The 55203-nt window shown below is 41.6% G+C and overlaps 2 protein-coding genes across 5 annotated transcripts; one reads left to right on the forward strand and one right to left on the reverse strand.

Moving 5' to 3' along the window:
- Window positions 1-600: 600 nt before the first annotated feature.
- On the reverse strand, window positions 601-7257 carry LOC139447462 (signal peptidase complex subunit 2-like). Of its 4 annotated transcripts, none has more exons than XM_071228842.1 (6): window positions 7213-7252; window positions 5703-5729; window positions 3598-3684; window positions 2859-3019; window positions 2240-2374; window positions 601-1917 (listed from the first exon to the last, which is right to left on the reverse strand). In XM_071228842.1, exons 1-6 carry the CDS (start codon window positions 7237-7239, stop codon window positions 1731-1733), a joined length of 624 nt encoding a protein of 207 aa, XP_071084943.1. In that variant the 5' UTR covers window positions 7240-7252; the 3' UTR covers window positions 601-1730. The 4 variants fall into 4 exon arrangements, with proteins under 4 accessions (XP_071084943.1, XP_071084944.1, XP_071084946.1 ...); XM_071228843.1 differs by having other exon boundaries at window positions 3598-3681; window positions 7213-7247; XM_071228845.1 differs by lacking the exon at window positions 5703-5729 and having other exon boundaries at window positions 3598-3681; window positions 7213-7257.
- A 196-nt stretch (window positions 7258-7453) lies between these two features.
- On the forward strand, window positions 7454-33948 carry LOC139447461 (intraflagellar transport protein 81 homolog). Its single transcript, XM_071228841.1, has 14 exons — window positions 7454-7529; window positions 9135-9298; window positions 10129-10232; window positions 19360-19540; window positions 20460-20615; window positions 21568-21678; window positions 22840-22924; window positions 24400-24563; window positions 25046-25141; window positions 26614-26760; window positions 28401-28550; window positions 29412-29630; window positions 30923-31167; window positions 33684-33948. Exons 2-14 carry the CDS (start codon window positions 9155-9157, stop codon window positions 33946-33948), a joined length of 2067 nt encoding a protein of 688 aa, XP_071084942.1. The 5' UTR covers window positions 7454-7529; window positions 9135-9154.
- The last annotated feature ends 21255 nt before the right edge of the window (window positions 33949-55203 follow it).

The following is a 55203-nucleotide window of genomic DNA, read 5'->3' on the forward strand; positions in this document are numbered from 1 at the left end:
AACCACCAGGCTACCCGACCGCCCAGCAGCATTACAGTTGGATACAACCAAGTATAGCTTGCTGATAACAAAGATTCACTCACTTTCACAACTGTTTTCATAAATTAATGACAAAATGAATGAAGAATTACTTTTTTATTTCATGATGTATGACAATGACAAAACATACAATCTCAGTTTCAGCCTGATTGGGATGAAAACACAGATTGAGGTACAGCTGATTAAGGCAATAACATGTTCCAGATTGGAGCTGATGGAAAACACATATGGGAACACAAAAACAACCAACATAAACAACAACATAACCAATGGCTCCGAAATAAGACACATCTCTCATTACGACGATCAGCTGGAACAATTCACATCCCATACAACAAAAGATTTCATACAAACGTTAACTCCACGTTCTATCCATGGACTATGTCTATCTTCACACATAAGTTTAGTTACCCTGGAGCTGTTATTTCTTCTTTAGCTAGATGTTAAGACCATCATAGAAGCAATGATCCAAACACAAAGGTTCTTAAAAATAAGCTTACTTTCAATCGAAACCATTGCTTTCAAATGTTTTACCATTGCTTCCATTTTGGTCCAATTTGAGTCTATTCCAGGCATTATGCCCTTGCCTTTTATACTGTAAATCTGGAAATTAATGCGTCTCCAAATTAATACGACTGCTAGCCCAAAATGCAACTCAGTATCAATGCGACTCCCCCGACCCCATCCCCAGTGCAATGATGCATATCCTTACCTTAATCCAACCTTACTTTAATCCAATCAAACAGCAAATAGCACCACATATTAGAATTGAGTAGAGAACTTCCGTAAAAAACAATAAACAGTGTTTTCCTAAAAACAACACACAGTTTTTATGTTTACATTAGGGAAGTTCAAAGTCAATAAAATAACTGAACCAACAGTTCACTGATTGGTATGCGGAGGTGTCAACAAGCTTCACACGAGTGGGTAGAACTCTTAACCCCAGCAGTGATAACTCACCAGATACCCATTGTGTAATTCCTATTCTTTGAATGACAATGTTATATACTTGTTACAACTGCTGCTCAATAAACTGTGTTCGTGTTTATATTCATGTTGGTATTTCCACTATCCAAAGTGTGCGGTGAAGCCGTCTTATTGTTGATAGTCATTTTGGAGACATGAATACGAAGTTAATTAATGACTTGCACTTTTCGCATTTACTTCATGCTCGCGTTAATTTCAAGATTTACAGTATATCAAATCTGTCCTCCTTCGTCCCCACCCTAACCCATACCCTAAGATGGAAATTACCACTTGCCCTTAAGCCCGAAATAAAAAAGTTGTAATTTTACAAGCCCATTCACTGTTTTTTTTACATATGCTGTAAATCATATATCATCCTCTTGACTCTCATTGTTAAATTTCAGAGATAGACATTAATTTGGGCACAACATTTGAGGCATTAAAGATTGAAAATAGAATGTCTTCTTATTTCAAATGGATTACCTTTTGCAGGGGTAGCAGACGAAAATCCCACTAGCCCTGGAGGCGATTTTGTTTTTTGATTAATATCCATCCCTGAAACTCGATCCCTTTGATCCTAAACCTATATCCCCTACAAAAATTGTCTCCCCCACCCACCCACCTTCCAGTCCAGCCCTTTCAATCTCCAAAAATTCGAAGCATTCTCACCCTCCACCTGCAACAAAGCACACACATACATTTTCCCACACACAACCCTCCCTGCATTAGTTTTTCTTCTTCTCCGTGTCAAGGCTCTGTTTCACTTGCTTAATCAACGGCTCAAAGAGGTCTGCACATAGTGTTCCGGTCTCGTCAAAGAACTTGGCTACAGAGTGGCTGATGTCTCGCGAGCGTGTCTCGCCTGTTTTCCCATCGATGAAGGATGCTGACAGATGATAAACATCATCGTACCTGCAAGAAACGAAAGATCAATGATACATGATTAAAAAATAAACGATTTGTGGGTGTTGTTTATCATACAACAACACACTGCAGGGAGAATAAACCATGAGGATCTTACTAAGACCAAACATTTACATGACAGTCAGAATTTTCCTTGTGCATAACAAAGATTTTTTTACAAAGAAAAGCAGTGTAAAAAAGTGAAAAAAATTGCCTAAGTGTGAGTGCTGATTATGGAATCTTATGGCCACCAGGTTCCTGGGAATCTTACAGCCACTAAGTTCCTGGGAATTCTTATGATCGTGGGGTTTCTGACTTGACCTGCACTTACTTTTTCAGATAGGATGAGAGTTTCCAGATGTTGTCCGGGTCCATCCCAGCACGGTCCTTCTCCCGCACCACCAGGAAGTAGCCCTTCTCCACGTAGGTTGTGTACAGAGTGAGCACGCCCATTAGCACAAAATAGCTTGCTGGTCAAGGGGCATAACTCTTCCTGAAATAGTTTTCTCAAACGTCCGTGGGACTTTTGGGAAATTGATTGGTTTGTTGTTGAACGCTGCACTCAGCAATATTCCAGCTATAGGACAGAGGTCTGTAAATAATCGAGTCTGGACCAGACAATCCAGTGATTGACATCATCAGCATCAATCCACGCAATTGGGATGCGATGACATGCATCAACCAAATCAGCTAGCCTGACCACCCGATCTCGTTAGTCACCTCTTACGACAAGCATAGTCCTCTTTTACGGCAAGCATGGGTGGCTGAAGACCTTTTCTACCCCGCATGTTTACATGTTCATAATGTTCCATATGTCTGTCATGATTACCATGTTTACTTGTACAAACTACACATATTTTAATCGTGCCATTGTCACTGTAATACAAGGACTTTCAAACACATGATGGTAGAGAATGTTGAAATATGCAACAAAGTCTTGTAAAGGATACGACAGTACACACATGATAAGAATCGGTCGAGATTCAGGAAATGGTCGCAAGTAGTCCCACACGAGGGCAAACATGGCGAAGCCCACAGCGATGGTACAGATGGCAAGTCGGCCGTCCATGAGGGAGTGAGATTCCGTGTAGCCAAAGTTCTCCAGCAGCACCTGTAAAACATCGCCATTGACAGGTTCAGTCTTCTGTGTGTTCCAGCGTTCACAAATGAGTACAAGATTCATAGATAGAGTCATTTCTTATTTGTTTGTTGTTTAATGCCACACTCAGCAATATTACAGCCATATGACAACGGTCTGTAAATTATCAAATCTGGACTATATGGACCAGACAATCTTTAGTGATTGACATTATGATTAACGATCCACGCTGTTAGGGAAAGAGTGAGTGAGTTGGGTTTAACGCCGCTTTTAACAGTATTCCAGTTATATCATGGCATTTCAGCTTAATGTGGGAGGAAAGCCCGAAGTGTTACAGGTCTCAGACGTTTACCACTTCGGTGAAACTCATGAGCACGGGTATGGTGCTGACAAACCTAGAAACATAATCAGGGCTAACCGGTATTCGAACCCACAATCATAGGTTTCTGGCGTGCCCAAGGGACGCAACTCTGCACAGCGACCTGCGGCGCCTTAGACGACTGGGCCACCTGTGCCCCCCGTCAGGGTGAGATAGCACACACTAACCAAGTCACTCAGTCTGCCCATCAAATCCATTTGAAAACACATACCTTTTTAGCAGCATCATCTAATGAGTTCTTCAATGCCGAGGGATCCCATCTGTCAATCTTGACAGGTTTGTCTTCAATAGACCACTGCTGAAAACAAAATGATTCATGACTTCAGCACTTCCATATACGAAGGATACTGTACATGTCTCCTGTACCAAGCAAGTGGAGGTGAGAAAAAGACAAAAATATTCTGATTCATGATTATCAAGGAAATTACAGTTTAAACTGACATTAAGAAAATTCATATAAGTTTTAACATGTTCAACAACATTATCTAGTTTGCTTTTAACTGACTGAGTTTGGTTTTACTCCGCTTTTAGCAATATTCCAGCAATATACCAGAAATGGGCTTCACACATTATACCCATGTCGGGAATCGAACCCAGGTCCTCGGCGTGACGAGCGAACTCTTAAACAACTAGGCTACCCGACCACCGTTAGTGTGCTTTTAGGTACATGAGGATCTTGAACATATTGAATGACTGTCTGGCATTACCATGATTCACCATGTGAATCATTTATTTTGCAGGCATTCTGTAATTTTCTTACTTCATCTTAGAAACCAATCCATCTTTGCATGCATTTTATATAATTATCTCAAACATGGTTCAATCATTTTAATCATATTAATATCTGTAACACCTTTAACATGATAAATAGGTAATCGATTATCATGTTTATATCCAAAACAAATATAGTGCTAAGGCGTTTCATCTTCACCGACACCAATTGTACATGCAGATTCTATTTTCTACATTATAACATACTAAAGTACATATTACTATGATTACTCAGCATTGTCAGTTGCTATGGATACAGGGGAGATAACAACATAGGAGCAAAATCATTTCCTTGTCTCCGATGTTTTGTCAATCAATTTCGAAGGGAAGCATCATTTGTGAATGAATTTCTGTACAGATTTTAGGTTAAACACATGTTAAACAATACATATAATAATGAAACTATTAACTACTATTAACTTTATGATTAGCAAAACATTCCATGGTATTCTCCTTGTCAATCAGTATATATCCCGGACCTGATCCTGCTCATAGCATGTTAAATATCACTATCTAGCATCCAACTTGTTTAAAATTCCTTTTGGCAAATATCATTCATTCTTTTTATATCATTTACGTATACATGTATCATTGCCAGGGTTGATTATGGCTACATTTACAGGACATTCATTGATTGTCAATCAATGTCCTGAAGATGTTTTCAAAACCTGGTAATGATATTGATGAATGTCCTCTCAAGAATTGATAAAATTAAGCAGTCTGTCACCATGGTCACACTGTGACAAAAACTTGGGCGTCTACAAGCCCCAACTTGGTGCTAACAAGGCTAAAGCGTTAGTTTTTCATTTTACAGTTCATGGTTTTATGTGACTCGGGGGGAACTCCGATAATTAATTTCAAGGGTTCAAAGAAATTGAAGAATACTGTAAGATTTGAAAAGTATGTTAATTACAGGATCTTCATACTTCTTTTCAAGAACTTGGTACTAATGGACGCAATAGCAAGAGAGAACATCTAACTTTTACAAATATTTGCTTGCATCAAACCACACAAGTGGCTATGCTGAAGCCTTTACAAGTTGTATAATGAATCTTCAGTTATTCCGGACCCCGTTTATCTGGAAACCCCATCTTCAGGATAGTTACAGTTGGGAAAATAGCTAAAGGAACATTACCCCCATTAATACTTACCAATGATTTGTTAACCATGGTAATTTGAACATTCATTAATCCGGACACTATTACTTAGAATGGAACAGATCAGATTAATGAGGTTTTATTGTATCCAGTGTGAATCTCATGTATCTTTAGCTTAAGTCTTGTAAGATTTCTTCTGGTCTTGTAAGCTCAGCTTATATTATAAGACTCAATTCTACACGTTCTAGTGACACAAATACACACTGACAGTTTAAGCTGGTAGATGCAAATGTTTTTGGCACAGACCATCTTTTTCAATGGGAACCGGACAGAGGCCAGATTGACCCCTTCAGTTTATACTTTTGGCCAGTTCAACATTGTCTTGAAAATTACTGAAATAAATTAAATTCCCATCTGCCCATTGAACATGATAATAAACTATTACTACCTCATCTTTCTGCTGATTGGGTGAAGTCTGTGAAAATAAAATGCAGTATTTCCAGTTGATTTATTATCGTTTCATTATAAGTAATATGACCATTATCATTGATTCTTACCTGTAAGCATGGTAAGCAAACATCAGCATCATTCTAGTCATTATCATGTTTATTTCTACTTAAAATTACTTAAAATTACATCCTCAGAAGCCACGATTAGCCACTTAGCATATATGCCTAAAGTGCAAAACTTTCAACAAACAAGACAGCTCATCATGCCATCCCCCCCCAAGACTACACATTTTTTTGGTCATGTGCCTGTTACATTCACATATAAACATTCAGGTAGACCGCAGTAATTGGTTCCCCAAAGCAGAACGAATATTTATCATATTTAAGGAAGTCCGCAAATAAAAAGTGTTCCATGCATGCGCACTTTGTGACTTACTGTCGAAGGGAGGGGATTTTATAGGCACCATTTTTGTTGCCTAACGCTGTGAATGCATGTCACTCCAATTTCTCGGGAATGTTAAAAATGTGGACTAGATTACTTCCACAGTTAGAGACCACTCTATAGTAATCTAATAGACCCTAATTTGGAAAGTCAAGTGACCATACATGAAGTAATTGTTCTCACGCAACGAAACAACATGAATGTATGTGAACACAACATGCACAAGTTCAGTAAAATTCTCGGCCCCAGAGCAAAGTTTTACAATGTTCAGACCAAACCTTTCATCATGTTCATGCTCATTTCAATTTTAATGTTCCTTTACCTCTAAACATGTTAAAATGCATCCTAATGGATTTGGACACGCATACACTCATATAGCATGTAAATATATATAAGGAAACTGTCAAAAGGCTGCCACATGTTTACGGAAACCATTATATGCAGGGACCCAAATACTGCAACTACCCCTGAACTTTTTACCTCAATGCTAAATGAAAAGGCTGAAAGACCATTTACAAATAGGCCTATAATCCAGCAGTCAATGCTACTATGTGTGTGAACATGACACATGATTGATCCACATTTGTTTTACAAATCATTGTCAAAACATGGGTCTGTGTACCTTATTCGAAGTATAGCTGATAATGCACATATGGCGAATCACTGTATAGCCTACATACTATTTATATAGGGAAGGCAAGGAAATGGAGAGTATGTTACCCAGGTATATTTTCTGAGCTGACATTTCTGTGTACTAACCAAAATCTGAATACACATATGAGGTCACACATATGTAGGGAAATGATTACACTTAGATCAAAACTATGGTGGTTGTGTCTGCAATACAATTCAAGACCAGAAGGGCAGACCATATGGCCCATATGGTATATCGTTATCAAAATCTGCCGGTTTCAGAGAATGAGCCGGTAACCTGACTTTACATGTTTTAATGAAGGAATGTTTGGTGCAAATATAACATAAACAGGGAATTGACTTGGTAATCTATATAACTAGGCAGGGGCATGAAAAAGACAAACGTAAATAAAGAAAATAAAGGTGAAAGAAACCTTCGAATCCTTCTTTTCGGATGCCATCTTGTAACCGGAAGTACACGTCTGATAACTCTCGAATAAAGGCTATCATGTCATAACCATGCCTTCGCGTTAAAGTCATTAGAGACATAACATATACTATTGACTGTGAATATAAAATGTAATATCAAACCTTTATAAATAGTAACGTGTTTGATATTTATTGTAGAAATGATGCAATTACCAAACATTTTGGTTCTGGATTTACCGGATGTACTTTCCATGTGAAAACGAGGCTGCATTCTTGTCTGCTCGAAATAGGAAAACACTGGACAAGAACGGAATCTTTTCAGGTGCTTTGACTTGTTTTGTTTCTGGATAACATATGTGTATGTACATGGAGTGTTCCTAGTTAGTGAATGTGTCATCAAATGATTTTGTCAGTGAATTGATTACATAGTGTCAAGAAGACTTTGTAACATGGAATTACACATGAATTTCTTTCAGTTTACATTGGTTACCAACTTGAGTCAAAAGTTCTGATGCGTACTGAGCAGGAAAACGGCAAGACTGCAGCCTACATGGCAAGACTATGTCATAGCATTTCAATTCTCAAGAAAGTTAGAACCCATGAGCGTTTGATTTTAATTAATAATTCGTTGTCCCGTATCACTGCACTGACACTCAAATAATTTGTTACACTTGGGTAGATATAGATTATGGGACAAATCATGTTGCTGTCAAAAACGGATCAAAGTTAGCAAACATGGCCCATTCATTATTGACGAAAATACCATATGATAGAACATCCTGATTATCTGTTGGTGGTTATACCATTCATACATTTCACTGATCAAAATATTTACTGTCCTGCTGTCCACAGACCAGTTGTCTCCACTTTTTTCTACATGTTTTTCTGAAATATTCAAAAAATAAAGTTTACTGTACTACTAACTTTGATTTTGGTGAAATCATAATCAAATTATATTCTGTTTTCTGAGAAGAGAGGGAATCAGTAAACAGTAAGAAAGAACTTTCCTGTCGAAACCACATGTGCACCCTTTCAGTAACAATTACTTTTTTTATGACACACACGGTCACCACTCATTCTTTTTGCTTATGTTGTTATGTGTCCCTAAAGAAAATTAAGCAAGCCTCATAAGCTTTATTTCTTTGTCGCAGGTCACACATTGTGACAGTCATGTGACATCACGGACAACTATGGGAAAGCCCTGTGGTTCCTTATACTCAAACTACTCTGTCAGAGTCAATTGTTATCCCTAAATGTATTGCCACACATACTTTGTACATTGTTGTAGCCGCCACTCTGCAGTTTGTAACCTGTAATTGTACATATAATTATTTAGATATGCTTACCGACAAACATTGAAAAGTACTTTCTGTAAAAACAACAACCAGCCTCCTGTCAAATTGGTTCTGTCAGTCAGAGGTGGCTATTGTGACTTGATACATCTGATTGACCAATCAGAATAGAGTAGACAGGACCCGTGAAGATTCTTGGGTAGAATAGGTCTTCAGCAACCCATGCTTGCTGTAAAAGGCAACCATGTTTGTCGTACAAGTCGACTAATGGGATCGGGTCGTCAGGCATGCTGACTTGGTTGATGCATGCCGTTGATCCCAATTGCGTGGATTGATGCTCATGATATCAATCACTGGATTGTATGGTCCAGACTCTATTATTTATTGACCACCGTCATATAGCTGGAATATTGCTGAGTGCGGCGTTAAACAACAAACAAAGAGTAGACAGATTAATCGTTAATGAAATTTGCCAGTATCTTATTGATCTTAATGAAGAAACCATGAATTAATTCACTACTCACATGAATCACAAATTTTTATTGTTGTTTTTTTCAAATATACTTTTGGTCATTTCATCTTGGAATTTCCTTGTATTATGATGACCTGTTTCAAAAGTCTTCATTTCTTCCCAGTGGGAGACTAGACAGCAGCCATGAGTGAGCAATTGAAGTGCATTGTGCAGGAGTTGGCCAAGGAGCCATTCAACAAGAACTTCAACTTGATATCCTTTGATTCCCTGGAGCCATTGCAACTCCTACAGGTCCTCAATGATATCCTCGCCCTCATTGACCCTAAGGTGAGTGCTAGTGATATCATATCATATTTTACTGAGTTATGTCATATCAGAGATGTACCGAGTTATGTGATATCATCTCTTTTATAAATTATGGAAATCTGTGCAGGTGCTTATTCAAACTTGAAATGAATTTGAGTGAGTGAGTGAGTTGGGTTTAACACCGCTTTTAACATTATTCCAGTTATATCGCGGCAAAATGAATTTGAAAATGCGTGGCTCAATAAATGACAATATGGAATATTATTGAAATGGTAACATCTCCAAAGGCAGTCTGGACTCGCACAACATCCAAAAAAATCCTAATAATAAATTTTATGGACTATTATGATTGTATTTGACACAACATAATTTTATGAGTCTGAAACTTTTTCAGGACGACAAAAAAACGACATTACTCTCTAAATTGTGTTCATGACTCTCAAAGAACAATGAGTCGTGATGACCAACCTTCATAGGCTAGGTTTGTTTTGTTTGTTTATTTGTTGTTTGATGCCACACTCAGCAATATTCCAGCTATATGATGGCGGTCTGTAAATAATCGAGTCTTGACCAGACAGTCCAGTGATTGACATCATAAGCATCGATCTACTCAATTGGGATACGATGACATGCATCAACCAAGTCAGCGAGCCTGACCACCCGATCCCGTTAGTCGCCTTTTACGGCAAGCATAGTAGCTTTTTACGGCAAGCATGGGTTGCTGAAGACCTATTCCACCCTGGATCTTCACAGATAGGCTACGTGAAACCCTGGTCACTGTTACTTATTTTACACTCAGAATGAAAGTTCAACTGTCCTGGTCTCTACCCTCAGAATGTAACATTTTTCAGCACAAGATTGACATCCGAGAGGAGAGTCCCGATCAGACCGCCATTAGGGTGTTCCAGCTCCTCAGGGTCCTCAAGTACAAGCCCCCTACAGAAATCGGCAACTTGTGAGTCTACTTTTGTCACTTGCTTTCTATAATTATATATCAGAATCTCACTCAAACAATTTCAGCTTCACTTTCAGTAGAAATTCGTCATAAATAAGGATGATTATCAGCTGAATTTTCCAGATTTTGGCAGATTTGTCACAATATTTTAAACCAAGTTTATGTTGTATTTGTTCAATATACCTACAAGAAATTTACACTAGATATTGACGTCACATCAGACATTGTCACATAAACAACCACTTTATAATCATTTGTTTCATGTTGTGATGGGAATATTGCTAAAGGGGTAAAACTGCGTTCAATTGTTAACCCATACAGACCTCAGTGCTCAGGGGTAGTTATAACTGTACACTGTGATAACCAATGCATCTTCCCGAGACGAGGGAGTTAACCTACCGCAAAAGTCCAGTTCCCACCTTTGATGAACTTGGATGTGATTTATGGCCTCGATCATAGTACCACCAGTGACGATATTTGTTGTAATAAAACAAGTCTTACTTCGCGAAGTGCATCAAATCACAAGCACCTTGATTAAAAACATGAAAAGATTTGGAAAGTATATGTTGAAGCTAAATTGACATCCACATGCTTTGCAAATCTTGCAGTCAACCAAAATCTTCATGGCAGTTTACGAACGGAATGTCAATTTCGTTACGCGATTTTGATTGGACTATGCATAGACTCTTAATCCAGCAGGGTATAACTCCATAAATTCAGCCTAGTTCCACAAGGGTGGAAACAGGATTTTTATGGTCAATTAACTCCCTTGCCTCAGGAAGATGTAGCCAATGTTATTGGGAAGCTGACTTGTCCCACTGACAACAGGACAAGGGGATCAAACAGGGTTCACTGCTTGGTACTACACTTTTGCATTGAATGCAATTTTAAAATACTTCCTAATTGAAGAAAATAAGAACTTTAAATAAATCCTTATTTTGAACAAAATGATCAACTTTTCTCTGGTTTGCCGGGGCGGTTGGGTAGCCAAGTGGTCTGATCCGAAGCCTCATGTCCAAGCTGTGATATTGCTGGAATATTGCAGATGGTGGCCTTAAACTATACTCAGTAACTGTTAATACAGGAGGTTCGGGTAGTCTAGTGGTTAAAGCATTCGCTCGTCACACCGAAGACCCGGGTTCGATACCCAACATGGGTACAATGTGTGAAGCCCATTTCTGGTGTCCCCCGCTGTGATATTGCTGGAATATTGCTAAAAGCGGCGCAAAACCATACTCACTCACCCACTCACTCACTCTAGTTTGCCTGCCAAGGGCACTTAGTTTGGAGTCCAAAGTAAACACCTTTATCGTCTAGTTAGGACAAACTGGAATAGTAGCCACAATAATTGTTTTCTGTTCAGTTCTCCCAGGAATGAAGACTTGCAGAGTGGAAGGTTAAGCTTTCTTGTTAATGTTGCTGTTCATTGATTTGACATGTTCCAGACATGGTTGTCGTGTTTCATTCTAGGAGTGAGAATTGTTCAGATCAGGAATATTTGTTCGCTGTTTGATTTTTTGTTCTTAAGTTAAAATTTGTTTTTCCATCCTTTGGTATTTATTGGAATTATTCTTTGAGATGTGTTTGTATATGATTGATGTGCCTCTTGCTGTAGGAGGGGCAGCAGGGTAGCCTAGTGTTGAAGTGTTGGATTGTAAATCAAAAGGTTTGACTCTCTACAAGGGTATAATGTGGGAAGCCTATTTCCAGGGGGCACGGGTGGCCCAGTCGTCTAAGGCACCGCGATTCGCTGTGCAGAGTTGCGTCCCTTGGACAGCCCAGAAACCTATGATTGTGGTTTCGAATCCCGGTTCACCCCCATTATGTTTCTAGGTTTGTCAGCACCATACCCGTGCTCGTAGGTTTCACTGAAGTGGTAAACGACTGATACCTGCATCACTTCAGCTTTCCTCCCACATTTAGTTGACACACCGCGATATAACTGGAATACTGTTAAAAGCGGCGTTAAACCCTTCTCACTCACTTCTGGTGATATTTCCAAAATATTGCTAAAAGCGGTGTTCAGAAAACTCGCACTAGCTGTGTGAGAATGTAATACAGTTGCAGACTGTTGTAACTCATACAGCCTAGCCTGTTATAGGTACAAGTTGAAAGCGCCAGCCAATTCAGCTGTAGAAACTAACATTTTTTGTCCACTAGTCTTGATAATTGATAACATATAGCAAAACCATTAAAAATGTCGAATTTCTACTAGTCCTTTTGATACCTTAACTACTGGGCAGTTTGGCAAGGACTACAGGACTAGTGCCAATTTCTAACGCTGCAATTAAAACTGTGTTCAATTTTACTCCACTTATTTAATTTTTACTATATGGTGCCTGAGAGATAGAACTTTACCGTGCTATATATATATGTGCTGGATTTAAGGAACTTGATTTAACATGCATGCTGACATGAAGAGCTAGTTGCACAAGACAAAACCAGGTTCCACCCTGGTCTAATAAATTTATCAAAGTTAAAACGTAAATGCACGTCTAAATAAGTACAATCTCAGATCTCTGATGACTGTGTCATGTGTCCTGAATTACACTGGTAAGTATAGCTTAGAGGTACTGAATGTGTTCAAAGATTGACGTGTGGACAAACAAGGGTTAGACAATTATGTATACCGTATTCGACGTAATAAGCGCCCAGGGCGCTCTCAAAAATAGAAATAGGGACTCTTATTTTGGTGGAAAAAAACAGAGTTGAAAGATAAATTTCGTGGTTTATGCTGACAGCCTGAAATGTTTATATACGACAGATATATTTTTCCAGAATTTATTGCCCATAATTAAGGGTGCATATAACACACGAGTGCGTATTATACACGAATAAATAAGTCTTGTGTACATTGATCAATCGGAAGGGGTGCTAATTGGGGTTGTTCACAAGCCAATATATTAATAAATATCGCCGTGGGCGCTTATTAGAGCGGGGCACTTATTACGTCGAATACGGTATTGTTTTATGTAGACATAAATATTAGGATGCATTTTTCAATAATAACTTGCACTGGTGCATGTTTTATGAAGCTAAATCGAGTCCTGATTGAGATGTTTAAAAAAAATCATCTAAAACAATAAAAACAGCATGATTAACATGTTAAGGCAAGATAAATTTGATCAAGTAACTAAATTTGACGGGCCAAATAAAATAGAGGTTATTGAAGAGACAGGCAAATATCTGCGGAGGTCACCTAAATTGTTTAGTACAATTATATATGTTGTGTTGTTCGTTTCCCCATATTGGAAGGGACGGTGGGGTAATCGTGTTGTTAAAGCGTTCGCTCATCACACCGAAAGCCAGGGTTCAATTCCGCACATGGGTACGATGTGTGAAGCGAATTTCTTGTGTCCCCCGCTATGATATTGCTGGAATATTGCTAAAAGCAGGGAAAAACAATACTCCCTCACTCCATATTTGAAAATGCCAGTTGTAGACAGTGCATAGTCCATGGTAGTCAGTTTCATTATGAGGCAGCTAATTAAAGTGACACGATAGTATTGACGATCAACTTTTTGTTACCATTGTAGCAATTTTTTGGCATTGATTCTAATAATGATGATGATGATGATGATGGGGAGTATATAACCTATGTTGCCTGTGAGGTGCTAGAAGGTTAAATGTGTCATTCATTGAATCAATATCAAATAGTTCATCATTCATACTCTCTTGTTACAAGTTATAGATTCAACTAACTGCCACTCATAGATCTAGACGGGCTCCAGATATCTGTTTTTGCCATTGAGTATTTATTCGCATCATTCATACATATTATTGATAGTTTTGATAGGTGACTTGTAATATTTATTATATATACTTTAGTGTGAAAGTCTGAGTTTTCTGAAGTTGAAAAAATGATATTTTCATTGCAGTGAACATAACACTTGATATTACACTGCAGTGAACATAACACTCTGATGGAACTATTATCATGCAAGAGTTACCTCCCCTTAAATTCTCTCCCTTTATCATAACTATCAGGCCTGTTCACATTGACAAGGCAAAATAATGACAGATGGTCATTTATGGAGTTAATTTCGCTTCATGTTTGTTATGAACTGAAAATTTCTCATTTGACTTATCAATCGAGACTGTTTGATTCGCAAAGCACCATTTTTGTTACTTGACCAGCGTGTATTTTTTCGCTTACAACAGAGGTCTCCTAGTTTTCAAGAATATTATTGCTGAAAGTTGATTTTGTATATAATCATATTTAAATGTATGATAAAGAATTTCAGTGACCCTAAATATTTTTGTTTATATTTTTTAAGATTTTGCAAACACAAAACTACTTTTTAAGTCGCAAATGCAAGGGGTGGTGAACCGTCACTGTGTGTTAGATAGAGAGAATTTAGGTTTCAAGCATTTAAATTAGTAATGAAATAATTTAATTTTCCAGGAGACAACTACACAAAAAGTATATAATAAATAGGGTATTCAATATGTCTCGTGAAATATCATGTTTCTCTCATCTCATGACAGGGGAAAAGTAGATATTTTCACTTGTGGCTATGCCCGTCACTCGATGAGGGAAACATGATATTTCACTTGACACATGCAATACTCTCTATACATCTCTTCGTGTGCTGCCCCAAATGTCTAACGTGTCGCATTAACTCTCGACAGTTATATGCACGTCTGATCAACAATAAACGATACATAGTGCCTGTTTTGTGCATTATTCACTGTAGTAGAGTTTATGCATGTGTGATGCATGCATTCAAGCAGTAAATGAAAGTCTGTAAAGAAATACCACTGCACAAGTTGAAAAGAATACACTGGGTAAATAATGGTGTTGTTCTACTATTTGGATGTTTAAGTTATCTGGAGCTGTGATCTAGTGTAGGTTAAGTTGGGTAATTGCTTAAAGAATGATGGCAAAAACAAACTTTTCAAATCCTCTGTTGATGTCAACTGTTCATGGAAGTATTGATAATTGAATAGTGGACTTCAAATGTTTTTGTTGGAATATTCATAAATTTTAATAGTGGTGTAACGATACAGCGATACAACGTCCCCAATACAACTGGTACAATACATTGATTTTCAACCCCTGTATTACATTACATTACATTACATTACATTACATTACATTACATCATAGGTGACCCGTGAAGATTCCGGGGTAGAACAGGTCTTCAGCAACCCATGCTTGCTGTAAAAGGTGACTATGCTTGTCATAAAAGGCGACTAAAGGGGTTGGGTGGTCAGGCTCGCTGACTTGGTTGATGCATCTCATCGATCCCAATTGCGTAGAACGATGCTCATGATATCAATCACTGGATTGTCTGGTTCAGACTCGATTATTTACTGGCCGCCGTCATATAGCTGGCATATTGCTGAGTGCGGCGTTTAACAACAAACAAACAAACAAAACATTACGTTTCATTACTTATTGTGTAAAAACATGTAAATGATAACTGAAACTTGCAACTCATCAGTTTCTGCCCTGCAATATCCCATCTTCAATATCTGAAATTTATAAACAAATGATTCAGGGTTGTGATTCACCAGCAAAAAAAGAATATCATCTTAAATAAAAGTACTGAATCGGGATACATATTATATTGCGACCCCATTGTATCGTTAGTCATTGTTACACTTCTAAAGTTCCAATTTATGAACCATTCCGTGTGTTAAGACAATTTCAAACTGATACAGAATTGTTTTGTCATTACGCTTCATATAACTATGCAGTAGTTGATCATTTCCACGTCGTGGACATGTTCGTTCCCTCATTAAATTTGGTTGCATACTAATGCTGTATGTTTTAATTTTCAGTGATCCGTAAGTCCTTTTGTCTTTGCTTAAATCTGTCGAGCCCATTGTTCTATAGTGTAGAACATTGTAGAACATTCTACTACCCTGCTGCTACAACTGTCTGCTTTACCTACTGTATATATTAAGGCTGGGACGATACACCAACTGTGCGATTCATATCACGAGACCTTGCTCACGATCTGATACGTATCATGTCTCTTCTCTGTGGTGTGTAAGACAGGATGGCCAAATACCCGGCACACTAATGATTTACAGTTTGCAGTGCTCAGTATGGCACAATCGCGAAAAATATTACTGTTGTCTCAAGTAAATAGTGTTTGGTGTAACATTTATTTAAGTATACATTAAGGTAAGAATCGATACTTTTTACTTAGTGTGCGATTGTGAATGATATTTGTATCAGGAAGTACAAATTCGCGATCCACTAAATATAATGCATCGGTGTATCGTCCCACTGCCACTCTATATGGCATTGGCTGTTATATATTTACTAACACTGGTGCTTTTTCAGGGGTAGACACCTTTGGTCCAATCTTGCTAGTTTGCAGCTCATTGCAGACTATTTTTGTGTGGAGAAGAACTTAACATGCTTAAAGAACTAGATGTGTGGAGATAACGACCGGTCCCTCCTGATTTTCACAATCCCTGGCTAAAGGCCTCAATACACAGTGTTGAGATCAAAAACTGGCCAGGACGCTCATTGGTCGCCTAAACCCAGAAAATCAGGTTTCTATGTAACTGCTCCAGTTGTTGTTCAGCGTCTGCAACCACATGAAACACTGCAGGTACAATTCTTCTATTAATAGGCAGGCTGGGGAGGCTCTACAGGTAGCTCTAGGGCGGCAGAAGCATTGCCATGGTGTCTCAAAGGTTTCCATGGTTGCTGAATGGAGGCACGGTGATTGCTGATTGTCACAGTCAGTGCACGCTGTTGGTCGCCCAAAGGAGACACAAGGGAGGCAGAAGCGCCGCCCAGATTGACGGGAAAATATTTCAGCAGAACGCATCTATTACCTGGCGACCATTGGGCGACCACTGTGCCTTCATTCTGCGACAAAGGCAATGCTTGTGCCCCCCTTCTGCCTCGTTTGAGCCACCTTTGAGCAACCAACCTCCTCAGCAACCAACCTCCTCAGCGACCTTTGTGCAACTGTTTGAACATGTTAAAAAAGTCACGGCGACCATGGTGTCTATGGCTATGTCTGAACCTGTGTACCACCTTGGAACGACCTTGGCGACCATTCTGCCTCCTTTGAGCTTCCAACGAAGACCCAGCAAATTCTATGGTCGCACATCCTGTGTAAAGCTAATGAAATAGTCCAGCCCTCTAAGTAGCGACCATTTGGGCAACTTAAATTTATGATTGGCGACCTAGATTTATCTACAGCTCTCTTCAGGGTCGGTCGGGTAGCCTAGTGGTTAAAGGGTTGGTTCGTGACGCCGAAGACCCGTGTTTGATTCCCGACATTGGTACAATGTGTGAAGCCCATTTCTAGTGTTATTAAATGAATCCTACTAAAGGGTATCAGTTGAATGCTACAAAGTGATCACTGCTAATACAAGTCAATGTGCAATTATGTGTAGTGTGTTTTGTTTTATCCAAGATGGCGGACGTTTATGAGTTAAAAAGTATATAACAAACAACGTTTAAAACAAACTGATTCCACCAGTGCCTTGTACTTTGTTATATCCGTGTTTTACTGTATGACTTAATGTACCTGTCTATTACAACTGAATACCATCTTTGGACTTTACTCAATGAAGCCATCGCTAACTTATTTCCTATCTCAAATGAAACGTGTGCAAAACATGTGTCCCATCAGTCCTTGCAAAAAAAGGTTGGTCCCTAGAAACTTAGGTTTGGCTTCTACAATATTCATCTTAGGAGCTTGGCTCCCTGCCAAAATAACAAACTTAGCGGGCTTCTTGTGACTGTGTCTATGCCTGTCTTTTTAGAAAACAATATCATAATACTGCATGCATGCACTTTGTGCCTATTTGATAACTGGTGTCAAAAAGGGAAAAATAACAACTTTTGCAGAATGTCTCCATTTCTGTCAGAAACAGATGAACAAAATCAGCTTACGCGTGTTTAATAGACTTTGTATGTACTTGGAAGGTAAATTCACAATATACTAACAGCTTACTTAGCTTACAATGTAACCTTGTACAGCATTATTATGTAATACTGTATTCGACGTAATAAGCGCCTCGCTCTAATAAGCGCCCACGGCGGTATTTGCTGATACATTGGCTCGTGAACAATCCCAATTAGCACCCCTTCCGATTGATCAATATTCACAAGACTTGTTTATTTGCGTACAATACGCACTTGTGGGTTATATGCACCCTTAGTTATGGGCAATTAAATTCTAGAAAAATATATCCGTTTTACATAAACATTTCAGGCTGTCAGCATAAACCACGAAATTTATCTTTCAACTCTGTTTTTTTTTACCAAAATAATATTCTAATAAGAGCCCCCTATTTCTAATTTTAAGAGCGCCCTGGGCGCTTATTACGTCGAATACGGTATTAGTGTTCAGATATTTTGTTTCTGTCAGTTTAAAATAATGCTCTGATTAATCATAGTCGGTTGCCTCCTACAGAAATGCTTCCAGAAATGTCAGCATTAACTGTGTTATTCTGCTGTGTTTGCTAAGAATGAAGAAACTAAAAGAGTTGTTGAAAAGATTGTTGCAGATCTTCCCATACCTATACCTTAGTGTGTTTTGGCGCCAGGCTCTCACGTGGTTATGTTTTTTGCAATTTTTCCATCTTTTCACCAAATTTCTGCAGTCCCTCATTCTTTTCCACACAAATCAATCCCAATCCATGCAGAAATGACTCTAGATATAATATGATATGGCCAATAGTTACACTGAACCCAGGTCACAATTGGGGATCAATGTTTTTGTCAATAACTAACTTTGACCCTAAGAAACATCTTTCAAGGGAACTTGAAAATCAGAGAATTTTATGTCGGAAACTTGTTAATCATTATTAGGCCATGTAATTTAGTGTTCGTGTATTTGTTTCCATCATTATCAAATGACGTTTCCCTAACAACCCATTCTTGCCGTAAACTGGTAAAAGGTGACTATGCTTGTCGTAAAAGGTGACTACTGGGATCGCATGTCATCAATCCCAATTGTGTGGATCGATGCTCTTGATATTAATCACTGGTCCAGACTCGATTATTGCTGAGTGCAGCATTAAACAACAAACAAACAAAACCTAACAAGCAGATTTCAAGGGTACTTGTAGGTGGAAGAATGTGATTGATATGAGCTGTATGTTTGTTTCCATCCCTTGCTGATGGTATTGTTTCCCTCGTTAGGAGTGCCTTCAGAGCTGGTTTGGTCCAGGGGGAAAAGCCCATCATATACCCCATTCTGGAATGGATGCTGCCCCGGGTCATCGACCTGCAGAAGAGAGCTTACCTGGCCAAATACCTGGTGAAAGTGGAGGTGCCAGCGGCCATCATGACTGAGGAGGACATCGTCTCCATCTATAACCAGGTAGGTCGTCATGGAAAAAAGCAACTGTCATGGTCAGCAAGCCGAATAGATTCAGCTCGTAAAATCCTGTACGGCTTGATATTGGTGTGTAGTGAATTTCTCAGTATGAATCTTCATGTTGTGAAAAGCTGTTTTCAATGAAGCATTTCTGTGTGACTAGGTGTATTATTGTAAAAGTCGACTATGCTTGTCGTAAGAGGTGACTAACGGGATTGAGTGGTCAGGTTCGCTGACTTGGTTGATGCATGTTATCGTATACCATGTTGTCAATCACTGGATTGTCTGGTCCAGACTTGATTATTTACAGACTGCTGAGTGTGACGTTAAACAACAGACAAACAAAACAAACAAAGGTGTATTTTGTCAGTGACCAATGACTATGATGTCATGACATCAGTAAGTTACTCACTCATTCTGTATGCATGTTCAGCAAACTTAACATTTGACCTAGCATGATTGTTCTGTGGGGATTCCTGGTTTGAATAGAGCACCCGGAACCCATTCTGGTCAAAGAGGCAACCAAAGGGATCAGGTGGTCAGTCTCCATGACTTTGTTTGCATGTCATTGTACCCTGACGTCATATATCGTTGCTCATGATCACTGGATTGATTGGTCCAGAGTGATTACAACAAACAAAAATTGCAAAAGGTTTCACCAAAATGGTAAATAGCTAAAAGAGATGCATCACTTTGGATGTTAGTCACACATGTGGCTCATGATTGTGAATACCATAATCTAACAAAGCTGTGTTCACTCACTCACTCACCAATCCATACACTCACTCACTCACCCAAGCACCCCACACACACACCCACTCACTCACTCACTCACCAATCCAACCACTCACGAACTCACTCATTCTCTCACTCACTCACTCACTCACTCACTCACACACTAACTCACTCACTTCTTCTCCAGTATGAAGAGATGATGGAGCAGTTCAAGGACCTCCACAAACAGGCTGAGACTCTGCGGAACTCCGGACACACCACAGGGGAGATCCGTAAGGACATTGCCAACATGGAGGACGAGAAGGAACAACTCATCAAGCGTATCGAGAGACTACGCCGCAAGGTATGTCCAGACAGTGAACCTGAGTTGCTTCCCTCAGCTGCCAGGATCTGCTTGGTTTATTGATTTCATTGACTTTATTGAACAGAACTCAGTTGCACAAAGCGATGGTCGTAAGCCTATGTTAAAGTATGGGAGTTGTGATCATCTTAGTTCTGCGACAGTCGTAAGCCAGGAGTTACGATCATCTTAGTGCTACGATGGTTTAAAGCACATGTTAAAGTGAGGCAGTTACAATCATCTCTTGTGCTACGAAGATCGTAAGCCTATGTTAAAATATGGGAGTTACACTAATGATCTGAGTGGTATGATGGTCGTAAGCCTATGTTAAAGTATGGGAGTTACGATATCTTAGTGCTACGACGGTCGTAAGCCTATGTTGAAGTATGGGAGTTACGATCGTCTCAGTGCTATGATAATTATAAGCATATAAGAAAATATGGGAGTTACGTTCATCTTAATGCTATGACGTTCTTAAGCCTATGTTAAAGTATGGGTGTTACGTTCATCTTAGTGCTACGACAGTTGTAAGCCTATGTTAAAGTAAGGGAGTTACTTTCATCTTATTGCTACGACGGTGGTAAGCCTATGTTGAAGTATGGGAGTTACGATTGTCTTATTGCTACAACGGTGGTAAGCCTATGTTAAAGTAGGGGTGTTACGTTCATCTTAGTGCTACGACAGTTGTAAGCCTATGTTAAAGTAAGGGAGTTACTTTCATCTTAGTGCTACGACGGTCGTAAGCCTGTGTTAAAGTAGGGGAGTTACAATCATCTTAGTGCTACAACTTGTCGTAAGCCTATGTTGAAGTATGGGAGTTACGATCACCTTAGTGCTACGACAGTCGTAAGCCTATGTTGAAGTATGGGAGTTGGGTCCTGGCCTACAGAAATGTCCTGACTGCCCTGTTGAAGTGTGAATGTAGTGTGCATTTGTGTCGCCTGTTGCTGTGCAGGTGGAGTCTCACCCCAACTCCCAGGTGATGATGAACGTGGCCAAGAACCTGCGTCTGGAGCGGGACCGCGAGAAGAAGATCGCCGCCCAGAGACAGGAGCAGCTGATGAACGTAAGTGATGAAGATGTACACCACACCCTTACTAGGGGTGAAACGATACATCGGAGTACCGTCATGTGACGACACGATACATGATAATTTTTTGCTGTGTCGATACAAGACATAACACTTGCTAAAATATGTTACTACTTGTTTAATGACCCCCACACCACCATTTTTGTCATATTGCAAAATGAGTTGTAATTAGCTTTTCAAGTTCACTACTAAAAGAGCAGCTGTGAACATGTGTCTACCACTAGCTTTTCCTTTGGAACCTGCTCTGAAATATTTATGGTCAAGAATTTTCTACGTGATTTGACCTAAATATTTGTTGCACGATACATCATGACCTATGTATCGTGATATGTATCGTATCAAGACCTGAATGTATCGGTTCACCTCTAACTCGTACACAGACCTTACACACACCATCTGCTTGCAGATACAGATCCAGAATAGGGTGGATGGGGGGTGGATGGGGGGTGGGATGGGGGGTGGGATGGGGTGCAATAGTAGAGTGCGCCTCCTTTCTTGTCTGTCACCTGATGTCTCAAACTTTGTTAGTCTCTCTATCAGTTTTTGTTCTCATTGTCACCTGGGTAGTCCGACCCCATTTTCAAAGGACTGGATCTGCTGCATCCATATTTCTAAAAGCTTTTCCCTGAACAAGTTTGCGTCCATGTTGGGCAAAAGAGTTACTGAAGACACTTATAGATTGTCATTCATTTCCAGTTTGGACTTCTGTAGTAAGAGCAATGTGCATTATGTAATGCAGAATAAGTATAAAAAATAAACGTTATGCTCTGACTGTGCAATATTTACATAGTGTAATCTCCGTTTTATGTTTATAACTTAATCTCAGTTTTATGTTTATAACTAAATAACGCAAAACCATATTGAAATCAATTCTTATAAATCAATATTTCAACAAAACTGTGGACAACAGTACGAAATCAGTGACTTCATTCAGGGCAACAATACAACAATAGTCCCATTCTATTATCAGCCAATCAGGAAACAGAAGGCCAATAGTGGGCATGTCTTATTTTGTGTCAGTTTATGGAAACATTAACGGAAAGACAAATTGCTTTGTTAGCAGATCAGATACCATAGAATCACTTGCAACAAATTTATTCAGCAACCAACCTTATGTAAGTCTCCTTACCTCCCCAGATCCAGCACTCGGAGCAGAGGATCAAACGGATGCAGGCCCAGCTGCAGCAGGTCCGACAGGCCGGAGTAGGAGCCACCCCAGACAGTGAGTCCATAGTCTAGTACCCCGGAGTAGAGCCACCCCAGACAGTTGGTCCATAGTCTAGTACCCCAGAGTAGGAGCCACCCCAGACAGTGAGTCCATAGTCTAGTACCCCGGAGTAGAGCCACCCCAGACAGTTGGTCCATAGTCTAGTACCCCGGAGTAGGAGCCACCCCAGACAGTGAGTCCATAGTCTAGTACCCCGGAGTAGGAGCCACCCCGGACAGTGAGTCCATAGTCTAGTACTCCGGAGTAGGAGCCACCCCAGACAGTGAGTCCATAGTCTAGTACCCCGGAGTAGGAGCCACCCCAGACAGTGAGTCCATAGTCTAGTACCCCGAAGTAGAGCAACCCCAGACAGTGAGTCCATAGTCTAGTATCCCGGAGTAGGAGCCACCCCAGACAGTGAGTCCATAGTCTAGTACCCCGGAGTAGAGCAACTCCAGACAGTGGGTCCATAGTCTAGTACCCGAAGTAGAGCCACCCCAGACAGTGAGTCCATAGTCTAGTACCCCGGAGTAGAGCAACCCCAGACAGTGAGTCCATAGTCTAGTACCCCGGAGTAGGAGCCACCCCAGACAGTGAGTCCATAGTCTAGTACCCCAGAGTAGAGCAACCCCAGACAGTGAGTCCATAGTCTAGTCCCCGAAGTAGAGCAACCCCAGACAGTGAGTCCATAGTCTAGTTCCCCGGAGTAGAGCAACTCGACAGTGAGTCCATAGTCTAGTACCCCGGAGTAGAGCCACCCCAGACAGTGGGTCTAAAGTCTAGTACCCTGGAGTAGAGCCACTCCAGACAGTGGGTCTATAGTCTAGTACCCCGGAGTAGAGCCACCCCAGACAGTGAGTCCATTGTCTAGTACCCTTGAGTAGAGCCACCCCAGACAGTGAGCCCATAGTTTAGTACCCCGGAGTAGAGCAACTCTAGACAGTGGATCCATAGTCTAGTTCCCCGGAGTAGAGCAACTCGACAGTGAGTCCATAGTCTAGTACCCCGGAATAGAGCAACCCCAGACAGTGAGTCCATAGTCTAGTACCCCGGAGTAGAGCCACCCCAGACAGTGGGTCCATAGTCTAGTACCCCGGAGTAGAGCAACCCCAGACAGTGAGTCCATAGTCTAGTACCCCGGAGTAGAGCAACCCCAGACAGTGAGTCCATAGTCTAGTACCCCGGAGTAGGGCCACCCCAGACAGTGGGTCCATAGTCTAGTACCCCGGAGTAGAGTGACCCCAGACAGTGACAATTGCGTGGATCAATGCTCATGATGTCAAGCACTGCATTGTCTGGTCCAGACTCAATTATTTACAGACTGCCGTCATATACTCATATAGTTGGAATATTGCTGAGTGCGTATTTAAACAACAAACTAACAAACATACAAACATTATGCGATCAAACAATGAAATATACTAACTTAACATTTATTTTCCTGTTTTGGAACTTTTGGAGGAGTCTCGAGTGGTACTGTTGTGTTACAGCCCTGATGCAGCATCTGGAGGAGGAGACCAGGGCCAACGGCTACATCGTGAAGGAGAGACTGCCCAAGGACATCTCTGCCCGCAAGAAGGCGGTACAGGACCTGCAGAAGGTCGTGGCCGTGCCAGCCATGGGACAGTCTGACCTCGATGATCTTAACGACCAGGTAAGGTCTAAAATTAAAACTGACAACATAATATTGGTAATGGTGAGCTTGTGTTGATGCAGCTTTTATTTCTGTAAATCTGTTGGAATTCAAGTTGAACATTTCTGACATGTTTATTATCAACGTAAAAATGCCTTGAATAGGCTGTGAGGTTTTGCAGTTTCTTTTCCTGCCAGATCGACATGTAGTCAGACTACTGAAAAGCTGTACAAAGTAGTGTTCACTCCTGAATGGATAGGGCGACTATGCTTGTCGTAAGAGGCCACTCACAGGATCAGGTGGTCAGGCTCACTGACTTGGTTGATGCATGTCATCGTATCCAAAAAGTGTGGATCGATACTCATGATGTCACTCACTGGATTGTCTGGTCCAGGCTTGGTTATTTACAGACTGACGTCATATAGCTGGAATATTGCTGAGTGCGGCGTTAAACAAACAAACAAACACAACTGAAAGGTTCTGACCTGAGCATACATTGACAGATCACTGAGCTGAACTCCGAGGTGAACAAGCTGACTGAGAAGCGCATGATGAGCACCGAGCCCACGGATGACAAGCTGTCACTGTTCCGGCAACAGGTAAACCTTGAACTCTGCCAGGGTGGTGCTGTAATAATAATATGTGAGATACATGCAAAATATGGCAAAACAAGAAATAATGAAAGTCTGAGCAAAACTGTAAGAATGTTGATTAAGATAACTTTTGGATAAATGTAGTTCTTAAAATCAAAGAGGATTTTAGTGTCCATACGGTTTGCTGAAACAATATTTGAATCTTAGGACCCTTGAAATCACTGGATCATGACTAGGAAAATATTATTTCTTCCTTAATTAGGAGATAAACATACTGTGTTTTCAATGTAGAGCTAGGTTACCGGGTACCTGTAGATTTAACCCCGCTAAATTGAATTTGGAACCGAATTTTGGAAATGTTAAATTTAGTGGGGTTAAATCTACAGGTAACCTAGCTCTACATTGAAAACACAGTATGTTTATCTCCATTCTACCATTACTAAATAAAACGCGAACTCTTTGGTGTTAGCAAATATACTGAGTGAAGCGGCATGGGTTGAGTTCAGTGTTTTGCGTGGGTTATTGATCTGAATTACGGAATCACCGAACAAAATATGGTGCTGTATATACTCAAGCAGTTTGTTTACACCGTTATACTTCACTCGAACATATGACAGGCATTGAAAGCATATAAGCACGGCAACTTGGTAAGCTAATATGAGGTGGGCATCCCTAAAGAAAACAAAGCAAGCTTTGCAAGGCTTTCGCTCTGCATCGCGCATCACCATTATGACGTCATATCGCTCATTGTGACGCAAAACATATGACGTCACAGTCGTATATAGAAAAGCGCCAAAATTCCAAGCTCTCTGTTGTCTCCAAAACGTAAATACATTCCCTTTGTTGATTTCTGTCGTGTTTTTCTGCACGTAATGTATTGCCACACATCCTTTGAATATTGTAGTAACCGCATCTGTGCATTTCGTAACCTGTAATTGTAGATGTAATTATTTTAATATGCCTACCGACAATGACTGAAAATAGTACTTTCTGTGAATATTAGCTTCCGCGGGGATGCGGCCGTCAAACCAGCTGTTTCAATCAGAGGGGGTTTATTGTGATTTAATAGCCTCTGATTGACCAATCAGAATCGAGTAAATTCCAAATTCATGTTAGAATTAATATGAATAATAGGCCAATCTACAAATATATGATCACAAGGTCTAAATCTTCATAGACACTGGTAATGAAAGGGTCACATGTTATTCAACCTTACACTGGCTTCTTCGAATGTGAGCCCATGTTGTTATGACTTGTATGAAGTTAATTTATGATTTTGCATCTGTCCGGTTGAGACACTCCTCTCGTATTATCAGATTCTGTGGCCAAAATTGAAACTAAATGATACGATTTTCAAGTGAGTTTATCGTCGGACTTTGGAGTCCTGACCAGATGATGGTAAAAAAATACTAGTTGTATTGTGGGAGAGTTGACAGCAGTGTATTGTGGTTTCTGAAGGTGTGATGTTGTGTGTCTAGGCAGGGATTATTGCCCACAAGAAGGTGGCGGCGGCCGAGAGACTGAGAGACATGAGGGAGGAGTACAACCATGCCATGCAGGAGGTCGACCAGAAGAGGGAGATGGTGAAGGATGCCGAGGGGGGAGAGGTGCTCAAGGGAGAGGACGTAAGTAGTGGAGGAGGTAGGGTGGGGTGGGTTGGGGTGGGGAGATGGTGAAGGATGCCGAGGGGGGAGAGGTGCTCAAGGGAGAGGACGTAAGTAGTGGAGGAGGTGGGGTGGGGAGATGGTGAAGGATGCCGAGGGGGGAGAGGTGCTCAAGGGAGAGGACATAAGTAGTGGAGGAGGTGGGGTGGGTTTGGGTGGGGAGATGGTGAAGGATGCCGAGGGGGGGAGAGGTGCTCAAGGGAGAGGACGTAAGTAGTGGAGGAGGTGGGGTGGGGAGATGGTGAAGGATGCCAAGGGGGGAGAGGTGCTCAAGGGAGAGGACGTAAGTAGTGGAGGAGGTGGGGTGGGGAGATGGTGAAGGATGCCAAGGGGGGAGAGGTGCTCAAGGGAGAGGACGTAAGTAGTGGAGGAGGTGGGGTGGGTTTGGGTGGGGAGATGGTGAAGGATGCCGAGGGGGGGAGAGGTGCTCAAGGGAGAGGACGTAAGTAGTGGAGGAGGTGGGGTGGGGAGATGGTGAAGGATGCCAAGGGGGGAGAGGTGCTCAAGGGAGAGGACGTAAGTAGTGGAGGAGGTGGGGTGGGTTTGGGTGGGGAGATGGTGAAGGATGCCGAGGGGGGAGAGGTGCTTTAGGGAGTGGACGTAAGTAGTGGAGGAGGTGGGGTGGGGAGATGGTGAAGGATGCCGAGGGGGGAGAGGTGCTCAAGGGAGAGGACGTAAGTAGTGGAGGAGGTGGGGTGGGGAGATGGTGAAGGATGCCAAGGCGGGAGAGGTGCTAAAGGGAGAGGATGTAAGTGGTGTAGGTGGTATGGGGAGATGGTAAAGGATGCCGAGGGGGGAGAGGTGCTCAAGGGAGAGGATGTAAGTAGTGGAGGAGGTGGGGTGGGGTGGGTTGGGGTTGGGAGATGGTGAAGGATGCCAAGGGGGGAGAGGTGCTCAAGGGAGAGGACGTAAGTAGTGGAGGAGGTGGGGTGGGGAGATGGTGAAGGATGCCAAGGGGGGAGAGGTGCTCAAGGGAGAGGACGTAAGTAGTGGAGGAGGTGGGGTTTGGGAGATGGTGAAGGATGCCGAGGCGGGAGAGGTGCTCAAGGGAGAGTCGTAAGTAGTAGAGGAGGTGGGGTGGGGAGATGGTGAAGGATGCCGAGGGGGGAGGTGCTCAAGGGAGAGTCATAAGTAGTAGAGGAGGTGGGGTGGGGAGATGGTGAAGGATGCCAAGTGGGGGAAGAGGTGCGTAAGGGAGGCGGAGAAAGAAGTGGGAGGAGGGTGTTTCTGGGATTGGGTTGGATGGGGAGTTGCTGAAGGATGCTTAGAGGGGGAGGTGCGTAAGGGAGAAGATGTAAGTAGTAGAGGAGGTGGGTTGGGGAGATGGTGAAGGATGCCGAGGGGGGAGAGGTGCATAAGGGAGAAGACGTAACTGGTGTAGGTTGGACAGGGAGATGGTGAAGGATGCTGAGAGGGGGAGAGGTGCTCAAGGGAGAAGATGTAAGTAGTAGAGGAGGTGGGGTGGGGAGATGGTGAAGCATGCCGAGGTGGGAGGTGTGTAAGGGAGAAGACGTAAGTAGTTGTGGACGCTTGGGGAGATGGTCAAGGATGCATTTTTTAAACAAAAGAGGTATTTCTTTAATCCCTGGTTTTGCGTTTAGTTCAAGAGATACGTGAACAAGCTACGGTCGAAGAGCACAGTGTACAAGGAGAAGCGGAAGGAGCTGGCGGAGCTGCGAGCTGAGTTGGGGGTGCTATCTCGCACCGAGGAGATCCTCAGACAGAGGGACGACCACATGAACTCGCAGCTGGTGAGGGAGTCACACTTACACTTCAGACACCCGATAGTGAAGGAGTTCCATGGCCATGTGGGACATGGGTGGCTATGCAGAGTCGTGTCCCTCAGACATGCCAGAAACCTTACATCGGTTTGAATCCCGATTGTCAGATTGTCTGGTCCAGACCCAATTCACAAGCCTTCATCATCGAGTGGCTGGAATATTGCTGAGTGAATCTTTAAAAAGATACAAACTTAAAACGTGTTAAATGATGCCTGTGTCTATGTCAGAGTGTGTATGTGTTGTACTGATTTTATGAAACATGTATCTGAATTTTATGTAGCTCCCAATCTAGAGCGAGGAAAATCGGTACAAACAACTATAATAATCTCTTTATTATCAACAATAGTTAGAGTAAGGAAGCAATGCTTTCTGTATTGGAAAACAGCAGCTGTGTGGGTCAACACATCAACAATGTGTTGTCATTATCATTGTAATATCATTAAAGAATACGTCGACAATACTATTATACTACTCAAAAGAAGTTAAAGAACACCGGTTCTTTCATATTACTATTGTGGCATGACAGATTGACCATAGTATTGGGTGTTCTGGAACTTTTTTTGAGTAGAAAACATTAACATGTGTTTTGTGTGGATTTTTATGAACTTGCTTATTTTTTACCAAGTTTGCTCATTCCTGCTGGAGGGCAGTCGGGTAGCCTAGTGGTTAAAGCGTTCGCTTGTCACGCTGAAGACTCGGGTTCAATTCCCGACATGGGTACAATGTGTGAAGCCCATTTCTAGTGTCCCCCGCCGTGATATTGCTGGTGATGTGAATATTGCTAAAAGCAGCGTAAAACCATACTCACTCACTAATGTGTGTCTTGTACAGTCTGCTGTTGAGAGGAAGCGGGGCGTGGAGGGGTACCGCCAGACTCAGGAGGACCTGGAGAAGGTGTCCTCCATGAAGAGTGAGGTGGATGACTTCAAGGGCCGCACCCTGGACGACATCTCCGACATGGTTCGCAGGCTCCACACAGCTATAGCAGAGAAGAGAAACACACTTGCTCCGGTCCTGCGAGAAACAAGGCCCCTGAGAGAGAGAATGCAGGTTAGTAGTTTCAGGCTGTGGAAAATATAGAAATTAATTTGAATCCTGAGATTTTGGTAATGCTGTGAACCCCCAATTCCGTCATCCTTTGAGTTTCGCTGAGTGTTACAAAATAGTATGCCCTCCTTACAGAGTACCTTCTGAAAGGGGACCACCTCTGTGGTCTAGTGGTAGAGCGTCCGCCCGGAGAGCGGAAGGTCCTGGGTTCGATCCCAGGCCGTGTCATACCAAAAGACGTTAAAAGTTGGTACTTGTTGTTACCTTTTCTGGCGATCGGCATTAAGGGGCTAAACCGAGGACTGGTCAGCTCGGAGTCAGTATACTGTGTCTGAGTGGGGTATTCATGTTAGACTGCTGCATGGTATCTCAGTGAGCAAGCACTATAAATCGGCATCAGTCCGGACTAGTACAATCAGCCACACACACACACACACACACACACACACACACATGTGCATACATGTCGCTATATAAGTGCAATAATCTTGGCCGCGATGTTAAACCCCACCTCACCTCACCTTCTGAAAGAAGTGGTAGACGTGCCAGAAATCTATGAAAGTGGGTTCAAATCCAGGTTTCCCTGATTATGTTTCTATGTCTGTCAGCACCATACCCGTGCTCGTGGGTTTCACCGAAGTGGTAAACGTCTGAGACCTGCATCACTTCAGGGCTTTCCTCCCTCATCAAACTGACATGGCGTGATGTAGTCTTCAAAGTAGCATTAGACCCAACTCACTCACTGACCAGTTGCATTAGTTATATTGACTTCTCAAAGCTATGTTAAACCTTATTCACTTACTCAAACTGGAAGCAGTGCCCCAGTCATCTGACATGCAGGAATTTGCTGTGCAGGGTTGCTTCCCTTAGACATGCCAGAATCTGAAGATTGTGGGATTTAATCTCAGATTTGTTGTGGTTATGATTCTTGGTTTGTCTGCTCCACACTATGCTCATAGGTTTCGCCCTGTAGTAAACATCACCTGCATCACGTCGGGCTTCCTCCACAGCAAGCCAACAGATATAACTGAAATACTGTTCCACGAGGCATTAAACCCAATTGACACACTCTTTCTGGAAGGGTGTATTGCTGATTTATGATTGGGGCGGTGGGGTAGCCTAGTGGTTAAAGTGTTCACTCGTCACCATGAAGCCCCGGGTTCGGTGCCCCACATGGGTACAATGTGTGAAGCCCTTATCTTGTATCCCCCGCCGTGATATTGCTGGAATATTGGTAAAAGGGTCATTAAACCATACTCACTCACTCACTCTGATTGCTTTTTTCCCCTCTACAGCAACTGCAGCCTGAACATGAAGCGAAGAAGGTGACGTATGACCGCACATCTGCTGGGTTGGAGAGTAACATGACGAGGCTGGACCAGGAGGTTCGAGGCTATCAGGAGGAGTGTCAGGCCGAGGAGTCGCGCTACCACTACCTCTCCTCCATGATCAACGTCCTCAGCATCCAGCTGACCAAGGTGCAGGAGGAGATGAAGGCGTATGTCTCCTCCGACCCACAGGAGAAGAAACGCACTATGAGGTGGGCAAGCATGCTACACTATGACCAATAGGACAGTTCGGACATATGTATTCGGCCTGTGAACATCCGGGGTAGAATAGGTCTTCAGCAACCCATGCTTGCCGTAAAAGGCGACTATGCTTGTCGTAAGAGGCAACCAATGAGATCGGGTGGTCAGACGCACTGACTTGGTTGATGCATGTCATCGTATCCCACTTGCGTGGATCAATGCTCATGATGTCATTCACTGGATTGTCTGGTCCAGATTCGATTATTTACAGACCGCCGTCATATAGCTGGAATATTGCTGAGTGGGGCGTTAAACAACAAACCAACCAACCAACCAACATATGTATTATCCATTCTCTGTCAACTAAGGTTTGTATCGAGGCATCAATAGCGGTAATGTGATTCTGGTTGCTGTGAATAATGTGAGTTGGTACTGTCACGGTATATCGTCACGATATGGCTGAAATACTGCCGATGTGATGTTAAATCTGAACTCACTCACTCACTCACTCACTGTCACGGTGTGTGGTAAAGCCGACCTTATGGAATCGGGTAAATGGAAGTTGTTTTGTAGGGACACAGGATTTCGCCGAAATTATTGAATGAAATTTTGGACATTATTGAATGAAATTTTTAATAAAGTTAATAAAATGGATTACAAACATAAGTCCAGATATACCGTATTTTCTTGAGTATAGTGCACACTTTTTTCCAAAAAACACAGCTGTGTAGAAGGGGGTGCACATTATACACGAATTAATGAGTTTTGATGTTTTTGTCCCCCATGGAAAGACATTACCATGAGCACGTAACACCAGAAATACTATGTCAACAAATCTGTACTGAAGTTCGCAAATTATTCATGTAATTACACTGTCTGCCTATAAAAAGTGTGCTTTGTATATCTGGACTTATGTTTGTAACTTATTTCATTAATTTTATTCAAAATTGACGCCTTGAAACGAACTTTAGTTGACAGAGAATGGAAACATATATCATAAATGCCATACTTTGATTTATTAAAAGTCATATTTGTTTTTGTTGGGCGATTCTATGTCAACACGTAATTCTCGTGATCACGCGATCACGTGCACTGGAGCCTTGACGGTGACTGGTCAGACTGGTTCCATGTAAAAAATAATACCCGGCAATAGCGATCAGCTGCTTCGCGTAGGGTTATTATGATTTTAAATATGTTTAGTAAAGCTGTATCTAAATTAACAAGATATTGGAATATATTATTCCTGATAAAAAAATAGTTTCAGATACAATTTTTGCCGATCCTTGCATTAAAATCCTGTAAAGTTATATCATTGGGTGTGTTTTGACCGAATCACCGGTAGATTCCAAGAAAACGTGTGTACAGCTGATTGCTGTGTCCGGCTTAGTTTACGAGAAAATACACAAGGTAATCTTAATCCCTGGATAAAAAAAACAATGCCTAGCTGAACAAAAAATACAATTTAAACTGTAAGTCAACATGTCTGGTGATTTTTTATCTCAAATTTCGAATTTGTACTGACGAAGTTTTTCATCACCCGTTCCTTTGCCGGACTTCACTGAAGGGGTACGGTGTAATTTTTTTCTGCGCATAATATTCAAAAAAACATTTTCCCAAATATTGAACCCGCTAGGGGGGGTGCACATTATACATGGGTGCACACTATACTCAAGAAAATGTGGTACAATGAACATTTTTGTTACCAGATACTGTAACAACAGGATTAACCTGCATAATTCAGTACAAATTTGTTGATATTTTCCATGATGGATAATGATGAGCTGACGTAGTTTTAGGTTGGTGGTCCGGATTATATATCGGACATAACATTTTGATTTCATGCGTCAAGTTAATACCTTGGCTTAACTATGAGATGGGGGTGGTCGGGTAGCCTAGTGGTTAAAGTGTTCGCTCGTCGACCCGAAGACCCAGGTTCAATTCCCGACATGGGTACAATGTGTGAAGCCCATTTCTGGTGTGCCCCGCTGTGATATTGCTGGAATATTGCTTAAAGCGGTGTAAAACCATACTCACTCACTCACTTTGAGATGGTTTATCTACAGTCATATACGGAGGGTCATTAGTATTACATGACTTTGTCACTCTGCAGGTTACAGGATAGAGATGTGGTTATGTGATCTTACCATGAGTCATTGTACCCAAATCATTGCTGTCAGATCACTACCTTGCCTGGCCAAGTTAATGTTTGTTTGTTTGTTGTTTAATGTCGCACTCAGCAATATTCCAGCTATGAGACGTTGAAATAATCGAGTCAGGACCAGACAATCCAGTGATTGATATCATAAGCATCGATCCATGCAATTAGGGTACGATGACATGCATCAACCAAGTCAGCAAGCCTTGCCACCCGATCCCGTTAGTGGCCTCTTGCGACAAGTATAGTCACCTTTTACGGCAAGCATGGGTTGCTGAAGACCTATTCTACCCCAGATCTTCACGGGTCGCCAAGTTACTGGGTTATTTAGCTTCATTGTGTTTACTGTAGTGTATTTGTTCCTTTTTTCAGGGAGTTGTACTCAAAGAAGATCCAGGAGCAGGAGAACCTTGGCCGGGGTCTGCGTGAGAAACAGAAGATGGTCCGCGACAACCACGACCCCAACATGAGGCAGATGAAGATGTGGAGGGACCTGGAGAGACTCATGGACTGCAAGAAGACCATCCTGGAGCGAGGGGGTGGAGCCATGGGGGGAGGGGGTGTGGCTGTGGGTGCAACTGGGGGATACGGGGAACAGGCACCCACCTACCATGAGGAGGACAGGCTTGTGTTGTAAGGGGAGGGAGGAGTCTGAAGCTGGAGAGAGGGGAAGGGGCTGTGAGGGTAAGGGTAAGGGGAGCAGGCACCACCTACCATGAGGAGGACAGGCTTGTGTTGTAAGGGGAGGGCGGAGTCTGAAGCTGGAGAGAGGGGAATCGGCTGTGGGGGTACGGGGAACAGGCACCACCTACCATGAGGAGGACAGGCTTGTGCTTTAAGGAGAGGGCGGAGTCTGAAGCTGGAGAGAGGGGAAGGGGCTGTGGGGGTACGGGGAACAGGCACCACCTACTATGAGGAGGACAGGCTTGTGCTTTAAGGAGAGGGCGGAGTCTGAAGCTGGAGAGAGGGGAAGGGGCTGTGGGGGTACGGGGAACAGGCACCACCTACTATGAGGAGGACAGGCTTGTGCTTAAATTTAAGGAGGGGCGGAGTCTGTAGGCAGAGCAGGATGGGAGGGGAGGGATAAGATGTCCATGATGGGTAGACATCCTCTTCGATGAGGATGCTGACTGAATCAGATGATGAAGTTATAAGGGTCAGAAAGCAAGAGAAGAGCCTGTGGTAGGTACTCATGTAAAGAAGGGGTGGGGTGATGGGGATGGGGATGGGGATGGGTATAGTATAGGAGACATGAGGTCATTAAGAGATTCATGTTAAGGATATGTATGTATATTTCCTGGAACCAATGCAAATTGTACCTATCCTAAAGTTCACATACATGCTTGAGTGTGCCAACTCTCTTTTGGTATCCCGGATGCCGAGCCTGTTAAGTGGTATTCTGTATGCCACTGTAGTACGGCGGATGCCATGAAATGTTTAACTGGTACGAGGATATTGATAATTCAATGAAAAAATGTATTTTTCATCTTTTTTCAAACATGAGGACAAGTTAATAAAATATTCCACTCTGAACCCCATGTGAAAAGCTCAGTCTAATGTACTTGTACCAGCTATACACTGATATGACTCACAAGTTCTTAAAGCAGATGCCAAGACAAATTCAGTGGTATGCCGGATGCCTGGAGGATGGGGTGGGCGTCCTCAAGCTTATTAAGAGATAAAGAAGGTACTGTTGTATTAGGAAGATTTGAAAGATTCAGGGAAAGGATTAGCTTATATTGTATAGTATTGTTTTGAAAATGCTTCAAATGTTGTTGAATTTATCATGTTAGTTGGAGGTTTTATTGTGATCCCATCTTAGTTTCACAACGTCTGTGATAGTGACATTCCAGCATCTATATGAATGTGTTAGTGTGTGACATCATTATTTACTCGACGACAAAAAAAACACGAATACCATACCTGTGGGTTATTATATGAAGAATTACGCATGTTCAAGAGATATTAGGGGGCACGGGTGGCCCAGTCGTCTAAGGCGTCGCGATGCGCTGTGCAGAGTTGCGTCCCTTGGGCACGCCAGAAACCTATGCTTGTGGGTTCGAATCCCGGTTCGCCCCGATTATGTTTCTAGGTTTGTCAGCACCATACCCGTGCTCGTGGGTTTTACCGAAGTGGTAAACGTCTGAGACTTGCATCACTTCTAAGCTGACACGCCGCGATATAACTGGAATAATGTTAAAAGCGGCGTTAAACTCACCCACTCACTCAAGAGATATTAGATTTGGTTCGACTCAAACGAACATACTGGTATGTTGTCTGAATTGTCGCTCATGAACACATCACATGTGATGTCATAGATCCATGACTCAGATGCACCATGTATCTCGTGTAAAGTTTGGAAATCACGTGCAGCATATCGTGATAAGAATAGTGACACTGTGGTAACATTTGACCGATTGTTAATTTTGTCATTAGTTGATGCACATTGGAAATATCTCTTCTTAACGTACATGCTTCTGCATATGTTTCGGGGGTGCGGGTGCCCCAGTCGTCTTAAGGCGCCGCGTTTCGCTGTGCAGAGTTGCGTCCCTTGGGCACGCCAGTAACCTATGATTGCGGGTTCGAACCCTGGTTTGCCCCGATTATGTTTCTAGGTTTGTCAGTACCATAAACATGCTTGTGGGTTTCACCGAAGTGGTAAACGTCTGAGACCTGCATCACTTCGGGCTTTCCTCCCACATTAAGCTGACATGCCGTGATATAACTGGAATACTGTTAAAAGCAGCGCTAAACCCAACTCACTCACTCACTCACTGTACATGTTTCTATGGTTCACGTTTCTTTTGGCGGTGAGTATACATGCTACAAGGAGTTAGGGAACGACCATTTGTTATTCTTGTTTTTTATCGAGAGAAAATATTGTCCCAGAAAATGCTTGTAAAATACAATAAAGTTTTAGACTGTTTCAATAAAAAAACATTGTCTGCCACAGTACGTCTAAGTACATTGTTGCAAGGTGGGGTTTTGAAAAAAATATTTAGGTCCAAAATAAATTAAAAAAAGACAGACAGCTGAAATAATATCCTCTCCTCATAAAAAATCCCAGGATCCCACAGAATATAATATAATCCCTCAGGATGCCTAAAGCAGTGTATTGACTTCAGAGAAGGTATTGTTATGTCTCCGACCGATTCGACACGAGTTAATCATTTCGTAGCACACCCACTGTGCCTGGGGCCCTGTTCAGTATCTCTCAGAAATACAGAGAGGTTCTATTCAAGAATGTTTACAGGCAATTGTGCACTTGTTGTCTATGCGGGGCGGTCGGGTAGCCTAGTGGTTAAAGCGTTGGCTCGTCACGTCGAAGAGCCAGGTTCGATTCCCAGCATGGGTACAATGTGTGAAGCCCATTTCTTGTGTCCCACGCCGTGATATTGCTGGAATATTGCTAAAAGCAGCGTAAAAACCAAACTCACTCACTCACTCACTTGTTGTCTATGCCGTGATATAACTGGAGGGGGGAATATTAAATTTTGAATTCTAGTATATTATTTGGTTTGTGAGTCTCCTGAACCATAATTCTCGAATGCGTAGAGTACATTTTACAATTGTCTTTTTCTTCCCATTATTTCTTATAAGGAACTGTTGAAAACATTGATCTGGGAAGGGAAGTAACTCTTGGACCAGTCATCCATAGACAACATTCCACACTGATCATTGACATTGGCGTTAACCACTTGTCCGCAGCCCCTGTCTAGTAACATTCTGTTTGGACTAATCATCTCTTCTGATAATAATACATATAATTACTCAGGGGTGAGAATCTTCTGTGTATCCGCGAATTTTAGTGACCCAAATTTGTTAAAATCTGATGGCTTCCCCTATAAACACCCCAATTTATGGATATGCTCCATTGCAAATAAGTTTTAGGTGAAAAGGAAAATATCCATTCTCATCTGTGATTACTCTAAAATCTACGGAAAATAATGCTTAGAGACATGTTTGGGCTCGTAGGCTTAAAATGTTTTTGTCACGATGATTTTTATTTCATTACGACAAAACTTTTACAAATTACAAAAAAAAGGATTTTGTTCTTTTGACCATGTGGTCTTGAAAAAAACCATTCACAAAACAAATTATAATTAAGGCAAGTATGAAATTAATGTAAAAAAATGCAAATGTCCCCCTCACAATAATAAAGTGACACATTTTTATCTGGACATATTGGAGTATATTGTCATGACAGGTTCAAGGACATATAACAAAGATCACGGTGATATCTTGACAAGTTAGATCACATGTCAAGCAGTTGAAGTTAAGATTGTGAAAATAGCAAATTATTCAGTCTAACTGCTAACACCACATCATATGACGTGAATTTCCAAGTCTACAGTCTTGGTGTTTTCATTGGCTTATTCGTTTTTATAGTTAAATGTGCTACTCGCATTTATTTCATGACACATTTTAGACCAAGGTTCAACACACTGACACAATAATCTCATGATTTACATAACACAAGACTTACTTGAGCGAACACTGACATTTACAGGAGTATTTCAATCATAGCTATATTACCACATGAACCCTCAGAAAGAATTCCTGTCTATAAAGACATGCACAGTGTGCCTCAAATTTTTCTTGATTAATTCACAGATTTATTATGTAACTCATTATTGTCATAAGCTCAGCCTCTAAATTCATGAGTCACACTTACGATATACAGCCAAGAGGATGTGCTTGTTTTTAAATATCAAAGTACTACCGTTATCAACCATGTTTCATTCCTCTGGATGTGGCTTAATGATACATTAATGTTTGGTTAAATATATTTTATTGCCAGAAGACAAATGGATTAAACACTGCTTTTGAAAAATCCATTTTTAATTTTGAAAACTTTAAGGAGTCATGACTGGAAATTTGACAAAACTCACAGATGCATTGCAATGTTTAAGTTAGTTAAATTGTGAGATACATATAAGCTATTTGCTGGCTCTTAAATGTTGCTAAGAATATTTATGGATACATATTAAATATGAACATGTTAATAGGTATATTACTTTCCGTCCATGTAATTTTTGTACTCCGACATACCTGTGCTGTTTGTAATGATCCGTCCAATGGTTGTCTTGTTGATGGAGATCCAATTTATTATCTTTGACCATTAAATCTCATGGGAAACTACAATGTTTTTTTGTATTTTTGTTTCTTGGAGAGTGAATACTAACCATGGTAACCACACAATTTAGTGGCGGCAGGGGTGGCCCAGTCGTCTAAGGCACCGCGATTCGCTGTGCATTTTTGTGTCCCTGGGGCACGCCAGAAACCTATGTTTGTGGGTTTGAATCGCAGTTCGCCCCGATTATGTTTCTAGGTTTGTCAGCACCATACCCGTGCTTGTGGGTTTCACCGAAGTGGTAAACGTCTGAGACCTGCATCACTTCGGGCATTCCTCCGACATTAAGCTGACACGCCGTGATATAACTGGAATGCTGTTAAAAGTGATGTTATACTCAACTAACTCACTCAATCACAATTTAGGCATTCTGATTCTGTTTTAATGTTTTAGAAGAGAGAAAATTATTCCACAATAATTAACTGGGGAGCAAATGAAACTATACCTGTCAGTTAATTTTATCATATGTTTGATTTTCAATTGAAAAATATGAAAAATCCAAAATATGAAAATATCAACTTTATCTTCCAGAAGCAAGGGCGTTTACTGACTATAAAAGTCCAGTTTCTACCCTGCCGAACTACGTTGGAATTTCTGGGCTTGATCGTAGGGTCACCAGTGGCAATGAAAAGATTTGGAAAATATCTGTCCACGCCCAGTTGACGGTACACATGCTTTGCAAATCCTTCAGTCGACCGATATTTGCAAGATAGTCATGTTGTTTGCGAACCGGATGTCGAGTTCATTACGCAAGTTTAATTGGACTATGGTTAGACTCGTTAGTCCAACCAAAATTGAACTCCGGAATTCCAGCCTAGTTCGGCAAGGGCGGGAACTGGATTTTTTATAGTCAGTTAACTCCATTGCCTCGGGAAGATGGGGTTCTTCAGTTACCCTCTCATTAATGGGAGCCTAGTGGCTCCTGCTTGAAAACTCTCAGGAGCCATGTGTATTCTTAGCTGCTGCTTGGATGCTTGTCTAGGTTGATGGTTTATTGACGTAAAGGGGCCACCAGCCGTTAAATATACAAAGGACGGGGGCGCGGGTGGCCCAGTCATCTAAGGCGCCGCGATTCGCTGTGCAGAGTTGCGTCCCTTAGGCACGCCAGAAACCTATGAATTTGGGTTCAAATCCCGGTTCGCCCCGATTATGTTTCTAGGTTTGTCAGCACCATACCCGTTTTCGTGGGTTTCACCGAAGTGGTAAACGTCTAAGACCTACATCACTTCGGGCTTTCCTCCCACATCAAGCTGACACGCCGTGATATAACTGGAATAATGTTAAAAGCGGCGTTAAACCCAACTCACTCACTCACTCACTCCAAACAAACAAACAAACAAACAAACAAACAAACAAACTATATTTCCAACTGGCGTATGCATGATGATACGCAACAATTGATTGAAGCTCTCATAAAATGAGCATCTGTGATGATCGGCGAGGGAGACCAGAACACAACAAAACAGAAGTTTATTCAAGGAAAAGACGTGGTCTCATTGAACCCCACGTCTACATTATTGCATACATTCATCAGGGCATAGAGGCTGGACTGTAACAGGTAGCTCTAAGTTATAGCGTTGAACATTTAATTAAGCTGGCAACTTAACACCCCTGAAGATCCGGGGTAGAATAGGTCTTCAGCAACCCATGCTTGTCGTGAGGGTTGTCAAACGGGATCGGGTGGTCAAGTTCGCTGACATGGCTGATGCATGTCATCGTATCCCAACTGCGTGGATCGATGCTCATGATATTAATCACTGGATTGGCTGTCCCAGACTCGATTATTTACAGACCGCCGTCATATAGCTGGAATATTGCTGAGCGCGGCGTTAAACAAACAAACAAACAAAAAAGCAATGGTCTCGAACTCGACGTTAATGTCCACCTCACCTATTGAACAGCCTCAGTAAAGGCATTTGATGACTATCTGCTTGTGACAAGCGGAACGAAGGCAGCTGTGTTCGAGGAAGCTTGTATGGGTACACCTGCTTCCTATTAAATGGCTACCGGCCATCATGTAACCGCGTTGACGTTAGGGAAATTACTTGAAAAGAACAATGCCTGGCCTGTGTTTTTGCTTATTTGCTTGACAAGGAACAACGTAGCATAGTCCAAGAATGTGTACATGACCAAGACATCTTCACTTGGTTCCATTACTCTTCCTTGCAGAAGGGGCGGTTGGGTAGCCTAGTGGTTAAAGCGTTAGCTCGTCACGCCGAAGACCCGGGTTCGATTCCCGACATGGGTACAATATGTGAAGCCCATTTCTGGTGAAACTGCGTTAAACTGCGGCATGGTAGCTCAGTTGAGTAACTCTATGAAACGAGCATTAGTCAAGTCTCACAAGCAGGCGCAAACAAACACACGTTTGCATACACGTCATTATAGAAGTGCAATAATTTTGAAGGCAACGCTTATTCCAATTGGGGCGGTCGGGTAGCCTAGTGGTTAAAGCGTTCGCTCGTCACGCCAAAGACCCGGGTTCGATTCTCGACATGGGTACAATGTGAGAAGCTCATTTCTGGTGTCCCCCGAGATGATTTTGCTGGAATATTGCTAAAAGCGGCGTAAAACCATACTCACTCACTCACTTATCCCAATTTGAAATCACCGCCATGTACTGTCTTATAGAAAATAAACTGATTAAAATAAAAAATAAAATTGCTTCATTAATATCACTACAGTTGTAACTTGCGATAATTTGAAGTGCGATTTTTTTATGTTTGTTAGTGAATGTTTGAAACGGTGACAGAAGAACACTGACATCTGTTGATGTGTTTTGTTTGTGTATGCATTTGTCAACAATAACAAAAGGCTACACCACTTTATTTCAAGGTTGAAGGCGGTAGCCGAGACAGTCACCGATGCATAAAGATAGGTAACACTGTAGGCGCTTGTCATTGTGGGCACTGGAATGGGCGCCACCGCAAGGGTTGCTGAAGACCAATTCTAACCCGGATGTTATATGATAAGTGACAGATGTCTACATGTTCACACAGCCGTGGGTGAGAGCTTCTCCTTTCTCCGGGGAGTTTTATTGGCATTGTGAATGCATAACTAGAAACACAATTTTCACAGACGTTAGAGTCGCTTTGGGAGAAATGTCTTTCGGTGTTTGAGTCATCAAGAATGTTTGTAGCCAAGTGGTTAAAGCGTTCGTTCGTCACGCCTTGGTTTGGTGCCTTGCATGTTTTATTGTGAGTGAGTGAGTGTTCTACGCCGCTTTTAGGAATATTCCAGCATAACAAAAAATGCCACTTTATGGATAACAACTTCTGGTTTAGTGCCTATAGCGACGTTTCGATGTAGATTCTTTCACCGTTATCAAGCCGGAGCCACACTACCAATTGATGAGAGGTATATATGCATTACATGTTGTGATAAGCAGCAGATTAGCATTAACAACCACAGTTAATGGAATACAAGTAGCACGCAGATGCTTGTTTGTTTGTTGTTAAACGCAGAAATATTCCAGCTATATGACGGCGGTCTATAAATAATCGAATCTGGACCAGACGATCCAGTGATTGACATCATGAAGATCGATCTACGCAATTGGGATCGATGACATGCTAGTCCGACCACCCGATCCCGTTAGTCGCCTCACAAGCATTGTCGCCTTTTACGGCAAGCATGGGTTGCCGAAGACTAAGTCTACCCCGGAATGTTCCCGGGACACACAAATGGTTGAATGGAGCCGGGCGTACATTATTTTGTTGAAGTAAATCCAGCTTGATTCCGGTGTAAGAATGTACAAGGATGTATGCAGCAAACCAGAAGTTGTCCACAGGGTGTATGTTTTCTTGTTTACTCATCAACTTCTAGAATCAATCAAATACAGTAAACTACGTTTATAACGAACACGCCTATAACGAACTTATGTTTTAGTCCCGACCATTTGTTGTAAAAATGATGTATATATGCTTATAACGAACTACGGTTATTACGAACTATAATTAGTGGTCCCTTCGAGTTCGTTATAACCGTAGTTTACAGTAGTTACTATTCCAGCAATATCCCGATGGGGACTCAAGAAATGGATTGGATTGGATTGTTGTTTAACGCCGCACTCAGCAATATTCCAGCTATATGAGGACGGTCTGTAAATAATCGAGTCTGGACCAGACAATCCAGTGATTAACATCATGAGCATCGATCCACGCAATTGGGATCGATGACATGCATCAACCAAGTCAGCGAGCCTGACCACCCGATCCCGTTAGTCGCCTTTTATGACAGGCACAGTCACCTTTTACGGCAAGCATGGGTTGCTGAGGACCCATTCTATCCCGGATCTTCACGGGTCCACAAGAAATGGACTCCACACCCATCTATCCATGTGAGGAATCGAACCAGGGCCTTCGGTGGGACGAGCGAGTAACTGCGGCGTTAAACAATACTCACTCAATATTCAGGAATAAGATGAAACCTGAGAACTTGCCGCCAGTAATGCTGATCCGCGGAAAAAGATTTTATCATCGAGTTTGTTTTAAATTTAAAACACCCGCACAGACAGTTAAAAAATTATTGAATCATAACTGGTTAACATAAAAATTTAGCAATCCTGCACGATAACATTTAATAACGCCGGTAACACGTCACAACCCTGCACGACCTTACAAAGCCTCGGGAAAAGTGTCGAAGTTATAGATCGTTCATTTTGACAATACAATAATTCAATAACCAAATACTTCAATTGAGTCATTCATTAAATATAGACACAAAAACTAAACATATTATCAAAAGAAAATGCGTCGAAAATCAGACAACGATTCTACATATATATATTTCTAAGTGAACACGTTAAAGGTTCCTATCCGGTTGTCACCGACGCCTTGTATGCCCGAGGTACCGCGCACTATCATGAAAGACGACTATTTGCGCTAGAAGCCATTGACTGAGACCAACCACCCTACGGCAGAGAGATTATTTGTATTTGGATAAATATTGCTGTGAATATTATGATGAAATGGATATACAGAAAGATAAGAGGTATTTTGAAGCAAGACGATCAGATAAGGTTGTTGCGAGCTTTAAAAATCATACATAACGTTCTCACCACGTAAAGTTTTGGGAGTTGAATTGACGGATATACGTGATGTTATCGGGGAAAAAGTATATTTTTATTCAGATGACGACAGACACTGGATTACAATTATGCTTTAGCGTGCACTTTATTTATGTTTAAAGTAAACACATATTGAATTAGTAATGTTTATACATAAATACATTGCCAGGGAAAAGAGTGTATACACCTATATATGTTTGATGGTGGCTAAACAAGAAATATTTATTCGATGGTGATATATTTGGTATTACAGTAGTACTTTGGACCTGAAGTTTGCAGCGTTTTGGCGACTGTTTTCAGTCTAGTAACATTTTGATCACGTTTGTAATTTTCGGTCAAATCCAATATCCACGTGTATACTTTCTTTGACCAGGCAAGCAAACAAACAAATTCAGGGGTATATTTTTGGGCTAGTGTATATTTCGTTGCATCAGTCTATACTGAAACACAAACACTTTCATTTGACATTCGTAAGTGAAGTTTTTCCTGTAAGATCGATATACAGGTTTCAGTCCAGAATATTAAATGTCGCGCTTGATAATCGTGTGTCGACCATACTGAGTGAGTGAGTGAGTGAGTGAGTGAGTGAGTGAGTGAGTGAGTGAGTGAGTGAGTGTGTGAGTGAGTGAGTGAGTGAGTGAGTGAGTGAGCGAGCGAGCGAGTGAGTGAGTGAGTGAGTGGGATGGGGAGTGGTTGAATGAGTGAGTGATTTTTGTGAGTGAGTGAGTGAGTGAGCGAGCGAGCGAGTGAGTGAGTGAGTGAGTGGGATGGGGAGTGGTTGAATGAGTGAGTGATTTTTGAGTGAGTGAGTGAGTATGGTTTTACGCTGCTTTCAGCAATATTCCAGCAATATCACGGGGACATCACAAATGGGCTTCACTCATTGCACCCATGTGAGCGACGACCATAGCTGTTTTCAAATGCTGAGATATACTGAAACAAGAAAGTAACGCACCATTACCTCTTCCTCCTGTAGACATTATATGACAGTGGACCCGTGAACATCCAGGGTAGAATAGGTCTTCAGGAACCCATGCCCCTCTACCCGTGAAGATCCTGGTCAGAATAAGTCTTCAGCAACTCATGCTTGCCGTAAAATGTGACTATGCTTGTCGTAAGAGGCGACTAACGGTGTCGGGTGGTCAGGCTCGCTGACTTGGTTGATGCATGTCATCGATCCCAATTGCGTGGATCGATGTTCATGATATTGATCACTGGATTGACTGGTCCAGACTCGGTTGATGCATGTCATCGTGATGCTCATGATGTCCATCACTGTATTGTGGTCAAGACTCTTTTATTTACAGACCGTCGTCATATAGATGGAATACTGCTGACTGTAGCGTTTAACAACAAACCAACATATGACGGTGACATCAGAACCTCGCTTCACATGTTCGTTCGATCCATACTCAAACATTGATTAACGTGAGTGAGTGAGTGAGTGAGTGAGTTTAACGATGGTTTTTGCATTATTCCAGCCAAGGGTGGACTTCACGTATTATAACAATGTGGAGAATCGAACCTTGGTCTGCGACGTGTCAAGCAAACTCTTTAACCACGGGGCTACCAAACTCCCCTCATAGACTTTCTATTGTCGTAGTACTTGACAAGTGTATTTTAATGTATGCGAGTGGCATAATCGTCTTACACGCCGGAATTCGTCATGCAGAGTTTCGTCCCCTGAGCTTGCCAGAATCCTACGAAATCCCAGACTCACCTTGATGGTTGGTGGTTTGTCAGCACCATATCCGAGCTCAAAGTAAACCAAGCTTCATACAGATAAGGAAAACTAAAATTCAAGTTTAAAAAAAAAAATATTTGTTTGTTTGTTGTTTAACGCCGCACTCAGCAATATGCCAGCTATATGGCGGCAGTCTGTAAATAATCGAATCTGGACCAGACAATCCAGTGATTGACATGATCATCGATCAACGCAATTGGGAAACGATGACATGCATCAACCAAGTCAGCGAGCCTGACAACCCAATCCCGTTAGTCGCCTCTTACAACAAGCATGAATCCGGCATGCTACCATGTATTAGTCGAAAGATGTACAAAGCAGTATGAACATCCCAACTTTTCCAACAAGATTTATTTTCTCAACCAACAAATAAAAAAAATTGAGTCTGTCATGAATTGCAAAACTTTTATTAACAAATTTATATCAGCACGTACTGCGTTTCAAGCTATTTTTGATGATTTTCCATACTTTTCAAGGTTGACACTAATCAAGGGTTTCCAATGCTGACACTAATCAAGGGTTTCCAAGGTTGACACTAATCGAGGTTTTCCAAGATTGACACTTATCAAGGGTTTCCAAGATTGACACTAATCAAGGGTTTCCAAGATTGACACTTATCAAGGGTTTCCAAGGTTGACACTAATCGAGGGTTTTCAAGATTGACACTAATCAAGGTCTTCCAAGATTGACACTTATCAAGGGTTTCCAAGATTGACACTAATCAAGGATTTTCAAGATTGACATTAATAAAGGGTTTCCAAGGTTGACACTAATCAAGGGTTTCCAAGGGTGACACTAATCAAGGGTTGCCAAGATTGACACTAATCAAGGGTTTCCAAGGTTGACACTAATCAAGGGTTTCCAAAATTGACACTTATCAAGGGTTTCCAAGGTTGACACTAATCAAGGGTTTTCAAAATTGACACTAATCAAGGTCTTCCAAGATTGACACTTATCAAGGGTTTCCAAGATTGACACTAATCAGGGGTTTCCAAGATTGAGACTAAAATTCAAGGCCTCTTCAAAGCCTGTATGAACCGTGTAAACGTGGAACACCTGCGTGACGTCTTACGTAACCCCTACGGCAAGCTGACATGTCGTGATATAACGTACAAGGACATTTTAAAACGTCAAAATGTGATATTTGAATCTAGCTAGTCCCCTGGGAAGCAATATGTTTTGAGTATATGTGACGTTTGTCTTGTGGGTATTCCGGTACCACACTGATGCGACTGAAATATGCATCTGATTCTTGCAAGTTTTATTTTGTTTGTTTGTTGTTTAACGCTGCATTCAATATTCCAGTTATATGACGGCGGTCTGTATATAATCGAGTCTGGACCAGACAAAATTCATTGATTGATGTCATGTGCATCGATCCACGCAATTGGGATACGACATGCATAAACCAAGTCAGCGAGCCTTACCACCCGATCACGTTAGTCGCTTCTTAGGACAAGCATAGTCGCTTTTTACGGGAAGCATGAGTTGCTGAAGACCTATTCTATCGCGGAATCTTCACGGGACGATTTTGCAAGTGCTTTGTCGGGTCGGTTAAGGGAGTGAGTTGGCTTGAACATCACTCTGAACAGTATTCCAGTTATATCACGGCGTGTCAGCTTCATGTGGAAGTAAAACCCGAAGTAATGCAGGTCACAGACGTTAACCATGGGTATGGCGCTGACAAACCTAGAAACATAATCGGGGCGAACCGGGATTCGAACCCATAATCATAGGTTTCTGGCATGTCCAAGGGAGGCAACTCTCAACAGCGACTTTGACGACATTTACTTATGATTTAACGAATGAGACTAATCAATATTGGGATGCACCATGAATGCAATTAATATCGATACAATCTTGAGACTTATTAAAAGACACTTTTAAAAATTGAAATTGAAAGGACAGAGAAGTGTAGTGTCGTCTATATCAATACCAAAAAACGATAAGTTGCGTATGTGAGGTGAGGTGAAATGGGGTGTTTGTGTGTGTGTGTGTGTGTGTGTGTGTGTGTGTGTGTGTGTGTGTGTGGCTGCTTGTACTAGTCCGGACTGATGCCGATTTATAGTGGTAGCACACTGAGATACCATGCCGCAGTTTAACATGAATACCCCACTCAGACACAGTATACTCCGAGCCTACCAGTCCTTGTTTTAGCCCCTTAATGCCGAGCCCCAGACAGGGTAAGAACAAGTACCATCTATTAACGTCTTTTGGTATGACGTTGGATCGAACCCCGGACCTTCCGCTCTCCGATCGGACGCTCTTCCATTAGACAACGGAGGCGGTCCAAGTTGCATATGTGAAAGAAGGAAATACTATTGTTTTTACAGTACAATTATGAAAAATATCTAGATTAAATTAAAGAGAAAATTACGAAAATATGAATTCCTTCGATTAAAGTATTGTACATCTGAAATTTTTTGTCGAAACGGGCGAGCATGTAGGACAACTGGTAGACACGAAATCACGGCACAGCTATAATATGAGGAGCACTAGCCCTGTCGATCACTTCCGGCTTGGCCATTCAATGTTTACTTGTTAACCATGAACTTCCTACCTATAAATATACACTATACCACCTTAATATTAACGAACACAGCTATCTTTCCATATATTAGATTTGAATATTTTCTGTCAACCAGCATCATAAACAGAGCGACAATCTGCACTGTCGTTTCGTCTCTAGCGCCGCGCTAAATCGTCATGACACACAGTCGATAAAAATATGCCATACTTGAACAATACACTTCTGTTGCAGACTTAACTACTGTAGTCGTACGCCAATAACTGTGCAGTGGGGAAAAGTTAATGTTTCTGACCATGCAGACCGCCTCCGTGGTCTAGTGGTAGAGCGGAAGGTCCGGGGTTCGATCCCCGGCCGCGTCATACCAAGAGACGTTAAAAGATGGTACTTGTTGTTGCCGTGCCTGGTTCGGGCATTAAGGGGCTACACCGAGGTCTGGTCGGCTCGGAGTCAGTATTTTGTGTCTGAGTGGGGTATTCATGTTAAACTGCGGCATGGTATCTCAGCGAGCTAGCACTATAAATCGTCAACAGTCCGGACTAGAACAAGCAGCCACACAAATACACACACGTCTGATTAGATCATTTTTTTACTATTGGCTGTCTGATGCTAAAATAGTTACGTGTGTGTGACATGGATGTATAATTAAAATTCGCTGTCATCCCCTTTAAGTTCAAAAATGGCAGAAAAAAGGTCGAAAAGCGTGGTAACGACTTCACTAATCTCACCATATTTCCAAACCGTAGCACTGTATAAAATATGAGTTAAACGCTGTTAAAGCGGAGATGATTAGGGTGATGATGGTTATAATTTTTGCTTTGCGCACTCAGTGTTTGACATCTTAATTCACAGTTGAAAAGGAACATTTTCACAAGACCATATGGTCCCGTGGCACTGAGGGGGTGTGAAAAGTGAGGGAACGTATGTGGTCCCTTGGCACCAAGAGGGTTAAAAACCTCAGACGTCCTAGATTAACAAAAAGCAACGTCATATAGACTGGTTCCCGTTCCTTCCTGCGACAGACATGAAAGGCAGAGCAAGAGCAGCGTCACCAAGCGGATGATCCGGGAACCCGTCTAGGCCGCCATTTAGAACGTTCAGCTCGCTTATTTGACGTCACATCCGGCTTAGTTTAGCTGGACTTAGTTTAGCTTAGTCACGCTGAAAGATCCGGAAACTATTCATGCAAGTCATTTACTGATAACATTAAATAAAATAACGAATAGTTCATTACTGTTACTCGTAACCCGTAAATTGAATTCCAAGAACAGACCAAATAATTTTCAAAATTATATTTCCGAACCGTTAATAATAGAATTTCTTAATTTTTTTTTAACGCAAGGAATTTAACATACATGAGATGCTGTAGAAATATCTCCCATTTTCCAACGTATAAATATCTTTATTCAATTATCATAAATTCTCTTGACAATCGAATATGCAGAAATGTTATTAATAATTTGTGCTTTCATTTATCAAAACAGTCACTGCCAAAATTACGCCCGTAATACAGCCATCATTGTGGCCGTAGATGATGCAACGCCGCTGTAGCTTGAACCGTGCTTCATATTATGGCGTTGTCGCAATGTTCACAGTGAATTTTGGACGTCGTGAATGTGTAGCTTTGTTAAATAACAATGTGTCCCACAGATGGTCATTGTAAACAACGCTTGAAAAAGTTGAAACTCAAAAACCTTCAGGGACTCGGAATTTGATCAGTATTCAAATTCAAATGATCATATACCATGTCATCACTTGTGTAGCACTATTAATACACCATGAGCGTCACCAGTAACCTGAGACCACTGTTCAGTAGTTAGACACATCACAGATTTATCATTAAAGACGTCAGCTCGTACGTACACCACTGGTTTCCCCATTGAATGCTTAAAATGCTTACGTATCTAACTCGTGCAAATCCTGTTTGTTTGTTTGTTGTTTAACGCCGCACTCAGCAATATTCAGCTATATGACGGCGGTCTGTAAATAATCGAGTCTGGACCAGACAATCCAGGGATTTACATCGTGAGCATCGGTCCACGCAATTGGGATCGATGACATGCATCAACCAAGTCAGCGAGCCTGACCACCCGATCCCGTCGTGCAAATCTGCCAATTCTTCTAAAAAGTAAATATTATCATGATGAATTCACGTGTGTCTGTGGAGTTCCGTGTTATGTCCGTGGAGTGAAATAGTGTTCGTGATGTTATAATTGCATCATAAATTTGCTTGGAGATTCAGGAAACTCACAGGAACATGCGCAAATAAATGACTGCAATATTAAAAATGAATAACGCATTAATACAACAAAACTATCTGTATGAAACTGGTTTAAAACTCTGTATGCTGCTTAAAATATTATGGCAGAACGTGAAACACTACTGATATAAAATGGGGAAATAAATTGCAAGATATTTCATTGTATTTGCTTGGCAAACCCAGCAACGATTTTGTTTGCGTTTGTATTTCCATAAATCTAAAACAATGACGCAATAAGGAAGAGAATGTATGGATGTCAACTTCTTTATTGTTAGGAACATTTCGGAGTATATGCTTACTCCTTTATTAACTAATAATAAAGAAGTTGTTGACATCCATACATTCTCTTCCTTATGTGTATCACTTGTTAATGCCTTTCAAAGACTTAATAATGCCATGAGTATCATAAGAATTTACTTCAATATTTTTTGCGGATTTACACAAAGTGTCACTCCAGAATTTTCGTTTGAAAATACTACCATAAAATAAAACAAATATTGATGTCAATTCTTAATTAATGTACATGTTTGTTCCATTGATATGATATACAATATATCACGTTTCGTGGATAGTTACCTAATTATTTGTACAGTGTTTAATGTTGTTGTTTAAGAACTGACTTTCACTTTGTGTGAGTTCATTGAAGTATGAACCTTCATAGAGTGAGGGCCAAACTGTATGAACGTCGGAGCTTACGCGGATTCATACAGTTTGCATATCGGCTTTTCGATTCATACCTCAATGAACCGAAAATATACTAGGTCAAACCTTCTGCGGTCATGAGACCGAGCTCTCGTCCAATGGAAAAGCCGTATATCGTGTAAACTTCAAATTACAAAATTATATTTGCTTGAAAATGTAAGGAGGCAACTGCCATACTACGACTGTACATGTAACTGTCACGATCGCCATTCTGAGATGTGTAAATCACGGAGGGAGAATTAGTCGTAAGAAAGGCCAAGGTGAATATTATATAATAAGTAGGCAGCAATAGCTTGATTTATGTAAATAAACTAGTGTCCAAAAGAAACGATACCAACTTATTTTCAAAATTGTTTTTTACTAAGTGAATTGTCTAGTATGAAAACATGCCAATTCGTATTGCACATCCCAAACACAGCATAGTCGATAAAAAATACCGGGAACACGTGATCACTTCCGGGAAAAAACGTAAATTTCGTGAAAGTGACATTTCCCTCTCTAGCATGTTCTGCACGTGCATAAAAACTGTATAAAACGGCTGATCAGACACGTTGATATCACAGCAACAAAAAGAACACAAGATATGCCACGTTTGACAGCCATCGAGAGAGAGAGAGCCGTTGGAATGGTCCAACAAGGAGCGTCACACGTCGACGTCGCCAGAAGGTTGGGCTGCGCACGCATCACTATCACCAGGTTGATGCAGCGGTTACGTCAGACAGGTCAGACGTCAGACAGGCCCAGGAGTGGAAAACCACGAGTAACCACGCCCCGTGAAGATCGTTACATCCGGGTATTACACCTGAGGAACCGCACCGTAACAGCGACGTCCACGGCGGCTACAGCACTGGGACACAGGATCAGTCGACAGACCGTCTACAGGAGACTACGGCAGTATGGTATCCGGCCACGTCATCCCTACCGCGGACCGCACCTGACGTCTCGACACCGGAACAACAGACTGATCTGGGCCAGGCGAGTTCGACGTTGGCAACGGCGGGACTGGGCACGTGTTATGTTCTCTGATGAGAGCAGATTCCTCATCTTCAGAAACGATGGACGGCAGCTTGTATACCGACGATTTGGTGAACGTTTGGCCTCCAGTCAACGTCCAGGACTTGGAACGATGTCTCCTCGAGGAATGGCAACGCATCACTCCCAACGTCATCAGACGTTTGACGTCATCAGTCCGTAGGCGTGTTCTGGCATGTATTGATGCTCACGGTGGACATACCCGCTACTGACTTGACTTTGAGACGTGTGGTGTGACATTTCCCGTTGTTTCTGTGATCATTTCTCTAACGAAATGTTCATTTTTTGACCCCACCCATCTTTAAAGGCTTGTCATATTGGTTGTACAGATTTTATTGTAATGAAATTTTTGTACAGATGTTGTGAAATGATTTCTCAAAAGCATAACACCAATCCTAAACTTCTGCATTGTTTAGTTTTTCTTTTATGTCGTTGCAAACAGGTGGTATCGTTTCTTTTGGACACTAGTTTAGTTACTAAATGCCATCCATATTTAATAAAAATCCACATCTGACTGCTCCGAGGAGCAATACTAGACAAGAGTACCACGTATTCGTCATAAGACTTTGAAAACTGTCACTCAGCCTATAATGTTGTACAGATAATTAGAAGTGGAAACTGGGCGAATAGATACAAACCATCCATATGATTGTACCCTTTTGTTGAGTTTTTGTTTTGTTTGTTTGTTTGTTGTTTTAATCCGCACTCAGCAATATTCCAGCTATATGACGGCGGTCTGTAAATAATCGAGTCTGGACCAGACAATCCAATGATTAACATCATGAGCATCGATCCACGCAATTGGATTGGGATACGATGACATGCATCAACCAAGTCAGCTTGCTTGACCACCCGATCAACACACACACACACACACACACACACACACACACACACACACACACACACACACACACACACACACACACACGGAGAGACAGACACGCACTCGCAAAAGTCTACTCCGGTACAGACTAATTCCACTGTGACACCGAGCTATCTCTTTAAATAGAGTCTCAGTACAAATCTTGATTTTCGAATAATATGTAACTTCCTGCATGATTCAGTGGAACGTGAGATTTATGATGATGAACGTCGCGGAGAATGCCTACTTATATACCCTTGAAGCACAAGGTGTGTTTCAAGCCCGCAGTGACCCGCCATTGTTTATTTATAGAAACCTGAAATGTCAACATACATTTCTTTATGTCATTTCGTGCAGTGTGTTTTGTAAAATTTAAATATTATACGATATTGTCAGGTTCGAGGCGGAACTCCTTGTATAGCAAGACTGTGTGCGTCACTGTTAGGAGCAGTCTGGCGCGTATGTCTCGTAAAGAACGCGCAGAATTTTTTTATTACAAATGTAAGCAACTGACGAAACATCTCACATAATTTGTTGACGTCTGATTGTCACCACGCCATAACTGTTCCCCTTGTGTTTGACGTAAGGTATTTGTAAGCTTATCACACATTGTTCCGTGGCAATGATGATTGGTTGTTTAACGCCGCTAACATCAATATTCCAGCTATTTGACGGAGGTCTGTGAATAATCGAGCCTGGACCAGACAATCCAGTGATTAATATCATGAGCATCGATCCACGCAATTGGGATCGATGACATGCATCAACCAAGTCAGCGAGCCTGACCACCCGATCCCGTTAGTCGCCTTTTACGACAAGCATAGTCACATTTTACGGCAAGCATGGGTTTTTGAAGACCTATTCTACCCCGGATTCTTCACGGGTCCTTATTCGTGGTAGATGGGCTTGTCGGTGATCAGATATCAGTTCGCTGTATCCGTTTTCGCTGTAGAGAGTTGGTTATATACGTAAATTTTATATGATAGTATATTGGAGATAAATCGGGGATTTTTAATAGTTCGTTGTATCCGTTTGTTCGCTATATCTGAGTCCGTAAAATGATGTCAATCACTGGATTGTCTGGTCCAGACTCGATTATTTACAGACCGCTGTCATATAGCTGGAATATTGCTTAGTGCGGCGTTAAACAACAAACAAACAAACCACGAATAAGTGACGTGTACAGCGAACTGATAATCTCACTCAGTGTCAAGTGTCACTGACAATTGGCTGTCCGCAATCAGCGGTGAATCAACACAATCGCAGCGAATCAATACAGTCAGCGGTGACGGATCAGCCTTGTTAAACTTGCATTGTCTTAACCTTACCTTACATGTAATCTTGTCTGTAAAACAAACATTAAACATATATAGTTTACGAGACTGACTCCAAGTGTCAAGTCGTCCTATCAGACTCGCTAAGTGCACTTCAAGCCAACAGCGGCAGAAACTCAAACCCCAGGCCAAACACTGTCAACAATATTCTATACGAATATACAAAACTATCGGACCAAGGGCAACAGGTGGAGCTGTGTTGGATCCCCTCTCACATAGATATTCATGGAAATGAAAAAGCAGACTCACTGGCGAAGCTAGCTCTAGACAAAGCTAGCTACTATTCCCTTTAGTAAACTAGAGATAAAAAGCCAAATCAAAGCCTCCATAGCAGAAAGATGACAAGCCCAATGGGACGCAAGTAAGATCAGCAGATGGTTATACAAAATGCAACCCAAGATCCAACAAAAGCTCATACTCAAAATTTCGAAAGGAAAATTGGAATTGCCATCTCACGCCTCAGACTCGGTCACAAAAAGCACTATGACAAGGTTTGTTCATCTTGCAATCAGGCTGAAACCATTGCTCACGTGTTACTAGAATGTCAAGACCATGCCCCAGCCCGGACTAGGTTAACAGAAGAATTGCAGTTCGACCCGCTATCTGTCATAGATCTCCTAAAGCCAAGAGATGCAATAGCGAAGGCCAAACTAACTCTATTTCTGAGAGATGGACAGCTACTCGAACGTATATAAACAGAGCAGCCAAGGATAAAAATTATATCAATATACGAAAATAGAAATCATATCAATACAAAAACAGAAATTATATGTATACCAAACTCACAATAGATTTGTGTACCCCACTCACACACAGGAGTCCCAAAGAGGGACAGGTCAGCTGAAATTGCTTAGGCAGAAGGCGACCTCTTAAACACTTAATGCAACAACAACAACAACAACAACAACAACAACAACAACAACAACAACATTAAAGTGTCAGTTCACTTGCATGTGCTATCATAGCGGGCACTAGTAAGAGGAAAGCTATCAGTTCAGACACGAAATTGAGAAAATATAAATGCTGTTGATGCTGGCATAAAAACCAAGAAAGACATTGCAATGGAATTTGACATTCCAAAATCAACATTGAGTACCATTATCAATTAAATGCTATGAAGTGATCACTGCTAATACAAGTCAATGCTGCAATTACGTCTATTGTGTTTTGTTTTATCCAAGATGGCGGACGTTTGTGAGCGAAAACGTATATAACGAACAACGGAT

This window comes from Haliotis cracherodii, unplaced genomic scaffold (assembly GCF_022045235.1).
Source record: "Haliotis cracherodii isolate W230 unplaced genomic scaffold, xgHalCrac1.p SCAF_7, whole genome shotgun sequence".
NCBI classification, from domain to species: Eukaryota; Metazoa; Mollusca; class Gastropoda; order Lepetellida; family Haliotidae; genus Haliotis; species Haliotis cracherodii.

Excerpts from the sequence above, each read along its gene's own strand:
- LOC139447462 (XM_071228842.1), bottom strand. The coding sequence starts at position 7,239 with ATGGCATCCGAAAAGAAGGATTCGAAG. Across the intron at positions 3,685-5,702 it reads CCAATCAGCAGAAAGATGAG|CAGTGGTCTATTGAAGACAA; the intron begins GTAGTAATAGTT and ends TTTTGTTTTCAG. Across the intron at positions 3,020-3,597 it reads TAGATGATGCTGCTAAAAAG|GTGCTGCTGGAGAACTTTGG; the intron begins GTATGTGTTTTC and ends GATGTTTTACAG.
- LOC139447461 (XM_071228841.1), top strand. The coding sequence starts at position 9,155 with ATGAGTGAGCAATTGAAGTGCATTGTGCAGGAGTTGGCCAAGGAGCCA. Across the intron at positions 10,233-19,359 it reads CCTACAGAAATCGGCAACTT|GAGTGCCTTCAGAGCTGGTT; the intron begins GTGAGTCTACTT and ends TTCCCTCGTTAG. Across the intron at positions 19,541-20,459 it reads TCGTCTCCATCTATAACCAG|TATGAAGAGATGATGGAGCA; the intron begins GTAGGTCGTCAT and ends CTTCTTCTCCAG.